Consider the following 50,560-nt stretch of genomic DNA (forward strand, 5'->3'; position numbering starts at 1 on the left):
ATTGGTATTATTTCAGGAAAAAATACCTCTAAGTTGGTATTATTCATAATTAATCAAAAATTAGTCTTATTATAGAGAAATTAACATAAAGTTGTATTATTCATGATAAAATTTGGATTTATGGGCAACTCAACTTATCTCACAAATTCTTGTGAAAGACGGTCTCTTTGAGAGACTATCACTTACTCCATTATCATTTTTAAGGTTTAATTAAGCTATAATGAATTAGGCTTGAAAGACATTTCTCAAAAAGACGATCTCTCGGCCGAACTTACCTAGGTACTAATGAGTACTTTTGTAGAAGTAGAAGGCCGGTCCGTTTTCTGTCAATTGCCAAAATTTGAAAATTTGAAAAAATAAGATTTTTTAATAACTTTATTAAAAAAAATAAGCTTTGGCAAAACTTTATTCCCAAAATAAGCGTCCTTGATCCCAAAGCTAGGCTTGGTATGTAATCGCTGTTACTAACAGCGAGTATAAAGAAATATTCAAAATTTTAATCAAGGCTTATGTCGCTGTTACTAACAGCGACTTAATGTTTGACTGGTCAACTGGTCAAGTCGCTGTTAGTAACAGCGATCAAATGCGTCCCTAAATACAGCAGTTTCTTCCTCCTTCCTCATTTCACCCGACTTTGTATCAGCGTAATCTCCCTCTTCTTTCCACCATTAAAATCAACTTCAATCCTTCAATTAATCTCATCAAATTTCAATTTTCTACTACTAATTAGTTCTCTCTTCTTCCTACATTCACTTAAGGTACTAGTTTTTTGTTTTTTTTTTGTTTTTTCAAAAAATTAGGGTTCACAAATTCTTAATCGACTTTCACATAAATACAGGTTCATAAACTTGCAATTTACTACTTCTTGTTGATCTACAGCATATTAAGGTACCTTTTTATTATAAATTTTTTAGTTCTTGTTTTTAAAATGTATGTCATTTATAGTGGTCATATAATATCAAACTCTATGAATATATCAAATGTACTTGTTATTTGCCATATGATCTTCATAATGAGGTTGTTTGTTCATGAATTTATTGTAGAAAATGTTTGAGTTTAATGTAGAGAATGTTTGAATGCAAACCCTAAATTTGAGATTAATGTAGAGAATGTTTGAATGCAAATCCTAAATTTAATCAATGTTGTTATATATGTATATATTTATGAACTTGATGGTGATGTTGATTTTGTACGTATTGTTGTAGAAATGGCTTCATTTCGTGTGATTGTTGTATGTTTTTGGAATGGTTCAATTCGATTAAGTAGTAGCAATGTTAAATATGTTGGAAGAAGACGTAAACTGTTTGCATGCAACTCAAACATTGAATTGATTGAATTTAAACATCTTATATGCTCTAAGATTGGCATTGAGACTACAAGAAGTACTGTTAATGTAAGTTTTAAATACAATATGAGTGGAGAATTGTTAGCTCTTCCGGTTGAGGATCCGACAAGGGTGGTAAAATACAAAGTGTGGATTTGAGAGAGATGAAATGCACTTGTAACAAACCTTCCATATATCACTTACCTTGTTCTCATGTTCTTGTCGTTTGTATTAAAAGACACTTATCGTATGAGCGTTTTTTGGACTCCTGCTACACTATCCAGAGCTATGTTAATACATATGAATCCATATTCATGCCGTTGATTGATAAGAGGTCATGGTCTCAATACACCGGTGTTGAGGTGATACACGATCCAGATCACATTCGTAGACTAGGGAGACCTAAGTCAAGGAGGATCACCAATGAGATGGAATCATAACTACTTCGGCGGATTACATGTCGTGGTTCCTCTCCATCACTCGTCGATGGATGACACCACGAGGTATCATCGCGGCCACCCAGTACGCTCCTACAGCACCGATGATGACACAGTTTGTAAGTATTCTTCAACGTTGAGTATTAAATACCTTTCTCATAATCCTTTCAGTCTCTTCTTTCCTATGTTCCATATCATCTATTTGTCTCTTGAGATTAAATACCTCATCTTTAAGCTCTTGTTTTTCTTTTTCAAGCCATTTGGTACCCTTCGGAGCAACCCACCTAAAGTTCGTGCATCCGAATCCTTCATCCAAGTAGAAAGGACAAGCAACAAAATCACGGCCAGGATCGACGTCACTCCAATTTGTATTAATCTCAACTTAATAACCACAATCACAAAGCTATTCAATAGAATGCTCCTGTGACATATACGGAACACATATGATATAGTAATATAAGTAAACATTCAAAAATAATATTAACATTTATAAATTGAGAATAATACTAACATAATACTTTATGTTACCTTCAAAATCGATTAACTAGAACAAGAATGATGGAGTTTGGATATAATGACGTAGGGAAATGATGGAGTTATTTATAGAACATAATAACTACGGCTATTTTCAACTTCATAACGGCTATTTTTCAATTTTACAACGGCTAGTTTAAATCATACAAAAAAGTCAATAAAAGTCAAAATTTTAGTCAAGCCTGAAGTCGCTGTTAGTAACAGCGACATTAAGGTTTGACCAGTCAACCTTTAAGTCGCTGTTACTAACAGCGACTTCAGGCTTGACTAAAATTTTGACCATTTCTTTTAATTCGCTGTTAGTAAAAGCGAGAACACACCAAGCCTAGCTTTGGAGCCAAGGACGCTTATTTTGGGAATAAACTTTGAACAAAACTTGTTTTTTGAATAAAGTTGTTAAACAATCTTATTTTTTTCAAATTTTCCCAAAATTTGAGGGTAAGTAACTCTAAGAGGCCCATTTTGCATCCAGCCCAAAAATATTTTACTTAGAAGGAAATGAATTTAAGACTTAAGAGCATATATCGTATAAGACTGTTTGGTAGTGAGACATATTCACGCGAAGAGCCTAAATTTTAAAAATGAGTATTTTAATGGTTGTAAATGTTTAATTAATTTAATTTAATTGGATTATTTAGGCTAATTTAGGATTATTTCTAGGGCTGGCAAAAGTTGGCTCGACCTGCTAATCCGACCTGAACCTAACACGAAATAAGTGGGTTTGGGTTGTGTCTTTTGACCCAATTAATTAAGTGGATCGATCCGACTGGATCTTTTTATTAAATGGGTTAGGTTTAGGTCAAAATTTTAAACCTGAAAAAAACCTGTATAACCCATTTAATTAATTGTGTTAATTTCGAGTTAAATCAATAAGTATAAGCTAAACATAGTTCATTTAATATTTTCTTATTTTTCATAGTAAACACAAAATAAACAACAAAAAACTTAAAGTTAAAATTAAAGCCTAAAAAATTAGATTTAATCAACGTTAAAAACCTTAAAACGAAAACAAAAAATTATAAACGGGTTAAGTGGGTCAAAATCAGGTCAACCTGATCTGTTGCAGGTCGGGTCAAGGTTGTTATTTTCGACCCAATTAACTAAATGGGTTGGGTTTTGATCAAGGGTTTTCTGACCTGTTTATATATGACCCGAACCCGAACCAGATCCAACCTGATCTATTTGAATGGCCTAATTATTTCACAGTATAACCGCCTTAAATGAGAATTTGTGAATTAAAAAAGAAATATAGGAACATACTTAGGTCCAAAAGTCAAAAATAGAATCAGTAATTAAACATACATTTTCATTTCAAATTTATTGTCAAATTATTGAAATAAAAACAAAAATTGTTGTGTGAGAAAGTCTCCTCAAAAGACACATTTTAATTATGAGTTAAATAGTCAATCTCATACATATTAGAGAACATATGCCTCTCAAAAAACAGCTAGTCTCTTGAGAAACCGTCTCTTTAAGAGACGTATCTTAAGTCCAGCCCATTAAAAGATTAATGCTGATTTACCGTATTCTTAATGCCTACTTACATTATACTTAATGCTTACTTTCCGTATCTTTAATGCCTACTTTCAATATGTTAAATGTCTACTTATATTATTCTTAATGCCTACTTACAATATTTTAAAAAATATATAATGGGCGGTCCAATTAGAGATGGTCTTTCAAAAAAACCGTCTCTCAAAAGAATTTGTGCTCACAAAATTAACTCAATCAAAAATGAAAACAATTCTGGGAAAACTTTTTTCTCCCCAACCAACACAACCAAATGCACATTACATTCTCCTATCCATTCAAAACAATGTCTTTTAAATAATATTAAGGTGATATTTATTGCAATATTTGTATTAGTAACTCATTTATATGTTTTTATCTCATAAAAATATAGAGTTAAAATATATAAGAATTTTCACTTTTATGTTAATTGAAAAATATTGTCCACTGTCCAGACTAGTATTCTATTAAGTAGGAGCTATATTTTTTTCCGGCAAGTCTTGTATAAGACTATCTCATCATGAGACAAACCCATATAATTAGCTTATTTATCTGATTGATCAATTTAAGATTATAAGTGATCACTTCAAGGTTATAATTGATCAATCTAAAATTATAAAAAGTGATTACTTTAGAACTGTGTAAGTGATCACTTTATGTTATAGTAATCACTTTAGGACGATAAATGTATATTAATCCAATCCAATAGAATTGATTTGATCATGAGACCGTCTCATTTGAGAATTTGTAATATTTTTTTGATTTGGAGACTCCGATCCTTTAAAATCATTTTAGAACTACTTAAAAATTTTATTCTCTAATACCAGAATTAACTTAATAGTATGAATAATTGCAATTGACAGTAGCCATAAGTGAGAAAAATAGCATTTTGAAATATACATTGTCCATTTATGATAGTCATTCTTCATCATTACTAATTTGAATATCAATGCACAAGCTTGCACTGATAATTTGTGATGAGAAAACCAAGTCAAAAAAAATTAATTTTGCGTTTTAAAATCATTAAAATACAAGTATGGAACTGTCATATACGTATTGTTATATTATACTTTTTTTTAATAGGTTATTTCAAAGAATAAAACAAGGATTGTGATGAAAAATTTTTGGTACGTCGTTTTACTACCAAAAATAGTTTCTATTTCACCTAACTAGTATAGTTGGGCAAGTAGGGTCGAACCACTGAGGAAGGACAAATAAAGTCACAAATTGAACCAAGTTCACTATTACTAACGATCAAAAGTTGGATTTTTGTTTATCTAAGTAGAACGCAAAAACAAGAAATGAATAAAATTCAATAATTAAAAACCTAGGGCTAAAAGGATTCACTATGCATCGATCATGATTCATGAACAACAATTAGGATAGGAATGAATATAGGCGAAGGAAGGTGTTGCTCTCGCAAACAAATTCGACAATCAAACAATAAAACAAGCTATCGCGATTAAAGCTTAATTGTTCAAAGAAGGAAATCGTTCACTCAACCTCGCAACTCTCGCTTATAGAATTGAGCGAATAAAACTTGCAAATTGGCCAAACATGCAATCAATCTAAAACCCATCAATTGAATCGTCTAGACAAACCAAATTTAAATCCTAAAATCAAACAAGAATCATGACCTTTTGCATAGTTTCACCAAACCCTAGAAATAAAACTACTCACTGAGCATATTAAAACTAACAAGAGCTTCAACAATGAAATTCATGGAGAAAATCAAATTCAAATTTAATGGAGAAACAAGCATTCAAAGATAACAATAATGAACAAGAACAAGAAATTAGAATTAAAACTAATACCCTTTGAGTAGCTTGTGACCTTCCAACTTGCAAATCTCGCTCCAAGAGTCGATTCGTAGCATAATTAGAGCTTTGTACCTACAAAATAGATAGGAAACAAACACTCCAACCAAGCATAAAAACCAATAGAAAATTGAGCAAAATACGCGAGAAATGCTATAAAAATGCAATGGGGGCATGGTAGAAAATAGTATATAAAACACACACATCAGTTATTTCAAAGAATAAAACAAGGATTGTGATGAAAAAACATAAAATAATAATCTAAATAACTATAGTTTTATTGTGTTATTTTACTTTAGTTTATTATATGGGACTTGCAACAATGTTACTTCTCTAGCAAAATAAATCATATACTCCAAAGTAATTCATGAACTACTCCTTTCGTTCTTTAATGTTCTTTCCATTTGGAATATTCCAACTTAAGAAAAAAGAAATTTAATTAATGTTTTTAACACGTATTTAGAAGATAATATATATATCCATGTGAGATCTTTTCAGATTCCTCTTAATGTATATTTTTTTATTATGCATTTTTTATAATTTTTTATTAGTATATTTAGAGATATTGAGGTTTAAAATTTGAATTGAAAACTTTACAAAAGTAAATGGGAAGAAAAAAATAACGGAGTAATTGATTATTATTTTGGTTTTGTTATATATATTAATATAAGTTTATGATATCTCATACAAATTATAATACAATTTATTTTTCTCCTATTTTATATTTAAATAGAATAGCTAGAATTAAGAAAATCAATGTGCAATTCCCTAAAAATAGACTTCATCTATTGTTTACATATTTATTATTTTTAATTTTATAATTTTTTAAAAATATAAATAAATTAACATATAACATAGTTGTAGAGATTATGATTTTCGCTTTTAAAAGATAAGTATGTTTAACTACTAGAATAATAGTTTGGAAAATATTTGTCAATGAACACTAAAAAGAAATTTCTATCCATTCTAACTCTATCAAATCATTTTGGCGATACTATATTCACTCTGTAAGGTGTTGAGTTTGATTCTCGTTGCCTACAAATCATACTAGAATATATTGTATACTATTTAATATTTTATAGTTTTTTTTTTCTGAAAAGGCTCTGTTAAAGTGTCCATTATTACTCACATGTGAGTTGTCCTACATCGGATAAAGAGAAAATAATATGCCACTTTATAATCTTGAGGAGCAACTCTTACTACTACCAATTGATTTCAGTAGTGAGCCTTTGTTAAATCTATATACGAGTTAGTTCTTCTCCTCTTTATTTAAATTTTTCAGATCCATTTTCTAAATTCTAAGAGTTACGTGCAATAGACCCTAAAACTAAGAACCCTCAAAGAAAACAAATACAAGTATAAATCCAAGCAAACAAAGGATTGAAAGCAATAAATGAAAGACATGATTGGCTTGTAATAACATAAATGCTCACAGCTAGCTATTCTTGTTTATCTCACTTCACATGATCTTTTCCCTTTGCACTACATAATACACATTCCCCCTTCTTATTTATTCCCTCTACCCTCTACCCTCTCCCATACTTCCCACCACCCCATCAAAAACAACACCATTAACAACAAATCAATCTAAAAAAAACACCCCTATAACAATACACACTCACTTTGCATATTTCCACTCAAATATCTCCAAATTCTTCACTTAAAAATGGAAACAATAGCTCATAATGCAAAATCAAACTACAAACATCATCAAAACAAGGAGAAGATGTGGGCTCGAAATCGGAACGCTAGGATAAGTTTTTCAGCAAAGTTACCAAGTGATGTTAATGGGGTTTGGGCTGATAATGCAATGTGTGCAGTATTATACACCAAAGATCCTTTAAATGAATTAAAACAATCAATAGTTGAGATGGTTCAAGAGGTTGGAGTTTGTGATTGGGGAGATATGGAAGAGCTCATTTACTGTTATATTGCCCTCAATTCCTCTGATGTTCATAGGCTTATTCAAGATGCTTTTCTTAGCTTATTTTAGCTTAGTTTTGTTTATCTTTTGTGTCTTAATGGCTCGTTTGGTTAGTGGCAAATGGTGGTAATGAGAATGATATGTAGAGTAAAATATGATCAAAACTTCCATTTCAATGGTGATAGATGAAACTTTGATCATAAAAAAGTGTTTTTTGTTTACAAATTTTCATTACTATATAATTTTATTTCTCCCAATGGTAATGCATTGGAATAAATTTTATGAAGAAAATGAGATGATTGAAGTTGGACAAGTATAGCCATCAAGGTAGCTAAGAGATTTTTCAAACAAAATTACTTCAATTTTTATTTTCATAATCACCCTTTAAGATCACCTACCAAACGGGCTGAGTATAATGTGATTGTGCATGCTATTTTAGTACTATTCTTAAGTTTGTAAGTAGAATTCAATGTTCTGCAATGATAATATACTTGTTTTTTTAGTTGTAACTATTGTCTTAGTTTTAAAAACTTGCCCTAGTGCTAAGAGCGTCTAAGGCAAATCAATGGGTTGAGCGCCTTGACGGGCTAGGCGAGCCCTTTTTTTGGGCTTTAGGGCGCCTTATGGTCCCTAAAGCCTAAACTCTAAGGACTCTAAATGCCTATAAAATGCCTAATTCCGTTTAAAACTAAGGTTCGTGTGAGTTTCTAAGTGTATCAAATTGTCAAAAACAAATCAACATTTGCTTGATCCGTTAAAAATAAATTCACTTATTAATTATTTTTAAATAAACCAACTTATTACGTATATTTGTTAAAAATAAAACCGCCTATTATTTATAACCATCATTTGTAGGTCAAGAATTAGGAATGATTTTTTCAGCAGTTGATATTCGTTTATATTCAGCAATTATACCAAATATGTAAGTTTATTTAAAAATAAACTATAATTAAATTTATTTTTAGCGAATCGAATAAAAATGGATTTTTTTTTTACAACTTTCCCTATATTTTTTAGCAAAATTTGTGTAGCAATCTGTTGTGCAATTTTCTGTTAGTAGTTGATATTAGTGGGAGTAAGTAGTATATTTGATTGGAATGAAATGATTGATCTTATTTAGGAATAGGTTCAAAACCCCATAATATATTAAGTAGTAAGGCCTTGAATTGAGCATGGTTAGGAATTGATAAAGTTGGTCACATAATTGCTGTTTGGATTATAGGAAGCACTATATAAGGTTAAGGATCATTTTACAATTACGTGCTTATTTATAGATAATTACAATTTAAGAATAAAGAAATGTATACTACAAAAATGTGAAGGATAACAAAAAAAAAATGAAAAATGATACTAAATGAGAGGGACGAACTTAAGTATTATTACTTTTGGAAATTTCATGTGGTAATTCTGAGTTTTTGGCTAATTCATATGGTGCCCAAACGTTTTTTAATTTGCGTGGTGACTCTAAGCTTTTCATTTTTCCACTTGGCAGACAAAATGTGAAGTTTTTATTAAATTAACATTATTATTACCAATTGTAAAGAGCTTTTTCATACAAACAAATATCGCGATCAACATTATAGGGCACATTTTTAAAAATTTATTCGAAATAAGTACTTAGTTTAACAAAGAAATTAATATTTTGTCTACCATATAAAAAAGTTAAATACTCAAAAGCACAATATAGATTTAAAAAATATTTATCTACCACATAAAAAAGTCAAATATTCATAATTAGCAGGTAAAATTTTCAATTTACTTTTTTTAAATAGAGATATTAAAATACAAAATTGCGCATTGAGATCCGTATTTGCAATTGTATCCATAAAATAAAGGATGGGAGGATAGTAGTTGTTTGATGCATGATTGTAACCAATAACAAAAATAGTACTGCATATTGATCAAGCTATGGAGTAACAAAATAAGGGGACCTTTTATTTTATTCATTGAAAAATTAATGAAGTTCTACCAACATAAACCGTGCACCCCTAATTAATATATTAAATACAAGTAAGTGGTGGGCAAGGCCAAAACTAGATTCAGGGTAACAATAGTTTCATAATTTTACTTTACATTAACTTTTAACAATTTTTTATTTGACTGAATATTTACAGTTTAACTTCATTTGGTTTTGACATAAAAATTAGAAAATAGAAATTAATTGGCTATAGTAGTAGTGTACTTAAAAATAACAATATAAAAGATAAAAATAATTGAGTTATATTTAAAATTAAAAATAAATTGAATTTATTAGGATAGATTAAAATGAAAAATCAGACAAATTGAGTAGAACACTTAGCAGTATTTTCCATGAGAATGTTTTGAAAATAGAACTCCAATAATTTTCAAAAAAAATATTTGATTAAACTAGTGTCTAACTATTTAGTGAATAATGATCAAACAATATGTTATTATATCACAAATAGGTACCAAGTCAAATTTGTTTAGTTTCCTAAAACAAAATTACTTTTTATTTCCTTTGATTTGCTAAATTTTATTTGAAACTGTAAAGGACCCAACTCAATTAAAAAAAGGTTCTTGAATATTTAATGTAGTGATGAAGATAGTATACGATTAGGAAACTTGTAAGATTTTTCATGATTTTTATAGTTCTTTAGGTTGTTGTTATTTAATGACGGTATAAGAATTATTCGTATAATTTTTAATGAAATGTACCATATTATTTTCATGAAACTTTAATCTTAAAAAATAAAATTTATTCACAATTTTCTAGTAATGCCTCATATCAACTCTAAAAGTAGAAACGCATTAGAATGAATTTTATGAAGAATATGAGACAGTTTAGGTAGATTAAATATCTTTGTTAAGATATTAAACTTGTTTCAAGATTTTCCATCAAATATATGCCTGGTTTAATCCACCTTAAAAAATATGAAAGTAGTAAAAATGACTTTTGATAAGTAAAAATCATGTTTAATCAATCAGAAAAAATCAGTAACAATCAGTAAAAATCAGTTTTAGTTATTATAATTCAATTATTATTTATAACTAAGATTTGGATCAGTTGATATCAATTTCAATCAGTAAAAATCAGTTACAATCAATTTCAACTATTAAAAATTAATTTCAAACACCAAAATTAACTAAATAATAAAAATAAGGTGAATTAAACATAGCCTTACACTACATCCTTTAATACTCACAACCAAACCACATTTGATATTATTTTTACCAAATCATAGAAGTTTCATCTTTTAAGTCAAGAATCAACAAAGATGGGTAATCAAAATCAAAGAGGAGTAGGCAATGATCATCTAATAACTTTGACAAATATAAGAGTGGTCTTAGTAGTCTTCCCTTCTTTCCACATTGTTGACTATGTGTTGGTCACCAATGAAAGAACATCTTGAAAAAATGACTTAATGCAAAGGAGTTTTAACGCTTGAGTCACATAATTGTTTGGTATGGTCCCAAATTGCAACTTTATAACTATCTACCACATGCTCAACACATGCTTCTAAAATCGACTTATTTTACTTCCTCATTTCATGCAACCAAACATTCAACCTCATTAAATAAAACAATTTATATGTGTGTATATATATATATATATATATATATATATATATATATATATATATATATATATATATATATATATATATATATATATATATATATATATATATATATATATATATATATATATATATATATATATATATATATATATATATATATATATATATATATATATATATATATATATATATATATATATATATATATTTGGTCCCAAAACAAGAATAATCTTTAGATGCCATTGTAAAGTAGACCTATATATAAGGAAACCAAATTTATATATATAATGAGACCCTAAAATTAGATAGTAACACACAACCTACGTCATTTTTCTAGAAAATTATATATGTGTCGCTATGTTATTTAATTATCCCTCAAATATGTCTTAATAATAATAATAATAATAATAATAATTTATTATTATTATTATTATTATTATTATTATTATTATTATTATTTAAATGCGTTAACTAACCTTTGTGATGGATGATTATTTAATATTAAAGATAATTAATACATCAATTTATATAGTCCTAATAATATAATATTAATTTTAACATTTTCACATGTATTTTTCTTTGTGTATTACACAAGTAATAACCTAGTATTATGATTATATAATAAAAACACTATTATTGTACTCCTAATAGATATAAATAATACTATCACTTATCTTGGCCTCAAATTCAAAATTTCATACTTGTTTTGTTCTATTATAATTGAATCAAAGAGAATATAAAAGTTTCTAAGAAAAAAGTGGATAATGATAATATATGAAGAGAGAAAATAAATTGTGTGGATAAAATTAAAAAAAAGTTAAAATATATGGATGACATTAAAAGAAAGTGGTGGACCATTGTTCAAAAATAAAACTGATGCAAATTAAATGGGACAGACCAAAATAACAAATAATGTAAATTGAGTGGGACAGAAAGAATATATATTTAATGTTACTTTTGTTCTTTTCATTTATTTTTGTTCTAAATCTCAATATAAATTTAAAAGTCAAATAAGTTTAATTGTGAGTTTTGTAAAACTAAAAAATTAATATTATAACAAATATATTGAGACGAATCTATTAAAACCTTAAAGAAATATTTTTATTAAAGTAAATTGATGAAAATTTGTAGTAAAAAATCGGCTAGTAGATATAGAAAAAGTCACTAGTGAGAAACAAGAAACAAAAAGTATCACAAAAATGCATCCTTGAAAATAGTGTCACATAATTAAACATGGATGTAGAGGTGGGACAACTACCAATTGTTTCGAGATGTATTGCGCAAAGATATGGAGGCCCATGCTCCTTAAAATCAATCATACTACCATATCCAAACATGAAACTACAAAAATATCATATTCATACTATCATTTGTTGGTCGAATCATTCGTCATATATAGATTATGAAAATACTTTATCTTTAAGTTGTAAGTTGTAACATAAGGTGCATAATGAAAGAAATAGATGCGTATAAATAAATATAAATAAAAGTTTATGAAATTATTAAAATTAAAACCCTTAAATACTCTCTTTGTCCCCTTAAAATCACTTTAGAAGAGATAAACATACATTTATTTATTTACAATTGGAGAATAATACAAAAAAACAAGTAAAAGAAGAGAATAAATTTATAAATAAATTTAAAATAAAATGAGGACAACCATTGTCAAAAAAGAACATCCTAAAATCAAAAATAAATGTTAATTCTAGTGAATAGAAAAAGTAAAAGAGATAACCTGAAAAATAGACGAAGATAATGTAAAATTTGTATTCCCAAAAAATTTTGCGAAGACCTATTCTATAAGTTATTATTTTCAATAATCTTTTATAACTTTGTCTATCAATCAGGGTCGTATTTAGAGTAGAGTGAGAGTCGCATGAGCCATAGGCTTCAACAAAAAAATTATTACTTTGTATAATTTCGCAAAGTGTGTAAAAACTTAACAATTATCATTTTTCAACATGTATTTAATTGTATGATATTAAACTAACTAAATCATAAAATGTAATTTTCATAGCTTTACATGTTTAAAGATAGTTAAAACATAAAACTCCACAAAGATCTTGTCTTTGAAATTGCTTGTTATTCCATAGATTGTGTAGATGATACAAGATAAACTCAAATAGAAAGTGTGCCACGAAGTAGACCAAAAATCCCCCAATATCTAATACAATTAGACTGAAGTAAACTTCTTGAACATAATAAGCTTGCAAAATCAAATTAATAGTACAAGTAGCAAAATTTGTGCCACTATGTCTAGTAACTAGTCACCCCCACAGTTGTTCAGTAGAAAAACTACAGCGGTTAACTGGACTTCGTCTTCCTGAACCAGAGTTCAGAAAGCGAAACTACAGCAACCAAAAAGCTCAGAATTATACCGGCAATAAGAGATTTATCAATATAATTCCACTGCGACGTGCTTGCTCTTACCTTGATGAATTCTTCTTTCAGGTTAGGTTTCCGAGACTCTACACTCTCGGTGCCATTAGATACAAGTGTTTTCCGCTTCCTCCGCTCATTAACGTTTTGAGCATCCTCTGCTGGCGTGCCATTGAGGGGGCTAACTGTTGCTTCTGCAGTATCAGCACAATGTCCTCCACCACAGCATGAATCTAGCTCCGACGAGCATGCACAAGGTTCAGCACCAGCACCACATGAGGATGATATATTGTGACTCGAATCATCCTTGTTCAAAGCTCTGTCTGGGACACTGGAAGAGAGAATTTCTATAACTTCGCCGAAAACTGACCATCTTCCAACAGAAGTGATCCGAACAGTAGCTGAAGCACCTAGAAGGGTTTCTGGAGATTCCTTGATTAATACTTGTATGTATCCTTTGGTATGTCCGACCTAAGAAAAGAAAATCCCAATGCCCAAATCATAAAACGAACCATCTATATTTTATTTACGGAAATAAAAACAGAAAATTCTAAATTCAAAAATGGCGAAAACAAACCTTCCTCCCCCAGTTCACGGCAAAGCACCAACTACTAGCTCACAAGAATACATTAAGGAACTGATGGAAAGTTAAAGATTCCAAGCCAAAAATAAAAGTTCATTTTCATGGACTGTTGGACTGCTCATTAATATGGTAATAGGTTATAAAATGATGGGAGACATCTAGGAGCCTAATGAAACAGTCACTAGCTCATTCCATCTATGGCTCTACCAAATTGGTCTCAATTTACCATTAGACTTTGTGCATATCCCAATTCCAAGTATGCATATCATTAGAAGTTACCAAAAGTCAAAAGTCAAAAGTCATACAAACAAAACGTGAAATTCCAGCTGAGACCCAAAAAAATTGGCAAATCAAGAAAGGTAATGAAATAGAAAAATTATTAAAAAATTAAAAAAATTAAAAATTAAAAAATTGCTTCCATGTTACCAAGTGAATTCCATCAGCTGCAACATCAGTTATCCATACTCTCTCAATTAACCCTTCCATTCCGTTATATGGAGTAAAGGATTCAAAGACAGCAGTTAATTGACGACTCCGCTTCTTTACAATAGCACTTGGAACCTTCTTCATCCTTGCAGCAGGTGTCCCTGAAATATAATTTGCATAATTACAGGTATATACAAAAAGTTGGTGATCAACATCGAAGTTGCTTGCCTAAAAGTAAATTTTCATTTTTAGTCAAAACAAAATACCAAGGAATGCTGTAGATACTCAAAAATAAACAGTACAAGGCAAACCGTAAAGCATTGATGACACGCACAATAATAAAAACAAAAATGGAAAAGGAAAAGGATGCGTATTCTATTATGTTGCCCAAGCTAATAAAGAATATACCGTAGTCCATAGTCTGATACACAATAGGTGCAACACATGGTGTATCATAGCATGTTATGTTGGGGCTTAGATGAGTATACTTTACCAAGCAATCCCATCACGCATAAACTAGCCTTAGTGTCGTTTATATGTGCAACTTCATGGAGAGTCATTCATGTTTAGAAAGCCAATGTTACTTGAGAATGAGCATTGATATTCAAGATACATCTATCCTCTACAATTGCATACCATGTCATTTCAGTTGACTTTGAATGTTTGATTGCATAATGAAGGGATCCAAACCCTAACTTGCTTATTCTTTAATTCACAACTCTTATTGCATAATATTGGGTCTACTAAAACTTTGTTGTAATTTGAACAATGAGGCGATACAAATTAATAGTTTGACCATCCATAGAATTTTCTATATAATTTCCTTAAGACAATAGATAGCAGAATGCACCTAGTTGAAGACCATTGCACAGATTAAGTTCCTTTATCAGTAAGTAAAATCTACGACAAAGACTACATGTCTTGCATTAGTGAGAATATTTTCATGTTGAGCTTTATCCCCCTTCATGCAGTTCCCTAAATCCACCATTTGTTTCATGATCACCAAAAAGATAATTTCGTACTTCCCTAGCATCTTCGTCTTTCGATCAGGTAAAGACAATGGCTTTTCATGTTAGGGCTCCACAGATTCATCATTCTGTCACCAAAGTTTCTCAAACAATTCATTCAAGTACTTGTTGCTCATATAAACTAGCTCCACAAGCTCCCAATATAGCCCTAGAAGGTTAGACTTATGTCCCCTAGAGTATCCTAAAAGGCTAAACTTTGGTCCCCTAGAGTTCCACAGAAGGATAAACATAGGTCCCTGAAAATGTCAGAGGTCAAGAACTGGAAGCAGCATACCAGGTCGAGGATAGAATTGTGAGATATGAACTTGAGCAAGCTTATACTCCTTAATAAGCTCAACAGTTTGATCAAAGTCATCATCAGTTTCACCTGAAGAAAAAAAGACCAAATTTAGGTTAAGAAAATCACCAAAAAGGTAGAACTGTAGATGTGAAAAACCCCGAGAATGGGTTATGATGCATGCTAGAGGCATATTACATCAAAAGAAATAGCATATAAAAATGTCCAATATTTACCAGGAAAACCACATATTATATCAGTTGCAATCTGCATCCCAGGAACAAGTGTGGTCAACGTATCCACTACTGTCCTGAACTCCTCCACAGTATATTCTCGATTCATAGCCTGAAACAATGTTGCAAAATCATCAGGCAGAATAATAAATAAAGCACACGGGAGTACTTGGTTATTATAAATGGGGGGGGGGGGATATACTCAAGATGAAAGGATACTTTAACAGAAAAATAAAGTAAAGGTAACTGTCAAAGAAAGATGAAGGTTTAGTAAATAACGGTGATTTATTAACTATTTATGAACTTAATAAATCACCCTTATGTGGTAGGATCTGATAGGGTAAGAGTTTTGTGATTTTAGTTTATCCTTTTTGGTTTAGTTTATTTTATTATTGTTTTTTTTTGTCTTTTTGTGGTGATTTACAAAACACGGTTATTGCTTAAAAATTATCGTCAAAGAATACTTGCACGTACAGTTAAGACAGAATTGCTCCCAGATTGAACAGGAACATGAAGAAAGGAGTATACAGAAGGGTGACATAAGACTTCAGCAATTTCTTTCAGGTGTTCAAGAATATACGGGGGATTAGTCATCCCAACACGAAGCATTGTGCTTCCAGTTGATGGGAGCTCAGCGATAATGGCCTTCAAAAGAATAGGAAGATTAACCCCAATGTCACGACCTACAAAAATTTCCATTTCAAATTAGCATAAAATTAGATTGCAAAACCTGAGAGGCTGAGAAACTAAACAAGTACAAGGTGCTTTAGCAATCCTTGTATAATCTATAGTGTTCATCAAAATAGAAGATTTCGTTAAGTACCATATGCTCCAGTATCCTCACTGCTCAACCATACCTCCCTGACTCCCTCAGAAATGACAGATTTCACTCGCCGAACCTGAAAAATAATTAAAAGTGGGGCCTCAAAACTATACCAACTACAAACCATGCTGTCATGCATGAAGATTTTAAAAAGTCAAGATACTTGCCAGGCTCTCCATTGTATAGCTACCTAGATGACCACGAGCATGCTTTGTTTTGCAGTAAGTGCACGCACCTAAACACCCGACATTAATTGGAAGAATCTCAATAAATTTGTTTTTTCGCACCTACAAAAGAAATTGAGTGAAACAGCTTCAGATGCTAAAACTGCAATACTTCTCATCAGTTCACTTTGTGTCTATTGGTGCAACTAATGATTCCATAATACAAGAACCGCAGAAGATTATCAGCTTATTACCTTTGGGAGGTCAAGAGCAGGTAGTGTTCTCCTATTTAAAAGCCGCACCTCATGTCCTTTCAAAGTCTCTTCCACAACTTCTATAACACGATCAATTTGCTGCACACCAACAATACTAACTCCTTCAAGCTCTTTTAAGTTCCGACTTCCTTGTGGCACACAGCCAGCTACAACCAGGGGTTTGTTTGCACTTTTACCTTTTGAAATAAGAGTATCCATGGCAGATTGACTTGGTGATTTTACTGTGCATCTGGAATAAATCAGAAATTCAAAATGTCATCTGAATGATTGAGCATTACATCAGCACTTATTAAATAATCATATTTCTATAACTTGTAACCAACAGGAAGAAGTCCCTACTCCTTAGTAACCTAGTTTATATGAAAAAGGATGAGAAGGTATCCTCACGTATTGATCAGCCACAAATCTGCCTCTTCAGGAGTGTCAATTAAGGTATACCCATAGGCTGAAAGCTGACCGGCCATGTACTCACTGTCACTCTGAAACATCATCATATGTCCACATTCCATAAGCAATAGAAGTTGCAGAAACCACATATGCAAGTTCCATTAGCTCAAGGCTATCAATCATTGAGCATGATGAAACCTGTAGCCGGTTGAAGTAAAAATAGGAATTCCATACTAAGAACATACTCCTACTCATATAATCAGGCATCACAACAAAGATGAGGAAGAATGGTGGGGGAACTAAAAGTTTATATTAATTATTGTTTCCTGTATACACATTCGCCATCAAAAACAGTGTAAAGATGCCCCAACTAGTTGTCTCAAGAAATATTGTAGCAAACATATATCCACTCCCGTTAGTCTCCAAATTTCAGACAGAAACTTCTTTTTCTTCTTGGAAAGAAGGCTTACTGCATGACATCCATACTAATTTAACTTGAGCACTCACTCCCAACTTTTCCAATTCGTATTTACACTTGTGTTTTGAATAGACTCCAATTCATCTTTGACCATATATAGATTGAATCAAATGATAAAAAACTATATATACATATTTGATTACTTAAAATTTTACATTAAATTGAGGCTAGAACATCAAACATGGCTATCTTTTCTTACATATATTTAAGAAGTCGTCGAAGTCTCATATTGCGTACATGTATATATATGTGTAGACATCAATAGAAAATGAAGAGAGTATACAATAGCTAGAATATTAACAATTCATAAAATTTTTGGATAATCTTGAAAAGTTGTTGAGACAATTTGACTGTGATTGGAGAGATTGTATGAGGACATTTACCAGAGAGTAAGGCTAAAATGAAGGTCAAGGGTCGTAAGCACTTTCAAATTAGATCTCAATTCTACAAAATCAAGTTCATAATAGCCCTCAACAATCCCCTAATCAAGTTTATGGTCTTTTTCAACAATCCCCCAATCAAATTTATGGGAAAGACCAATGGCTCACTATATTATGGCCTTGAGAATATTGTCTCTTAGTTCATGGTAGCTCTCAACAACCCCCTAATCAAGTTTATGGTCTTTTCATACATAGTAAAGTTGATACCCTTCGGGTTTTATCATCACAAAAATTTGTAGAACCCTCTTTGCTAATCGTTTTCTCATATCATTAATTACCTAATTGTATATGCGGTTAATTTTTGATTTGCGTAGATAGCTTCCAACAAAATTAGTCAACATTTGATTACAATGTTGAAGATGTTATGACACAGTTCTTTGCTAAACAACTTTTGGGTTCCACAACATCCTTAGCTTAAAATTATCGCCAAAAAAAGCCAATTATCATATGTCCATTAACATCCGTAAAGGAGCCCCAAAACTCAAATGTAAGAGTATCTGTCACTCCTTTTTTACTTTGAGGTTTAATCTACTAAAGATACTCATTTATGCTTGCCACCAATAAAAGAGCACAAATGATATTCTCTAATGTTAACCATGTCCGCTTTCCTTGATTTAATTTACTAAATATACTGACAAGTAACAATCTTTCCAACACCTATGAAAAATAACCGAGGAAACAACCAAAACAAAGTAGAAAGCCAGAAATTGAGAAATTCATAAGTCTAACTGACCTGGTTATGAGAGCATCCAAAAGTTTTTATATAAATATTCTGCAAACAAATTCACATAATAATGAATCATCATAACATAAAAACAAAGCTAAGAGAAAGAAAACTCATAAAAGTTAAAACTTAATACATGGGAAAAGAGTAAAAAAAGGACCTGTGTACCCGGAATTTTAACTGATTGAAGTGGGTCTTGAACAAGATATTGCTTATTAGATTTAATGGATTTTTTCTTAGGGTTTAACCCAACAGAAGTTACAGGCAATCTAAACCCAGGAGCAACTCCCCCATCTCCAACCAGTAAATCTTCAATATCCTCCATTTTTATATAGAAGGGTAAACCGGTAACACCACCGTTTTTGTCAAATATAAAGAAATTCTGCAAACATTCCAACATTTCGTTTTTAAGAGGACTATCCAAAATGTTTCATTACTTAAAACTAACTCGAGAAGCATGATAACACAGCAGCAGACAAAATGCCACAATAATACTTCTATAAAAGCAGAATATAAACCTCATTCGTACCTCAAAGATGGCAACTAATAATAATCGAATTAAAGATTCAAAGTTACAGCTAAAACAAAGTCTGACATTAATGAAAAGTATACAATAATTAAGATTATGATAGCATAAAAATAAACCAAAGACCCATTCGCCCAAATTAAAAATAGACTGAAAATAACAAACATACTAAATTTGTAAATAGCATAGAGAGACAGTCTCATACATGAGTTTGTGTAATATAATGGCTAATAAAGAATTAAAGACACAAATTGAGCTTCAATTAAACATAAGAACCAAATTAAAATTAACAATTAAATTCAACAAACATAAAAATAGCATAAAATGATAACAATTAACAAACAAATGAGGAATTGAGAGAAGAATACAAATCACAGTAAAACTTACAATAAAACAAACAAAAAAATACAATGAAGAACAAAAATTCATAATGTAAATATGAAATACCTGACTGAGCTGCAGGTTGCTTTGTTGTTGTCTCCCTCAAATTGCCTGTCTGCTTAATGAAGTAGATGAAGACGTCGACCATGAGGACACAACCAGCAACCCACAGGCTCCAATGGCTGTTAAATGAAGAAGATGAAGACGCAAACCGCAACACCGAGATTCTGACGGCTGAATCGAATCAGGAAGTAATGATGATAAGGAAAGCGGTAAACCAGTGACGGAGTCCGGAGCGAAGACTCGGCGCTTCCGTTTCGGGTTGGGAAAAAAGGAAAGAAGGGTTTGCTACAATGCTATACGCGATTTTGGGATCAACGGAATCTAAAAATTTTGCTCACTGAATTTGTGGCATTTGAATTTTTGATACTATTGACAACTAAGGTATAATATTGTTCAATTTGTGAATTGATTATTTATATTAATTTTTTATAATTTTTATTTATGTATGATTAGAGTTATTAAGAATTTAATAATTGGTTTGATAAATGAGTCCAAATTTAATAGAATAAAATCACTAAAACAAAGAGAGTAATTTAAAAACAAAAATATATGAGCCATTTGAAAACTACATCTTTTAAGTTTAGAATTTTGTGAAATCACAATCGTAAAGATTTATTTTACCAATTACATCCTTCAATTTACAAAAATGAACACCATTACAACCAACCATCGGATTTCAATGAATTATTCCCAAATACTCTTTTTCTTTTCAAAAATCCAAGGAGACTAATAAGCCGATCAAAGGATATCTTCGGAAAAATTCACCGGAATCTAATGACTTGCCTGTAATTGTGTTCTTACTAGATTCGTTTTAATATACAATTTTTCATTATAAGTTTTTTTATAATTTTTATAATGTGTTTAGAGATATTAAAGTTAAGGTTGGTTTAAAAACTGAGTAAAACATAAAATAAACGAATAAAAAGAAACGAAAGAAGCGCGAGTTTTCAAATTAAAATATTTATATATTGTACTTTGCATGGAAATGTATCAAAACTAATCTATTTCTTTCTCTATAGAACTTTAGGAATATAAAAACCAAACCAATTTTTTTTGCTAATAACTTCTCCAATGTTATTTTGGTGCTATTTATATCTTATTCTGTAGGTTCTCTCCACCGAGAGGCCTCTTCCTCGAAGAGGTATGAATATGATCAATATGCTATCTCTCACTCCAAATTCGGACCCTAACTTATATAACATAGTAGACTAATTAGAATGACCATAAATCATCTTTTTTATTGGTATTATCCAAAAGGATTCAAATCCATAATTCTATTAAAGCCTTCGGCCCTTCTTGTAGTGCTCTAAAATGAGTCAAAATATTACAACAAATCATTTTCTTTCCCTTATAAGTTCAAAATTTTCTTAGCATAAAATACATGATGTTCCTAGAAAACTAACTAATCATACATACAATTTATCTAGATAAGTTTCTAAACTCCATTACCATCATGATGATGATCATCAAATCCATGACCAACAGGGGATGCTGCTGGTACTATAGTTGCTGTTGATTGCGCAATCACAGTTTGATTATTGATTTTGGATGCTTTTTCTTCATTAATGTATGATTTTGGCAGAGTGGATGTCATAATTTTCTCTTTGCTACCGCCCCATAAAAACATATATAAACCCAGTATAATCACCAACATGCCTAGTAAACTGCATTAAATGGATATTGTTATGACAAACGCAAGAAAGATAAATAAATTGTGATTTAGTGCAAAGAATATATTTCATTAGTATATGTCGAGAGAATCGAATACAAAATACAAAGCATTAGGTATATAGGCTGGATCCAAAAAACCCTAATCGAAATAATACTCTAGAAAATCTAATTAGAATTAAACTTATTCTAGACCCATGGCATATATTGTAATTTATTAACGTATCAAAACAATAAATAAAAATATGTGACTTTAAGTTAAATATTAAAAAAGTAGTGGAAATTTTAATTTTTATGTTTACTTTTAAAACAGTGAGATCCTTCCTATTCACCGGAGCCTAGCTCTTTCCTTCACTTTTGGAATCTTATTATTAACTTGTACTTTTTAAACTTTGGCGGCTCCACCCATAAATTATCCAATAATAGGTCTTTCACAGTGAGATTCATTGATACATTAACGCCTAACGGTATTTAACTTTTAAGACTTATTAGATAGTTAACTCTGTTTAGTCTGTTCTTACAAGAAACAAAATCAATTTTATTTGCTTTTAAAATTAGATTCCTTAACGGTTTAACATTTATTCTATGTCCCAAAGTGCACATCCCTTAAATTGTGATATTTTATAAATCTTTTCGACCAAAAACTTAAATTAATAGTCAACCATTTATTATACTATGATGGCATGAAGTGTCCAAATAATAAAGCATGATAAAAATAAAATCCTTATTCTAAAAAACTTTAGTACTCACCAACACTGTTTCTCACTGTTCAAAAACCAAAAACAAGCAAATTCAAACAATTCCTTTGAAATCTCTATCCTGCCCTCTAACACTTATTTTCCTTTTGCTGATCTTGTTTCCATCTAGCATGCCAAATCCTCATCCTTTTACTTATCATCTCACTCAGTCACTCCTTTCTCTCCATTTTCCTTTACCATCATCTACACCTGATTTTCTTGCTACATCCGTCTCTGAGCTTTTCGACAATAGAGTCTACTGGCGTCCTCCTCCTGAAGCTTTTCGACAATGGAGTCTACTAGCGTCCTCCTCCTGATTTCAGTACTTTTTGGGTTGAATTTGGTTTTTGCCATGGAAAAGTGAGGTAATTTTTTGTTTTTCAATTGTTTGTTGATTTTGAAATTGAGTGTGAGGGATTTTGAAATTGAGTGTAAGGGATTAATTTAAAATTGGGAATGGATTGATGGTTTACAACCTCATTTTGGCTTGTATAATTTTTGCCATTGAAATGTAAGATCTGGGTCTTTGATTAGTATTAATTTTAGAAACATTGGAAGAGTGGTGATATGGAAAAAAATCTGAGACAAACCCTTGGAGCTTGAATTGAAGTAGAAGATGAAATGTTGAATATTTAGGGTTTTGTGTTAGCCTTAATTTTCCTAATCTTTTTTAAGAGTATTAGAGTTTCTTGGGGTTTCTGTGTTACTGTTAGCCTTAATTTTCCTAATTTTTCTTTAATATTAGAGTTTCTATGTTAATCTTCATTTTCCCAGTTTTCCTTTAAGCATTTGAAATTTATTCGAATTTTCTTTTAGGTATACTACAATTAATGGGAAAAAAATCCTTTAAGTTTATCTTAAAGAATTTAATGTAAATGATTTTCAACTATTATTTTCAACAATAGAGAAATTTCTATAATTATAATAATATATTAAATTTAATAATTAAAACTAAACAACTATTAATATGAAAAAGGGATAAAATTACCTTCCACTTCTGAGTTCTTCCCGAAGGAATAGAACTTCAATAATGGCAATGAATATCAAAGCTAATGGATTAAACATAGCTGGAAATGTAGGACCTTTTCTTGATATCGCCCATGAAATTACACAGAATGACAATGCTGATGCCAACACTCCCTGCATTTTCCATTTTTAATTAACTTAATTACCTACTTCTATATAAGTTTTTTAAATTATTAAGTGCTCTATTAATTCATGTAAATTCTAAAGGCTTGGAGTAAATTATAAATTATGGGCTCCTAAAATCTAAAATTACATTCTAATACATTTTAATATTTGTAAATTTGTTTATTAATACTTTAATTTATTAATATATTTAAATATTGCTAAATTTTATAATTACATGAAACCAACAAATTATTAATCATAAATTTCAAACGGCCATTTCTTTTTAGTTTAATGTTTAAACCACTATTTTCACTTATCTTAATTGAACTAATAATTAGTAAATTAAAAATTATCCAGAGAGATTATATAATTAGCATAAAATAATAATAATATATTGCTGACCTAAAATAATTTATACTAGTACTCCCTCCGTTCTTTTTTGATCTTCCACATTACTATAACGGATAGTTTCAAAAGTTTTTCCACTTTAGAATACTTTCTATTTTTAGAAAGTTTTTATCCCACTTTTACCCTTTAAAACCCCCTTTTCTTTTAATGTACCCTTTTTTTATTTATAATTATTTTCTCTCTCATACTTTCAATACAATCATTACTTCACACTACTATTTAATTAAAATAATACCCACTACAACCTCATACTTCCAATACAATCATTACTACACTACTATTTAATTAAAATAATACCCAAAGAACAGAGGGAGTATATTCTAATCACTCAATACAAGTTGATAATACAAATTTATTAACCAATTTATCAAATTATCTTTTAAAAAATAGATTGAATGTCAATTCACATAAAATTTTAATATTCTCTCTATTCATTTAATTTTGCTATACGATACACAAAAAACCCTCATTTTAATTTTGAGCCTATAGCAAAAATATAAGCCCTTATAAATTAGGGCACTGAGCGATACCTCATGGTGCTCCCCTAAATAGTCGGCATTGATTCTAACTGATTCGAACTTTTGAAATTAGAACTATGATATTATTATAGATTAATTAAATTTGTTGGAACCTTAATAGTCTTTTTTTTTGGAACCTTATTAATAGTTGGATAATCTTCCTTTTCGAACCTTATTAATAATTTATGAGGGTCTATATATATAAATCTATATATATATATATATAAGTATTATATTTTTTGAAAATTACAAATGAGTAATTAAATTAATTGTTTGATATTTCTTATCTTTATATATATTATATATATAGTCGAATATTTTATACTTGCTCAACATCCCTTTTTAAGTTAAAGAAAAATTATTTTTCTTTCTCTCTAATAAATAGTGATCGGTAACACAATTTTGTAAAAGTCATAGCTGGTGTTATTAATGTTATGACTTATGAAAGCATAATATTAAAATGGAACACATAATCTAATGATGATAAATCCGGCAATATTAAATGGTACTTCCTCCGATCCGTTTCACTAAACTAGTCCTAAATATAAAGCTTGTAATATCAAGGAAAGGAAGAAAAGTAATAGGAAAAATTAAAAAAAAATCACTTAATTTATAGCATCTTTTATAAAAAATTACCTAATCTAATTTTTTTTGCAAAAAACTACCTTCAATGACATAAACATTTGCAAAAGACTACCACTTGACGGTTTTCGTATGTTGACCGTTAAAATTTTATTTTGACCAACACGTGGGGTCACGTAGTTACTTAAGTCAGCATTTATTCCTCTTTTAAGACGTGATTACTTCTAAATTTTTCCCTTTTCCCTTCAATTCTTAAGAAGCTAATTCTTTCCCCAAATTGAATTATGTCTTCTCCTTCCACATGAAAATCGAAGCTCGATAGATATAGGTGTAGAGTTCTTTTTGCAAAGAGAATTTCGTGGACCAAGGAATTCCGTTAATTGTTCTTCTTCCTCATGACTCTTTGAACTCTAAAACTTTAAGTAATTTCTTTAATTTTGAAAGCTGCAACGCAATGTCATTTTCTCTCTTACTCTCTAAGGAGGAGGATGGAGATAAGGTTTCATCAGATTATGGGGATTTATTGTGTACGAGATATAACATGATAATTCCAGTTTTTGCTTGAAATTAGTTAAAATTATGAAAAGGATTTGGTAATTGCAGGTGGGTAAAGGAAGTTGAATGTTGAGATAATAAAGATTAAAGATTATGTGAAGAAGCCATTAAATTGGAAGGTTTTTCCAACAAATTGTGTTGTTCTTCTGGTTTTTCCAGCAAATTGAGTTGAATGTTGGGTAAAAACAGTAGACTATTGAAATCTTTTACCTTCAATGACATTTTAATGCACAAATTGTGTTGTTCTACAAGTTTTTGAATTAGCTTGATTAATCTCAAAATGATGAACATTAATGGCAATTTTAGGTTATTTTTGTCAAAAGCTTCAGAGATATTTTTTCTATTTCTGTTCTTAATTATATTAGGGTAAATTTGCATAATAACCTTGATTTTTCCAATTTATCTTTTTTGGTTTATTTTTTTGATTTCTAGTGAATTTTAGAGTATGAAGTCAAAAAAGTTTCATGGATTTTGTTTTCAAATAAAGTCACATGCAAAGTCACATTTAATGAAGTAACATGTCTTTCACATGCAAAGTCAACATCCCACTTGACGGTCAACTGACGGTTTTCGTCAAGTGGTAGTCTTCTGAAAACAAAAATATCATATAAGGTAGTTTTTTGCAAAAAAAATTAGATTAGATAGTTTTTTGCAAAATGTGTTATAGGTTAGTTTTTTGTAATTTTTCCAAAGTAATAATGAGTAATTGAGAGAAATATGTGATTAAAACGTAAACTTAAATAAATGTGTAAATGAGATGAAAAATTAAGTTAAATGTATAGATGGGAATTTAAAAATATGTATTATAATCAAAATTATAAATAGACAAAAATGCATAAGAAAGATTAAATAGGAAAACAATGCAAATTTCAAGAAAACTGGTTGTAAGAGCATCCTTAATGTGGAGTTTTTTTATTCACTAACATATGAATTTTCTTTTCCTCTCTTAACAATGAACAAATCAAGTTCATTTGAAGATATGTTCAAAAAAATATTGCTGACAACCTTCTTTTATTAAACAAAAAGAGTAGCCAAAAGTGTACATAAGAGTGCCCACATGACATTAAATGATTTAGCCAACAAAATGATTAAAATAGCCTTTTTCATTTATATTTTACAATTTCAATATCTTAAATTATTTGTATTAAAAAAATATAAATATTATACAAAAACATAAGAAATTTTATTATCTTTTTTTAGTGTTCCATTTTACTATATTTTGCAACAAAAAAAATCATATAATATTGAAGTTTTTTTACATTAATTGTAACAGACGAGAAAAAGAAAATGATGAGATTTTCTTTCTTTGTTTGTTATTAAGAAAGATTTATAAACTTGTTTATTTGAAGGATGTAGAGGAAAGAGAAATAAATTAAAAAAAATGAGATTAATGTTATTTTTAGAATTCATTGATAAAAATGCTCTAAATAGTTATCATTCAAAACTCAGACATGAAACATCATTTTATCGAATAATTACCATAGATCCCAACTTATTTAATTTTGATGGTTAAAATCCAAAACTTGAATATGTAATAGTAGGTTTGGCCATAGAGTCAAAACATTCACTACCTACATTAATTAGTTCACCTAATCACAATTGACAACTAATTGACCACCGCCCTTGAACAAAGTTAAGAAATTTTAAGACATAACCCTAAACATATCTTAAATTGGTGAAAACTAGTCTCACATATTATTGCTAATAGTAAAAAACGAATTATGATTAGTATTAAGCTATTTTAAAAAAATTAGTTAGCGAATTATATTATATTTATCCAACCTTTTTTTGTAATATAAAATGTTATCTAAATAGATTTTGGTTTATATGAACTTTCTTATTGTAATTATTTTGTTAGTGTACGTGGTGACTATTTGTCCGTTTTAGAAAATAATGTATCAGTTGATCGTCTTTAACCAACATTTCGATGATTATGAATGAGTAATGTATCAATTGGAGAAGTACTACATTTTCTACGTAAAGTCTTAAATTCGATTTTCACTATCAAATAGTCCTTCCTGTCCCTCATATACGTTGTAATAAAAAAAAAAGAAAAAAAAAAGAATAAAGATTATTTGAAGTTACCGAGTAAACAATGGTAACCAATTCAAGATTCCATCCAAGCTTCCATGAAGTAGTTTTCCTGTCTAAGCAAAGACCAACGACAGCTGATTGAATTGCCGCTGAAAAACAAGTTAACATTGTTGCCCAGTACTTCAATGGAAATGCCTTTATTAACTTCACCTAAACATTAACATCCCAAAAAGGGTGTAAGAGCAACACTTCATCTAATGTTTTACAATGAATATTTCATAGTTGTTGATGAATGAAAGCAACTACTATTAATAATCATGTGTTTTTAAAATATAAAGTAATTTTAATTTAAGAATATATTTTCTCAAAAAATTGTATATCTATAATGGGGGTTATTAATATGTCACCATATACAATCTAGGTGTTCTATGTGTAATATGCGTAATTTGGTCTTTAAATTGTAAGTAAATTTATTTTAAAATGCATCTAAAGTTTATATACAATTTTAAGAGTTTTACATAAAAATTTGAGAATTATGAGTTGATTTAATTGTAAAGTATTTTACCTTTAGAGCCTTGTGATTGATTGAATATACATAACATATTATGATGTTTAACTATTGGCTTAAACTTTTGACTGATTTATTTTTTGCCATATTATTATTAAAAGTTAGATTTCACGAGCTTTCAAATAAAAATTTAATCTTATCCTTGAAATTATAGTTGAAGCCACTAGGATATGTTATCACTAAAAATTAATTCGTCCTTCCATTTATCGTTTAAAATCTTCATTATCTTTAGTAAGCAAAAAAAAGCTATACATAATATTTTCTTGATTCCTATGAAATAACACTATTTAAGTCATAAAATTTTCATATATTTGAATCAAATTGTATTATTTAAAATTAAAATAAACACAGAGCAGTAGGAGTATTTCTTTTATATTACAAGACTCAAGTCAAACCTAGTAAAAGAGTAGAACATGGTAGTAGTTGTTATACCTGTAATATGAACCACGTGGCATAGGATAACAGACTTGCAACCAATAGAATACTGCCATGTGTGTAATCAGGTATGACTTTCTTTACAATGGTCAAAGTTGGGTGATGAACAGGGTGATGATTATGATGAAGACCATCAGAAAAAAGTAAAGTTCCCTTGTACACACTAATAATAACAGCTCCAGCCAAGCACAACATTGCTCCTGTTACCTTAACTTTTCCTTTGCTGGTCTTCAATTTTAATTTCTCTATTCTACACCATTATTATAGAAACACAAATTTAGAAAATCAAAAAAACATTTTTTAACCCCAATGTAACTAATACTTGATTTGTTTTATATATCTTGCTATTTTTTGAATGAAGAGTTGAGAAATTTTTTGGCCGTATATTTTATTTGGGTATGGGCCGCTGCTAGAGGTAAATATTTGGGTCAAAGGATTGATTTTGGGTCACGTGTTTCATGTCGGATTAAAATCGGATTTTGCGTCAACATTTATTTTTATATAATTTTAGTTCATTTTGAAGTTGGGTTAAGTCGGATTCGATTTCAAGGTCGGGTAATTATTGTATCATCGGGTCTATTTTGAAAAATCCTAGCTGTCGTCTTCTTTCCCTCCTCAGACGTTGATTATAGTTTCCTATGATTATAATACACTGGATATGATGATGATGACATTTTGAATATGCACAACAAATAAGAAAGGAAAATCTTATTTAGAAAAGACTAAAATAACATGACTGATGAGGTAGATTTTAGTGAATAAATAAAAGAAATTTAACCGTAAAGAAAAAATAAAGATGAAATAGACATTTATGTGCTTATATGTTGTGCAAAAAATAGTTTCTAGTAAGCAATAATATAAAACAATTTTAAAAAGTGGAAAATATTATGAAAGGAAGAAAGTATAAATGATCAATGTTATGAATTTAAGATTGGACTATTGTATCAAAACCTATTTAATATAACATCAAATTTATCTAAATATAATTTGATTTTGAATTGTTGATCAGTACTCATAAGTCATAACCCAATCTTATCCTGATTGGTCAGGAGTAGAACAAATGCATTAAATTAAAAATTTATAAATCTTCTCCGAGTGACTGTTTTTTTCATTAATTAAAAACTTAAAATTACTTCAATTTCAATTTCTCTAAATCAAACTTAAATTGTACATTAATTTCCAATATCACATATCAAGTTGTTTTTGCTAAGAAATTGTCAAATTTGTAAAGGAGACTTTAAGAGGAAAGTACTTTTAAATTGAGGAAAGTAAGATGATCTGACTGCCGCGAGTGGTGTACCTGCAACCACAAAGAAAGACTAAACCGAGGGCTGATGTCCCCAAAAGCCCTTTGATGCTTAAGTCAGACCGGAATAGGTAAGTAATAAGTGTAAGTATGAGTATGAGAGTAGAATTGTGTAACCTCATTTCTGCAAAAGAATGATCTATTTATAAGAGTTTTCAATATAAGAATGGTAACTGCTGGGTGGTTATTTTTATGGTGCTGCCTTGAGGAGAGTGTAACCATGCAAGTGACGTAGTGGGCAACAGTTATATGAGATAATGGGAGGTTACCCTTGAAAATGTCTTTATTTAAGATGAAGGTGAGAAACCTGCTGTGTGATGCCTGACCAGGATAAGTATGTGATTTTGACCATTATAACATTGACTTTATAGGTCAATATTGACTTATACTTTTAACTCGACCCGTTGACCAAGGGTATCTTGGGTATTTCGAGCATAAGGGATTTCTAATCCCCAACACTGGTCCCACGCATATAGGAGAAGAGAGTATGCTCCTTTCGAAAGATGAACTTGGCCTATATGCGGAAAAGACGTGATTAGATTGTTTTTTATAGAGATCAATATGCCTTATCAAAGGAATTTTGTCATTTTGGACTTGCTATATGTTGGCCTTCTATATTATGGATTTATTATGTCTCGGACTTTTTTATGTCTCGGATTAGGAATCAAGACTTGATTTGATTTGGCTCCAACTCTTTTGTTGGGCCAATAAGGGGGTCCAACTTATTGAAGTCTCGAACCACTTATCAAGACTTGGCTTGATTTGGCCCCAACTCTTTTGTTGGGGCAAGGGGGGTCCAACTTATTGAAGCCCCGGACCATTTATCAAGACTTGGCCTGATTTGGCCCAACTCCTTTGTTTGGGTAAGAAGGGGGTCCGACTTATTGTAGTCCCCGACCACTTATCAAGACTTGGCTTGATTTGGGACAAGTACCACTATCAGGTTTCACATTGAAGATGAACAGTGTTTGTCAGAGCATTTATGGCCTTATAAATGCTCATCTACCAATCATTTTCAACACTTTTCAAAAATCTTATAGTGAGAGAAAATTCCAAGCAAATTCAACTTGAATTCTAGTGAGAGAGACTCTGACAGTTAGCGATTTTCTGAAAAATTTCATACTTGATCAAGTTTATACCAGGTATGCTCTAAATTTTGTTTAATTTCTCATAAATTTCTTGAATTTTTGTTTAATCTTCAATTTGTTCTAATTGATCTTCAATAAATTTCTTGATTTTAGAGTCTTTGATCTTTAAATTTCCCCACAGTTCCAAGTTTGTTGTTTGAGTGTACACGTCACTAAGTAAAATGGAAACTTCTAGTATAGATAATAAATAAAGAGCCCCAACTTAACATAAATAAAGAGCCCAATAATAAAACTTCTAAAGGGAAGAGGGACGAATCTGACGAGTCGGACGATGATAGCCCCAGTTATCAAGTGACTCTGCATTATGAATCAATTTCGAGCGATGATGAGTCTCATACCTCCCCCATTTACCCCCCGGAAAAGCAAGTTCCTTTCCCTTGAGAAGTTTCTTTAGCTTTTGCCCGAGGATACTTGAGAATTGATGCTAAACTTTTGGAGGTGGTACATGTAGATAAGGAGAAGATGACGAAACAAGAATGTTCACCAAGCCGAAACAACTCAGAAAAGCCTCCTCCGCACCCGTTTTACATTCCTGATGGTGGCCCGCTAAGCTACTTCATTGATCTTCCAACTATGATTTTTTTAGACAGCGATCGGAGGAGTATGGCGAGGAGATGGGGTTTACTGGATGGTTATGACGTTGTTAAACCCAGACTATATGACACAGTCAGATATCCACCTCCTGGTTGTATAGTTGTTTATGATCCAGCTTTCGATTTAGGCATGAGGTTTCCCTTACATCCATTTGCCCGAAAAGTTTTGGATTTTTTAAATATCACTGTTGCGGAATTATAACCAAACACCTGAGGTTCGTTGAAGCCTAATCTCACAGCCTTCTGTCATACTTATCGGGCGAGACTATGCAATTCCCAAAACCATGGTGCTGGCTGGGTTACTTTTTCACATAGAAGGATTTTTAGGCTTGTAGGAGAATTTCCTGACAGCCAAAAGGGTTTGAAGACAAAATTTGGTTTTCTAGATCATACACACGGATGGAACTTCAAAACCAGTTTTGATATAGATCCAAAATTGGAGGAGTTCAACAACTCGGTTCCCATTTGTAACCATGAAGAAGCAATAATCATTAACTATGCTAAGATGAGAGTTGAACTGGTCCGGAAACCAGTTCTTGTACAAATAAACTGGATGCCTAAGAGAATGGACTTCAGAAATGAACTCGTTCTTTCCACATATGACATTAGTTTGGAGGATGACGTGTCGTCAAAATCCACAGAACATAATTTTGAAGCTGTCCCAGTTCTAGACTAAACTGCCAGGTATTAATATTCAGGAGCCCGAGGTTGTTATTCCGGGTCCCTCTACAATAAGCCTTCCTCATTTGACAGGAAAGGGAAAAGGGTCATCGAGGAGGAGAGTGAGGTTAACACTAGGAACATCAGGGCTCACAAGCCCGATGTTCCCTTTGTAAACTTGAGCCACTCTGATATGGCGGCGCGTTTCAACAAAGCCAGCCGATGCCTTTTGAGCAAAAGTGACACGGAGTACTTGGAGTCCATGGATCCTACAGAGAGGGTACAAAAGGCGCATACGACGATGTCTGAGGTATCTTCATATCTTATTCACCTTTGTTTCAGAATAAGCGGACTCTTGACTGTTTTGTATTGTAGGGATTATTGCGGATGATTTTCGAAACAACGAAAATGCAGCAGGATGAGGTTAATCAGGAGACAATCCTTTCGTTGACTTCTCAGATTGAAGAGCAGAATGATAAGGCTGCAAAGCAGGCTGAGACTTTCTCTAAGCTAACTACCAGATTAGAGAAATGCAAAGGGCTTATAGAGCATTTGGAGTTAGCCGAGAAGTGGAGATCGAGGTTGAAGGAGGTGCTGCAGAAGACTGGGGGAAAACTGGAGAATTTTGCCAGCGTAGCTATCAACGTGGCTCATGACGCTGCGGTTCTCTTGGATGAAAAGAAGAAAATAGAGATGCTGGTCGATGCTGCCAAGGTTCACAAGCTTAGATCTCAAAGGAAGGCACGGATCACAAAAGATTGGTTGGCTTCAGATGAATGTGGTGCTTTTATGGCCAAGCTTTTTGGCGAGATGTTTAACAACGACATTCTTCTTAAGGCTGAGGCGCATAGGTTGGTTGCTGCTAGGGGTGTTCAAAACCGGGTACCGGGTCGACCCGGATCCGGTAATCCAGGTACCCGCTTTTTCGGGTACCTAAAATTGTGAACCGGATTCGACCCGGTTAAATCGGGTATCCGGAATCCGGATACCCGGTTTAAACCGGGTCGGAAACCAAATACACGGTTTTGATTGTTTCCAAAAAATTGTGTTTTTTTTTTCTTATTTATTTTAACATTTTTTTTCCTTATTTTTTATATACCGGGTTGAAAACATGATTTTTTTAAGAAAAAAATTGTTTTTTTAAAATTGGAGCTAAATCACGCAAAATATTTATGTATTTTGAAATACGCCGTTTGAAATATTATTTAAGGACAACAATAGAATATAATTTAACACATTACTTTGAATTTGAACACATTTAATTTTTTTTAGGGTTAAATGATTTTAATATATTAATTATATCAGATATATTAAGAATAAGCATTTTAATTTTTTTTTAAAAAAAAAAAATAAATAAAATCACAAAACCAGATTTCGGGTACCCGGTTTTACTAAAATCGATATCCGGATCCGATACGAATACCCGGTTTATAAACCGGGTACCCGATCCGAAATACCCGATTTTGACAAACCGGGTTAATTATCCGGTTTTTTAAACCGGATAATCCAGGTCGGGTTTTACAAACCGGGTTTTTTTGAACACCCCTAGCTGCTGCTGAATAAGGAGTTGATGTGGAAAAATTGGTTTCCCTGGCAAAGTCGAAGAGAAATGAGGCTCTCGCAAATTTGTCTGAGAAATCCAAGACATTGAACGATGCAGCCTGGGAAGCTGAAGAGCGAGAGCAATGGGCCTAGAAGGTTGATCCTGAGTTAAAGGCGCGAGCAATGAAAGTAGATCTTGAGTCTTTATCTTTTGAGGCCCCAATTGTGCCTAAAGTCCTCGAGAGATTCACTTTTTCAGCGTTGGAGCACAGATGTACGGATCTCTCGGGTAATCTTATCACTGAAAATGAGACTTTTCTGGAGCTCGCTTCAGAACTAGAAGCCAAGGAGCCTTTGACAGTCGACCTTGGAGTGATGCTGCAATTTACTCCTCCTCCTTCTCCTCAGCCGAAATCTCCATCTCCTGTGTCTGTTGCGAATGAGCAAGCTTAATGATTCTTCTGTCGCATTATTTTGTATTAAACTTTTTATTGTGCTATTCTCCAAAACAATTATTCTGAAGTAAGATGTGTCATACATCTTGTAGACATTTTAAAATTTGTATATATAATCGTTATGCTCTGTGTTATTTGCATTTGTTTTTGTTGATTGCGTGAACTTGGTTGTGCTCAGGTCTATAAAAAAAATTTGTTCGTTTGCTGACTTTTTGATGTTTCGGACCCTAAATAAAACTTATGCCCAGCAGAAATTTGAATCTCCTCGCCTTTTAAGGGGGGTCCGACTTTGTGAAGTTTCAGACCCTAAATAAAACTTGGGCTGTGGAGAAATTTGATTCTCCTTGAGCTTTCAATGGAGGTTCGACTTTTTAAGATTCGGACCATAAATCAAACTTGGGCTTTGGCGAAATTTGATTCTCCTTGAGCCTTCAAAGGGGGTTCGAATTTCAAACTAGGTAAAGTCACGGGCCATAAAAGTAACTTAGGCTCTAGAAAACTTTGATTTTCTTTGAGCCTTGCAAGAGGCGGGTCCGACTTTTAAACTAGGTGAAAGTCTTTGACCATAAAAGTAAACTAGGCTCTAAAAAACTTTGATTTTATTTGAGCCTTACAGAAGGGGCTTGACTTTGGAAGTTCTAGACCATAAAATATAACTTAGGCTCTGGAGAACTTTGATTTTCCTTGAGCCTTAGGGGGGGGGGGGGGGTCCGACTTTCAAACTAGGTGAAAGTCTCTGACCATGCTGATACTGAACAAGCCCTTGCAAAATTGAGTAGGCATATTATATGCTTCAAGTAACTGTAACTATAGAGTTTGAATAAATTCTAAAACTTAAAAAAGAAAAAAAATTGTCAAGCAAATAAAGAACATAGGTTTAAAAGAAAAAAACAAGTACGAAAAAGAACATAGGTTCTTCTTTATTGTCTATTGGCCCCTTGCAAGGGTTTGTTCAGATATAGAACTTCTTGAGGTGATCTCCATTCCAGGGTCTCTTTAAGATTTTTCCCTCAGAGTCTTCAAGCTCGTAAGTGCCGGGTTTCATGATTCGGATGATTTTGAACGGACCATCCCAATTGGCCCATAACTTTCCTTTCTCTGTGATTCTGTCAGTTGCTTCTACTTTTCTGAGGACATTATCGTGATGTTGCAATTGTTTGGGCTTGACCATTCTATTGGACTAGCTGGTCATCTTTTGCTTCTGTGCTAATGAACGCAGAAGTGCGTTTCTTCTTGTCTTAAGAAGTAGGTCAACATTGATCCTTTTCTCTGCATCATTTTCTTCATAAGAATAATAACTGATCCTTGTATAAGGGATGCCTATTTCAACTGGTAAGACGGCTTCAGAACCATACACTAGAGAGAAGGGTGTATGTCCTGTTGCGTCCTTCACAGTGGTTCGCATTGCCCATAAGATTCCAAGCAACTCCTCATCCCAAGTTCCTTTAGGTCCTTAATTTTTCTTTTTGTACCAGATAGGACGATTTTGTTTGCTAACTCGACTTGGTCGTTTGTTTGTGGCCTTGACATAGAACTGAATCTTATTTGAATTTTGAACGTGTTTCAGTATTCAATTGTGTTTCTTACTTATAAATTGCCGGCCATTGTCAGTTATGATAGTTCTAGGGATGCCATATCTTGTGATTATGTTGCGCCAAATAAATTGACATACTTACTTGCCAGTGATGATATTCAATGGTTCAGCTTCCACGTACTTGGAGAAATAATCTACGGCTACAATTATGAACTTCCTCTGGCCCTTTGTAGGGGGAAAGGGTTCTAGTAGGTCAAGCGCATATTTGTCAAAAGGGAGCACATCTTGGATCATGGACAAATAATTTGAAGGCTTCCTTGGAAGTTTAGCGAAAAACTGGCACTTTGGACAAGATTGAACTAAAGACTCACATCTTCTTTCAGAGTTGGCCAATAGTATCCACTTCTTATGGCCTTGTTGATGATTGTTCTGACACCTTGATGAATGTCGCATCCTCTTTCATGGATTTCTTGGAGAATATAATTGCAAGCTTCAGGAGTTACGCACTTTAGCAGAGGATGAGTGAATGACTTTTTGTATAGTGTGCCTTTGTGGAGTTCGAATCACTTCACTTTTTTCAAAAATAGGGGAACAAGAGCCGAATCCTCAGGCAATGTTCTGTGTTGGAAATACTCAATGAAGGGATCTATCCAAGTGTCGGATCTATCCACCATGGTGACTGTTTGGTTTATGCTTGGATTAGGTAAGATTTCTCATATGATGTTGGGAGCTTTAGGACCATCGGCTGAACTAGCCTACTTGGCCAGTGAATTAGCTTGAGCATTTTTTGATTTGGGAATATGGGATATGTAGAATTGCTTTAGTTGCTTAACCATGGTTTTCACCTTTTGTAGGTACATTCTCATGTTGTTATCTTTGGCTTCGAACAGGCCATTGACCTGACCCAAATAGGCTGAGAGTATTTGAGCTCCAGAGTTACAGCAAATGTAGATGCCTAAAAGCAGGGCTTCATATTCCACCTCATTATTTGAGGCCACAAACTCGAAGCGCACTGCGTGTTCCATATTTACACCAGCTGATGAAATGATATGCTGTCTGCTCCACTAGAGGTTCTGGTAGACGAGCCATCAACATATAGTTTCCACTCTTGGTTGAGATCATTTGGAGTGGTTCCCGTCATTTTAGCAATAAAATCAGCAAGAGCCTTAGCTTTGATAGCAGTGCGTGGTTCAATCTCAATACAAAAGTCCGCCAGCTGGTTGGACCAATCAACTATTCTGGAGGATTGATTCTTCCCTTCCAAGATCTTTTTCAAGGGTTGACTTGTTCTAACTCGGATTTTGTGATTAAAAGTACGGCTTCAGCTTTCGGCTAGCCATGACCATAGCATAAGTGACCTTCTCGATTTCAATGTAGTTGGCCTCGGATCCACAATATGCATGACTGATGTAGTATATAGGGAATTGCTTTCCCTCTCTCTCGGCCACTAGTACGGCACTCAAAGAGTAATCGAAGATGGCCGCATAAAGGAATAAAACTTCCCTGTTAATTGGGAGATTGCTCTTGAGCTATTGGAAAGCTTCTTCTGCCTATGGACTCCATTCGAAAATCTGCTTCTTGAGAGTCTTGAAGAATGGTGAACACTTGTCGGCAGACTTAGACATAAACCTTCCCAACGTAGCTACACAACCAGCCAGCTTTTGAACTTCTTTGACGGATTTGGGAGAATACATGTCGAGAATAGCTTGTATTTTATCAGGATTTGCTTCAATGCCTCTTTTATCGACGAGGAAGCCTAAACATTTTCCACCTGTTACCCCGAAGACGCACTTCTCCGGGTTGAGGTGCATAATATGGGACCTGAGGGTGGAGAATGTTTCTCGGAGGTCTTTGGCATGATCGTTCCCTTCTTTGCTCTTTATTATCATATCATCAACATAGACCTCCAAGTTTCTTCCGATTTGAGCATTGAACACCTTGTTTACCATTCTCTGATATATTGTTCCATCGTTTTTAAGTCCAAAAGGCATGACTTTGTAACAATAAACTTTAGACACTACTATTCTTTTCCTGCCGAATTTTATTGAGATGGGATCTTATGTCTCTGCTCCTTGATTTTTTGGAGATGTTGACATGAGATGTCTCTCTTTTGGAAAGTATCTTTTTGGAAGTTTCAGCTTTGGAGTCAAATTGATGACACTCCCCCATATTGCGGCGCTCAGATTCGGATGTAGCTTTTTTGTGGTCAGCAAACATAGTTCGAAGATCCTAGATTTGTTATGCCATGGTTGCCAAAGTGGCATTCAATTCGGTGTTGTTATTTTGTTGTGACGGATTTTGCTGGGCCGTGACATTGCGTAACTGCTCAGCAAAAGTTTGTGAAAGATTATTCGCAAGGATGTCAAGATCCTTCCTTGTTACAGCCTGGTTTTCACGATGAGAAGTGGACGTGTCTGTGCTTCGAACCACATATGCTTCCTTGGTCTTGGTTTTTTGAGGTGCCATTGAAAGGTTGAGGGTTGAGTAATTTGGAAATCTGGTACTTATCTTCCCCACAGACAATGCCAAATTGTTTCTGCTAAGAAAATATCAAATTTGTAAAGGGGATTTTAAGAGGGAAGTACCTTTGAATTAAGGGAAGTGAGATGATCTGACCTCCGCGACTGGTTATACCTGCAACCATAAAGAAAGACTAAATCGGGGGCTAATGTCCTGAAAGACCTCTGATGCTTAAGTCAGACCGGGAAAGGTAAGTAATAAGTGTAAGTATGAGTATGAGAGTAGAATTGTGTAACCTCATTTCTGTAGAAGAATGATCTATTTATAAGAATTTTAATATAAGAATGGTAACTGTTGGGTGGTTATTTCTGTAGTGCTGCCTTGAGGAGAGTATAACCATAGAAGTGACATAGTGGACAACGGTTATCTGAGATAAAGGGAGATTACCCCTGAAAGTGTCTTTATTTAAGATGAAGGTGAGAAACCTGCTGTGTGATGCCTGATCAGGATAAGCATGCGATTTGACCATTATAACATTGACTTTATAGGTCAATATTGACTTATAGTTTTAACTCTTGACCCGTTGACCAAGAATATCTTTGACATTTCGAGTACATGGGATTTCTAATGGCAACACAAGTGAAATTTAATTAATATATAGGAAATAAACCCTAAATATTTCATGAAACATTACTTTTTCAAAAAAAAAATAAATTAAACAGTTTATAAATTAAAGATATAGTATCTCAATCAACAAAGTCAAAATCATCTTGCTTACTTTTTTAGAAGTCTCTTTATGTTTCTAGCAAAGAATTATTGAACCTAGCTTGAAAGCAAGTGCTTGATTTGATCGTTAAGATAATAAATTTGAATTTCACTTGATTATATTTTTTCTTATATATTAACCGCAATATATAAAATAAATTTGAATGACTAATAGTGCTAATAACCATAACATAACAAGTATTTCAGATTAGAGAAAGTACTCCTTATTAACTCATCAAAATTTACTCTACATTATATTTAATTTGTCCCACTATTAATATTGACTTTGACCAATATTCATTTTTTTAATTATCATCTCTCACCTTTACATCCCATTTAGCACATTTTTCTTAACTTTTTATGAAAATACTAATTTAGCCATTTTTTTGTTTACCCCACCAAATATGTATGGGAAAACTTGATGGTAGAGGGCCAAGAGCAGCTATAGTAGCCCATTGTTAAATGGATGCATACAAACGTTACACATAAAATTCTAAAAAAAATTGGAGTAGTAATAAAAGGTATGGGTATCATACCCTACCCTACCTTAGAATGATTGAAAAGAGAAAAGTAACAATCGGAATCAAATTGAGGAAATTGGTTGCATACGTAGCTGACGTATCCCTAAGTCCATAATAGAACATTCCCATTCCCATTGTTATCCTGCATTATTTTAGTCAAATAAAGCACATCATTATAAAACAATTGAATTGCTCAAAATAATAAATTAAATATGTATGTTCAAAAAATATTGGTTCAAACAATAGATGTTTTATCTACTTATAATAACAAGCATTTTTATTATTTTGTTTCACCTTATGTTATTTTATTTTCTGATTTTTTATAAATTTTTTTCATATTGATTAGTCTAGGCATGAATATTTTTTTTACGTATATGACATAATACTAATTAAAAATATATTGTAAATTTGTGATGTATGAGAGAGCTAGATATTTTTCCGTATACTCTATTATTTGCTTTTTAAGGTATATTCTTATTATTATTTGATGTAACATATCAATGGGAATCAAATGACTTTGACTCAACATTTATAACTCAATTATTAAAAGTTTTACACATAGAATCAATACCACCTATAATCAAGTGATCATATTCATTTCTACACCCTATATATCCTTTTATTATTTTTTTTCACTTTTTTTTTGCATTTAAAAGTTGAATAATTTTAATTATATACTTTAAAAAAAGTTGTAAAAAATAAATTTTAAAAAAATATATTTTTTGACGATTATATCAAAATTTAATATAAATAATTTTCAATATAAATTGATGAGAATTATTTATAATTAAAAATTAATATTAAAATTCAAAGATTATGTTTGAAAAAATGTATAAAAATGAAAGGAGTATTATGGATAGAAAAATAATGGGTACTAAATTAATATATGTAACAATATTGTTATGTATAGATTTTGTTAAGATGACGCATATTATTCATGTAATATACATGATTGATGTAATATGTATAGGCGGATATATTTAGTAACAATAGCACAGGCAACCCGTTAGAAATGGAATTTTTTTAACCTAGCTACCCATTATTTTTATTTTCTAATTAACTTTTATAATTTTTAATTACTATAATAGTCTTACTTTTCTAAATAAAATAATATGTATTATTTAATTTTTTAAATTATCATTAATATTCTGTAGAATGGTGCTATTCGTGATTTCTTATATTCCTAGATCCGCCATTAGCAATATGTGATTTGATGTATGTTTTAATGTTCGAAATACCTATATAATTTTTTCTATATGATAATATTTTATTGCAATTTTAACTAATGTCCTTGAAAAATATATAACAAAATCGAAATATGATTTTAAAGCTGGCCATATTTAATAGTATCTTTTTTGAGCTACATATGACACCATTATAAATAAAAAAAAAGTGAGCAAAATAAATGATTGATCTAATATTTTATGAGGCAAGGTGATAGAGCCGATAACATATATTATGATCTCCATTATTTGTTTGTATATTTCTTAAGTTGATAGAGTACATATTTTATTGAAATTTCAATTACTCCTAAAATGACCTACTAATTTTTTATATGACTTGAAATCAACCAAAAATTATTAAAATAGTCGTAATTTTAAAATGATCTATGGAAATTCAAAAGAAAATTAAGTTATCTCCAACGCAATGTGTCATATTATTATAAATCATTTTTGAATTTTGTCAATTTATAAAAATTGACTTCACCATTTTTACTTTGAACTGACAATATTTTTAGTCAGTTTTTAAATTTTCAGTTAATATTTTCTTATTAAATTGGTTTTTTAATTCATTTGATACAAAACAAGTTTTTATAAAACTTAAAAAATTAATTTTAGATATCTGAAAGCATTCTATATATTGACAAAAATATATAAATTATTGACCTGGTCGATCTAAGCCTAGTCAAATTGAGAGCGTCACAGTCTCAAAAATAACCTGACTAAAAATAATTTAACTCGGAGCCATCCTACCAATACTTTTGACGGATTTATCCTATATGTAGACTTCAAACTACCAAAAAAGTACCATAGAATTTAATTTTTTTTTTTATTTTAGGATATTCTATATTGTAAATAACATATTTTAATGAAATGCTAGGTTTTAAAAAAAATTTCACAGAATAGCATTGTAATATTGTACTTAGTTACAATAACATTAGTGGGCTAAAAACATTTAACTGGCCGTTAAGTTGTGAAATATCTTATTTGTCCTTCTCTTCTTTCATTCCGTAAAGCTACATCAAATTTTATAGTTAAGATTTGCTATCACTGGCGGTTTGACAGATTATTCCTACTTTGCCCTTATTAAAATTTAAAAACAATTTTTTTTTCTTTCAATTATGGTCCTATTTGACCACTTAAAAATGGTAAAAAATCAAATAAGACATACTAGATATATAGAAGGAAATAAGATTTGCTACCACTGAATTTTCATAAGAGTATATTGATACTATATAAAATATCCTTTTTATTTTATATTATAAGATATACTTATAAAAAGAGAAGTGGTTAAAAACCAAACTAGTAACTTTTATCGAAAAAAGTGTTATTTGCTCTACACACAGAATTAATCCGGTTTTAGTGTTTAAGAACTTGTTGAACAAATTAGTTGGAAACAGAAATGTAAGGTTGGCATATATTTATTGGGGAGTGCCTTATTGCCATGCTATTTGACAAGTGCCCTTAGAAACGTAAGACTTAGGCACCTTTAAAGCTTGACCACTCCCAAAGAACTTGGGTTGGTTGCCTATAGTTCTTACCAATAGTGACTTCAGCAAGATAAGAACTATGAAGATGGGTCAAAGAAGACCTCCATTTGTCATCACTATAGCAAATGCTAATAAATGGCTAATTGGTAAAAGAGTAATGTATATCCTCTTACATATGTATTCTTCATTCAGATTATTGGGTTGACTATAAATTTGATGTTTTAGATCGGTTTAAAATCGATATCTACATTGATTTTTATATTATTTTAAATATATTTTAAAGTCGAGTTAAACTCGGTTTCAATTACAAGATCGAGTAAATATCATGTCGTCAAATCTGTAAACTCTCTTCGTCCTATTCATTTTGCATCAGTTTTATTTTTGCATAATGACCTATGACTTTCTGTTTAATGTCATCTATACGTCGTTATTTTAATTTCATCCACACAGTTCGATCTCTACTTTCATTCATTACCAAATATCCATTTCTCAAAAACACTTAATTATTTTGTTTGATGCTAATTTATAGGGACCGACTAGTACTCTCATGGCTAGTTGATTTATTGTAAAAATTGATAGTTTACCCGGATAAAGAGCAAAGAAAGACCCAAAACATCGCCATTATGGTCAACTTCACCCCAGTTCCCCTACAAAGAAAGCATTAAAATAAAATGTTAAACCAATTTACAAAGCAATAACATATTGATTATATTTTTCACCGCTTTAAAAATCTCACAAGCAATGAGAACAATAGAACTTCAAATTATATTATGTATAATTATTATAAATTGATATTATACTAAAAATTCATCAGAGACGTAAGTGAATGTTCTTAATATTTAATCATATATACTAATAAAATACATACTAATAAAAATATTGGAAAATGATAAATATTATCCTTAGAAAGTCTTGACAAATGGAATAATTTTAGTGGATAATAGTTGATTATATGACAATATTTACCTAATTTAGAATTTTATTTTTTATAAATTGGAGCTAAATTAGATAAAATATTTATATAATTTATTATAGAAATTCTATATATCTAACATAGAATTTGATATATTTAATGAAATAAAAAAGTAATGTATTCGATAAATAATTTAAAAAAAATCAGTATTTAATTTTGCTTTAAAAAAGTCATATATTCAATAAATTTAATCACGATAATATAGAATTTCATTATTTATTAAAATTATTATTTTTATATATTTTATACTTATGCATATCACGAGGTTTTAGTATATGTAATTTAACTTAAAATGCCAAACATTAGGGAATATGAATATCATTTACCAATGAAATAACGTAACACTTCACTGAAAAACAATGATATTTACTTATCATATTGACGAATCTTGTTAATTTATAAAATATTCTAAACAATATACATGAAAAAAAAATAATAATGTGTATATAATAATGTTGAAGTAGTTATATATCTACTCCAATAAATCATAGGATTACTGAGGATATGTTAAGTAGTCCGCATGTTAACATAGTTTTAGTAAAATAATTCTTAAATAGTGTAATGGTTATTCTTTGACCTACTCAATCAATTTATTTTTTTTCGAAATTTATTTTAATGCAATTGCTTGTTAGAGAGGTAGTATTAGGTGATCCTGAATAATTAAAGTTTCATTATCAAAAGAATGAAGTTACAAATTATTTTCGTTTGGTTATTTTAATTATTTATACCAACAATCAAACAGAACATGAGTAAATTACTAGTGATAGACTTTTAAAGCCGGTCATAATCACAATAATCATGCAATTTTAAGGATATGAGTTTCTATTATGAAATTTGAGTCATAGGTTTTCCTAGCAATTCAAAAAACTAAAAGCAAAAAAATTATTTAGAAATAGCAAATGACTTCTTACAAAATTCAAATTTTAACTTAGATGTATTAAAGTTTAAATTAAGCATGTATTTTATTAAATTTGTAATAGTATTTAGCGTTGATTAGGGACTGAAAATGGACGTGCGGGTGCAGAATAGCATTCGCTACCATGCTTATATTGATCTAAAATTGATCCCATGATATATTCACTATTTATGATGGGCAAAATTTTCATACTTATATCTATCTACTTTAGTATACATTCAAACTTATCCCAGCCTACTATAGTCAAATGAATATATCTATTATAATTACATTATTTACTCCCACCTTATACCCCGCACATTCACTTTATATATATATATATATATATATATATATATATATATATATATATATATATATATATATATATATATATATATATATATATATATATATATATATATATATATATATATATATATATATATATATATATACTTTGTATAATTACAATTCCTTTCAAATCTAATTGTATATCTAATTTATTCAAATCATAAAATGTAATAATATAAAATTAATATTCTTGATATTTTTGTGATTAGTTTTTGATAAAAATATACAAAATTGATATAAAATAGTAATTTTAAGATATGGGGCGGGTCAAGTGGGTTGAGGCCGTGGGGGTGGATACGTCCTACCCACTACTCGGGTACTGCTTTTCATGCTCATATCCATTAAATGTATATATATATCCATCCCAATCGGGGAGAATATAGTATAAAAGGTATAATTTTATCCGCTTATCATCTCTAGTTGTAAGAGCCTAAAGAATCTTAGAAAAGAATTAATACCTTTCAAAATAGAGTGCAAAGGGGAGAATGCAAAGAGCAGCAAGAAGATGACGATAAGTCATGAGAGCAAAAATAAAAGTTCCTTGTGTTAATATAACTTTTGAAAGTATTTGCAATCCCGTTGTAATCAATTGCACCATTAACATCCCCATTATTGGACCCCAACCCTTGGAAACCTTCTTGCAATACTTCATCATTTTCTCATATTTTTTTCACTCTAATTTTCTCAATAATATTAATAATAAATCTGACTAAGTTCTCAGTATTTAATCTTAGTTTTCAAGAGAAATAGACAAAATAACGTTTAAGTGTGATAAGTAACTAAGCATGCAATTAGCATTAACTCCACTATGTATATATAAGGAAAAAGGGGGGTTTTTCTTCTTACTTCTCATTTAAAGTGATTATATATATGTATATCATGATAGATCTTCTTCTTTACTTTCATTTTAACCGTTGGATGTGATTATGGTACAAAAATATATCGGATTTGCTCATTTATTGCTTTTTTGGTTCATACTTGTGTTGGTTATTATATATATATATATATATATATTGGAGCTTTACATAAAACATATTCTAGGGTTTGAATCATAAGCTTAATTATTTTTTTTTAATTAGTTCTCTTACATGATATTAGAAGCCAACGTGACATATATAAGGGTCATAAGTTCAAATCTCATCTACCCCTCATTTGAAGTAGAGTATGTTTAGCACCATATTTGTGAAGAGCATGTGTTGTATTTGTGGGAAAGTATATATTTCATAAATTTAGATTATTCTAGATTATTCTAAAATTACCTTAATTAATGTATAGAATATTTAGTTCCTTAGAATAGAAGCTAGTGTTCATGTATATATTGGAGAATGATTTACTCCTTGAATAATACAGAAAACTATTGCTAAAACCCTAATTTTCACAACTGTTTAATCTTCATGGTATCAGAGCCATAGGGTTTAGATCCGGGAAGGACTCATCATCTACTGTATCTTACCTATAATGGATGATTTTTCAGAAGAACAAACACAGAAACAAGTAATATCCATGGAACAGATGGAACAAATGTTCCAGATGTTTCAGAAACTCAACAAAACAACCAACCAAACCGAAAATTCAACCACTATCAAAATCTTAGAAAGACTTACATATAACAATTATACAAAATGGTGCAAGTTAATGCACGTAGCCATTGAAGGTCGAGGGCTGCTCAGTCACATCATTGTCGCACCTCCACCACCGTCAGACCCCGATTATGCTCAATGGGAAAGAGGGATGCCATGGTCATAGCATGGATTATTGAAAACATAGGTGGAGAAATTGTTAATCAATTCCTGGATTATACAACTGCACAAAGCCTATGGCAAGGAATTGAAAGTCTCTTGGGATGTGGTATAGATGAACTCCAGATCTTTGATCTGAGTTCAAAGGCAGCAACTTTAGGACAAACCAATGACGCCATTGAGGTTTACTACGATAAATTCAATATATTATGGAAAGAAATTGACCGGAGAATGCCAAATCCAATGGTATGCTTGAAGGACATAACAAAATTTAACAAGTATATACAAAGGCAAAGGCCTTTTCTCACTAGGATTAATGATAATCTAGACAAAGAAAGAAGGGACATCCTCAATAATGAACCCTTACCAACTGTGGAGGCAGTCTACGCCACAATCAGACGGGCTCCGGCGTCTCATCATTGAGAGCGAGTCCCTCAGAGATCGGATCGGGTTTAGCCATGCGAAACAAGACCCTCCAGTGAAACCGAGAAGAGGATGACCGAAGAAAACTCTGATGTACTCATTGTGGTGGCTCAAGGCATACTAAGGAGGGATGTTTCAAGCTTGTGGGGTACACCGATTGGTGGAACGATTTACAGAAGCGGAAAGCCGCCACCAAGGCACCGGCAAGGCCGACCGGCAGCCAGGCTTACTTGACTACTGCCGACTAACCATCATCATGTGTGGAATCAGGTAAAGTGAGGGGCTGCAGCAAGGGGGAAGGAGAGGAAACAGTGACCACAAACCAAACAGACAACAGAAACAACAGCAAGAAACAGAGAAGGGAAGAGAGAGCAACAGCCGCAACACATGGGGAGGGAAGCACACCCCTTCTCACTCACTCTCTTATTTATAACCCCACAACCCTACCTTATACTCCCAAATCCCACATACAACCCATACCTTTAGGCCCAAATACAAAACCCACTAATATTTCTGGCCCTCACCACATAACATCCACAAGCCTTCTTAGCCATAAACCCCACTCTCAATGGATATTTGATTGCAGGGCAACTGATACAATGACTTTTGATCCCCGTGATTTTTTATCAACCCATCCTACTAACCGAACCCATATCCAAACAGCTAATGGGGAATGTGTACCGGTTGACCGAGCTGGGCCTGTCAATATTTCTCCTTCGCTTCATCTTAAAAATTGTTTGTTAATTCCCAGTCTGTCTCATAAATTATTGTTTGTTAGTCAGTTAACCAAGGAATTGAATTGTACTGTGCTCCTAACCTCTGAAAGTTGTATTGTGCAGGATGCTTAGACACGGACGATCATTGGGCGTGGTACTGAACAAGGTGGACTATACTATGTTGATGGGGTGATTCAAAATAGTAGTGCAATGCTTGCTCACGGATCTCCTGCTCACCAATTGTGGACTTGGCATCGTCGTTTAGGTCATCCCTCCCTAGGTTATCTAAAACGACTATTTCCTTCTCTTCATAGTTGTACTACGTCCCTAAATTGTAAAACTTGTTACTGGCTAAGAGCCATAAACATTCCTATTTTCCCAGTCATACTCGTGCTCTCAAACCGTTTGATTTAGTACATTCTGATGTATGGGGGCCAGCTCCACTTATTGACTCTCATTGTTTTGCATATTTTGTGTTATTTGTTGATGATTGTTTCCGTATGTGCTGGGTTTATATCTGAAAACACAAATCTGAAGTTTTTGATGTATTTGTTAAATTCTATAAAATGATCCTTACTCAATTCCATGCAAAAAGTAAGATCCTTCGCTCAGATAATGGTGGTGAATATATTTCTGTTGTTATGAAACAATTTTTTCTCGATCATGGTCTTGTCCACCAAACCTCTTGCCCAGACACTCCCCAACAAAATGGGGTTGCTGAATGCAAAAACCGTACCCAGCTTAAGATATCACAAGCTCTCATGTTGAGGCTCGTATGCCTGTCCGTTTTGGCCCGAGGCTATTGCTACTGCCACCTATCTCATGAACCGTCTCCCTACTAAAACCCTCCATTTTCAAACTCCTCTTGCCACCCTCCATACTTTTACCCCTTTTTCCCTCTTCTCATTCCCTTCTCCTCGCATATTTGGGTGTGTAGTGTATGTCCACCTATCGATGTTATAATCCCCTCCATAACAAACTTAATACCACCATGGATTGTGACTTCTTTGAACAATCTTACTATTATACCCAGCCTCGATCTCAGGTGGAGAGTGTGAGTGAGGATCTTAGCTAGTTAATTTATCCCTTGGTTGACAGTCGAGACACCAAAAAAAAAGTAGGCACTACCACTGATATTGCCACCGACATTGTCACTAATCCATCTCCTCAGACTACTCCCGTCCCTGAGCATCTGGTCGAACAAGAGGTAACACCAAGTTCTCCTCCTCCTTTCATTGATATATCTATTGATGATATTGTGCCAACTAGTGTTACTTTTCCCAGGAAATATGAATTGCCCCCACGGAGTACAAGAGGAATGCCTCCCAAAAGATATGATCCTGAGTTTTAATCCCAGAGATCCCGATATCCTATTTGTAGACGGGATGATGAACAACTATCACAAACAACTGTTGCCTTCAATACTTCTCTCTATTCCAGTACTATTCCAAAAAGCACTGAAGAAGCGCTCCGAGATTCGAAGTGGAAACAAGCTTTGAACGAGGAGATCAAGGCCCTCTAGAAAAATGGGACATGGGAGAAGTGTATGTTACCAAGTAACAAGAAGACTGTTGGATGTAAATGGGTTTTTTTGGTCAAGTATTATGCTGATGGAACCATTCAGAGGTATAAAGCGAGGCTTGTCGCGAAAGGAAACACACAGACATACGGGATAGACTTACTTTGAAACATTCTCACCTTTGGCTAAAATCGATACTATCCGAGTCCTCTTCTCTATAGCAGCAAACAAAGAATGGCCCCTATATCAGTTTAATGTGAAAAATGCCTTCCTGCATAGGGAGATTGAAGAAGAAGTTTATATGAAACCTCTACCAGGTTACTCAGATGATATAACCAAGGAGAAGGGTGTAAACTAAAAAAAGCGCTATACGGTTTGAAACAATCTCCAAGGTCGTGGTTTGGAAGATTCACTATAGCAATGAAGGGATTTGGATACAGACAGAGCAACTCAGACCACACTCTATTTCTCAGGAAGAGTGGAAACCAAATTACATGTCTCGTTATTTATGTTGATGATATGGTGATTACTGAGAACAACGCTAAAAAAATTGATCGGCTCAGGAGCAAATTATTCCAAGAATTTGAGATGAAGGATTTGGGACAATTGAAATACTTTCTTGGAATAGAGGTTTTAAGGTCAAAGAAGGGGATATTCATTAATCAGAGAAAGTACACCCTAGAACACTCTTTTCCCTTCTTAAAAAATTTAATTTTATAGTATATTATAATTTGTGGAAGTGAATATTTTGTTTTTTAATATTAATTGTATTAATCTATTATTAGTATAATATTATTCATATTAGAATAATATTAGTTCTATTAGTGTGATGATTAGATGTATTAGTATAAAATTAGTCACAATAATATAGTATTAGTCGTATTAGTTTCTTATTAGTCTTATCAATGTAGTATTAGTTGTATTAGGCGTATTTATGTAGTATTAATTTATGATTGGTCGTATTAGTATATCATTAGTCGTATCAGTATAGTTTGGTTGTATAACTTGTATTATTGTAATATTAGTACATCATAAATCGTGTCAGTATAATATTAGTCATATTAGTATATTATTATTCATCTTAATTTATTATTAATCATATTAATTTAGTGTGTGTAGCAAAAAGTTTCTCAAGTTTTTTAAAAATAAAAAAAATTTAAAACTCCAACTTATGAAAGTGATAAAAAAAATTAAATAATAATGTCAATTACCAACCATCGACAAAATGACTATTCGAATTATTTATGTATTTATATGTTTTTTTTTTGAAAGTTAGTTAATTATAGAATATTATTATTAGTATAGTATTGGTCTTATTAATGTGATATTACTCATAG

The 50,560-nt window shown here is 31.7% G+C and overlaps 3 protein-coding genes across 6 annotated transcripts; 1 reads left to right on the top strand and 2 right to left on the bottom strand.

Annotated features, from left to right (window-relative positions):
* Positions 1-13,150: 13,150 nt before the first annotated feature.
* On the bottom strand, positions 13,151-20,633 carry LOC130806178 (uncharacterized). Of its 2 annotated transcripts, XM_057671137.1 has the most exons (12): positions 20,278-20,633; positions 19,465-19,686; positions 19,314-19,352; positions 17,663-17,754; positions 17,255-17,504; positions 17,004-17,123; positions 16,837-16,912; positions 16,488-16,696; positions 16,017-16,125; positions 15,778-15,870; positions 14,476-14,636; positions 13,151-13,937 (listed from the first exon to the last, which is right to left on the bottom strand). In XM_057671137.1, the coding sequence occupies exons 2-12, from the start codon at positions 19,627-19,629 to the stop codon at positions 13,392-13,394; spliced, it is 1,860 nt and encodes a 619-aa protein (XP_057527120.1). In that variant the 5' UTR covers positions 19,630-19,686; positions 20,278-20,633; the 3' UTR covers positions 13,151-13,391. The 2 variants fall into 2 exon arrangements, with proteins under 2 accessions (XP_057527120.1, XP_057527121.1); XM_057671138.1 differs by lacking the exons at positions 17,663-17,754; positions 20,278-20,633 and having other exon boundaries at positions 19,465-19,566.
* A 931-nt stretch (positions 20,634-21,564) lies between these two features.
* On the bottom strand, positions 21,565-45,506 carry LOC130805124 (WAT1-related protein At1g43650-like). Its single transcript, XM_057669779.1, has 7 exons — positions 45,285-45,506; positions 43,189-43,251; positions 39,920-40,036; positions 28,908-29,160; positions 27,959-28,117; positions 23,668-23,819; positions 21,565-21,938 (listed from the first exon to the last, which is right to left on the bottom strand). The coding sequence occupies exons 1-7, from the start codon at positions 45,479-45,481 to the stop codon at positions 21,710-21,712; spliced, it is 1,170 nt and encodes a 389-aa protein (XP_057525762.1). The 5' UTR covers positions 45,482-45,506; the 3' UTR covers positions 21,565-21,709.
* LOC130805123 (uncharacterized) lies at positions 22,712-33,562 on the top strand. Of its 3 annotated transcripts, none has more exons than XM_057669777.1 (3): positions 22,712-23,044; positions 31,816-32,927; positions 32,993-33,562. In XM_057669777.1, the coding sequence occupies exons 2-3, from the start codon at positions 32,811-32,813 to the stop codon at positions 33,560-33,562; spliced, it is 687 nt and encodes a 228-aa protein (XP_057525760.1). In that variant the 5' UTR covers positions 22,712-23,044; positions 31,816-32,810. The 3 variants fall into 3 exon arrangements, with proteins under 3 accessions (XP_057525760.1, XP_057525758.1, XP_057525759.1); XM_057669775.1 differs by lacking the exon at positions 22,712-23,044 and adding an exon at positions 28,636-31,358; XM_057669776.1 differs by lacking the exon at positions 22,712-23,044 and having other exon boundaries at positions 28,653-32,927.
* Positions 45,507-50,560: the final 5,054 nt, after the last annotated feature.

Source organism: Amaranthus tricolor, chromosome 2 (genome assembly GCF_026212465.1).
Source record: "Amaranthus tricolor cultivar Red isolate AtriRed21 chromosome 2, ASM2621246v1, whole genome shotgun sequence".
Lineage (NCBI taxonomy): Eukaryota > Viridiplantae > Streptophyta > Magnoliopsida > Caryophyllales > Amaranthaceae > Amaranthus > Amaranthus tricolor.

Coding starts and splice junctions, on each gene's coding strand:
- LOC130806178 (XM_057671137.1), bottom strand. CDS start 19,629: ATGGAGGATATTGAAGATTTACTGGTTGGAGATGGGGGAGTTGCTCCT. Junction 19,353..19,464: donor TTAAAATTCCGGGTACACAG/GTCCTTTTTTTA, acceptor ATTTGTTTGCAG/AATATTTATATAAAAACTTT. Junction 16,126..16,487: donor GGAGCAATTCTGTCTTAACT/GTACGTGCAAGT, acceptor ACATTGTTTCAG/GCTATGAATCGAGAATATAC.
- LOC130805124 (XM_057669779.1), bottom strand. CDS start 45,481: ATGATGAAGTATTGCAAGAAGGTTTCCAAGGGTTGGGGTCCAATAATG. Junction 43,252..45,284: donor TTTGCACTCTATTTTGAAAG/GTATTAATTCTT, acceptor CTTTCTTTGTAG/GGGAACTGGGGTGAAGTTGA. Junction 28,118..28,907: donor CCACGTGGTTCATATTACAG/GTATAACAACTA, acceptor GTTAATGTTTAG/GTGAAGTTAATAAAGGCATT.
- LOC130805123 (XM_057669777.1), top strand. CDS start 32,811: ATGGCGGCGCGTTTCAACAAAGCCAGCCGATGCCTTTTGAGCAAAAGT. Junction 32,928..32,992: donor CGCATACGACGATGTCTGAG/GTATCTTCATAT, acceptor TTTGTATTGTAG/GGATTATTGCGGATGATTTT.